At 44.3% G+C, this 66924-nt stretch overlaps 1 protein-coding gene across 1 annotated transcript; it reads right to left on the bottom strand.

The window, feature by feature from the left end:
* Positions 1-7485: 7485 nt before the first annotated feature.
* On the bottom strand, positions 7486-41913 carry ALDH7A1 (aldehyde dehydrogenase 7 family member A1). Its single transcript, XM_083151567.1, has 18 exons — positions 41654-41913; positions 38187-38240; positions 36066-36131; positions 34734-34814; positions 28733-28856; positions 25654-25786; positions 24749-24793; positions 20882-20959; positions 19764-19861; positions 17525-17566; positions 14854-14948; positions 14673-14757; positions 14135-14241; positions 13917-14033; positions 12254-12351; positions 10997-11070; positions 9842-9917; positions 7486-7939 (listed from the first exon to the last, which is right to left on the bottom strand). The coding sequence occupies exons 1-18, from the start codon at positions 41843-41845 to the stop codon at positions 7885-7887; spliced, it is 1620 nt and encodes a 539-aa protein (XP_083007693.1). The 5' UTR covers positions 41846-41913; the 3' UTR covers positions 7486-7884.
* Between the last annotated feature and the right edge of the window lie 25011 nt (positions 41914-66924).

The raw sequence follows: 66924 nt of genomic DNA, 5'->3' as shown, positions 1-66924 counted from the left end.
TTTTCATGTGTAAATTGCATATTTAATGGGATATGCATAAGCGGATAAAAAGTGCGATATGGTGCGATTTGTGGCGATTTTAAGTCATGAAAATGTGCACATTTCAAAATTTGAGATTTCTGGTAACAAAAAAAAAAAAAGGAAAAAAAAAATCGGCGTGAGGTCCCCCCTCCTGAGCATAACCAGCCCCAGGCTCAAAGAGCCGGTCCTGGTTTCAAAAAATCACGGGGCAAAACAAATACGGTTACCCTTGATTTTATAAAACCAGCACCAGGCTCAAGGGCCGGTCCTGGTTCCCAAAATACGGGGGACAAAATGACTAGAGGTCCCCCGTATTTCAAGATCCAGCACCGGGCTCAACCAGCCAGCAGGGTAATGCCACACCCGGGGGGAGACTTTTTATACAAGTCTCCCCCGGCCAAAGCATTCATCCCCCTGACCGGTCAGCATGGGCAGTGGTCCTGGGGGAGTGGGGACCACCCCAAAGAAGGGGTCCCCCCCCTCCAGAACTTACCTGCCCATGCTGAAGCCAGGGACTGTCCTCGATGCACCTGGGCGGTGGGCATCGAGCTGGTAAATGGTGTAAAAAAATAGATGAAAAACTATTATCTTATACCGTGGAATATAAGTCCCAGCAAGCCTTCCCCGCATGCTGGGACTTGGAGAACCACAAGTCCCAGCATGCGGGGCATTAACAGTAAAATAAATATTTAAATAAACACACTGACACCCATTTAAAATAAAACTTTAATACATACAAAGCCAACACATCCTGATACTTACCTATCTTGAGCCCGTCGGTAGGTCCCTGGGTCCGGTCCGGTGGCTTGGTTCCGGGGCTGATCCAGGTCCGGGGCTCCAGGGCTGAAGAGTCCGGGGTCCTGGATCTGAAGAAATCCATGGGGGACCTGTGGAAGGAAATCCTACTCACCCAGGTCCCCTGTGAACATCTCGACATCTTCTTCGTCTCCGCCGCCGATACACAATTGGAATGATAGGCGCGGAGATGTTTAATCTTCCGCGCCTCTCATCCAAATAATTCTATTGGCCGCCTAGCGGCCAATCAGAAGGCGACTTTCGCGGGGTGGACAGCTTTCCATAGCAGTGCACTATGTAAGGCCGTCCACTCTGTCACTCATCTGCTGGTAATACCAGCCCAGTGTTTACGGGGCTTTACTTGGTATACTGAATCCTTTATCCAGGGCTGGGGTGGCAGCAACTTTATAGGAGGATATCAGAGTTTACTGTAGATCTGCTTTACATAGTATTTAAACAAATCTGTTTTCAAGAAAAGATTTACAGAATACTGTAACAGAAACATAAAAGCATTCAATAAATTTCCCTTTAAATTTAACTTCCTCCTTCTTCAAACAGCTATGTGAGCATGACCGGACGAGAAATGCTGCCTTACCACCAAAGATGTAAAAAAAAAAAAAACATTTTTCTACAAGAAGTCAGTACTAAAAAAAACTTAAAAAGATCAGAATCTTATGTATTTTTGTGCAATGATATTACCGCTGGAGGGTTGAAATTGGGGTCAAAATAGCTGGTGTCCAATAGCGGTCACGATGACACGGTTACGTGGAAGGCACAACGCTGGGGATATCCACTGGAGGATGATCGATGGACTTGTAAATAGACCCACAGGCTGTCCTCGCTAGATTGTGGTGAGTTGATGGTGTGTAAGAACGAAGTGATGCTGTAGGCAAATATGGTGGAGAAATATAGCCAAGGACAAAGTGGATAGTGGTGGCTGTCCTTTCACCAATGCATTTTGCTGTCTCTCTGCAGCTTTTTCAAGGTGAACACCAGCATTTTACTGTACTGCTATACAGCTGCCAGCTGTACTGGGCAGGGGAGAAGTGTTGTACAGTATTTCACTGACAAGTCGGACCTGATTTCCCCGGCAGCTCCCCGGGAGGGGTCACACACAATCAGGCACTTGATGTGCCAAGTTTTGCATGCGATTTATCCCGGGGAGATGCAGACAGAGGGAGCAAGAGGGGTGGCGGACACAGGCAAGGGAAACAGAGAGCTGGGCAGGGGGAGCAGGGAGCTGCAAGAATTTCATGGCCCAATCCATCCGAAGCAGGTGAAATTGCATAGTGTATGGGGGGGGGCTTTAGATTGGCCTCAGCCCCCATTTATAATGTTCTGGCCAGATATACTGCTCTCAAACCCAGATTTGTGCTGGCAGGACTGAGACATGTTATTCAAAGGATCCCCAGTTTTGTCAAGACCCTCAGTAAAGTGGAATGTGTCTGAGCGTAATAAAAATTTCACACCAAAATCAGTCCAACCCAGGACTTAAAACACCATTCCAACCGGAGTCATAACTGTTCTGTCGGTGCTTGGAGATGACATGATTTAGTGTCACAGACGGATTATGGCCTGGGGGTATATTTTTCACAGATTAAATAAACTCCATACTTTTTACGGTTACAAGTATGGAAACCACAGATATACCAAGTGGTGAATTTAGAAACAGCTGCAAACCGACCAAAAGGTTGCTGTGGCAGATGCAAACAGCATGTTCTGTGAGCTATCTGATCACTATGGAGGCAAGTAGCGACAATGCATTAATAATGGAGGGCAATCATTAGGTATTAAGAATCTCAAATTTAACCCACTATCCAAGACATCCTATAAAACCAGGAGCAAACAAGCTAACCCAAAAAAGTAGTTGGAAACTGCAGAGTCGTACACTGATACTGTGAGAAAATAGGCAAATGTCTCAAGTGCCAGGATATGTATTGTTAATCTCACAGGCGGTTTCATAGTTCCAACTATGTACATAGATGCAGAATCAGTAGTTGATCATTCGCTTGTCATAGTCCCAAGTAACACAATTGTAAATGTCAATGGGATTTTTTTTATTGCAGGGTATCACAGTCACAGGGTGAAAAATGCCTCGAAGACAGTTTTGACACTCCTGAGCTTTTGCCACCACTCCCCATTAAATATCAAAAAGGGTCCCTGCCTGTAAGTCACCTTGGCTTGTTCTGCAATGATCACTCAACCCTGTCCTTATTGGCAAAGTGTACAGCTCACACAAGTCTTTAGGATGTAATATAACTTATACAAAGCGTTACACAACAGCACTAAAAAACACTGATCATGTGCGGAATCTGGGTTTTGTCCTGGATAGTGGCCTGACACTTTAACATCAGGGGTGAATATGAATTGGATGAGATATTCAGAAAGTGAGGGATTTGGTAAGAAATCTCCAGATTTTAAAAGTGTCAGGGGCAGAGGATTCAGTATTGAATCCCGGCGGTCAGGGGACCCGGCGTTCAGAATCCCGACGCCGGAATCCCGACAGCCGAAATGCCGACAAGGGGGGGACGTGGATCGCCGCCCATTGCGGGCGATCTGCGCTCGCCACGCAGCGGGCCCGGTGCCTCGCTACGCTCGGCACACTAATTTATTCTCGCCCAAGGGGTGTCGTGGACACCCACGGAGGGAGAATATGTCGGCATTTAGGCGGTCGGGATTCCGGCGTCGGGATTCTGAACGCCGGGATCCTGACCGCTGGGATTGTAACTGCATCCTGGGGCAGATGTATTAAGCTTTAACAAGAGATAAATGCAAGGGTGATAAGGAGATATAAACGCCCAGCCAATCACCTGCTAACTGCCATGTTACAGCCTGTGTTTGAAAAAAGTCAGTAAGGTGGTGATTGGCTGGACGTTTATCTCTCCTGATCACACTTGCATTTATCTCTTGTTAAGGCTTAATACATCTGCCCCACTATCATTTACACTTCAAAACCAGTATGCATTTGCAGTGTAAATGATTGCTGCTTTAAAAAACTGGAGATTTCTTACCAAATCTCTCACTTTCCTTATGTCACATCCTATTAAATTTAACCTTAGGTGTCAGCCACAATCAAATCCTCATTCTTTCATCCGAGAAACATACCCAGAATCAAGCACTTCATTCCCTCAGAAAAACTGGGCTATACCCAAACAGATTATGTTGCGCGTAATATTGGATGAGATGGAAATTATTGTATGTTATATCGAAACACAAATATTGTATCCGTTTTGTTCAACATTGATTGTTTAATATGAAAAAATCTTTAATAAACATATTTTCAAAAAAAGAAAAATTCCCTCTGAAGACCTGCCAAAATCATACATGCATTTATATCATCATGCCTACTGCAATGCCCTCTACTTGGGTCTCCCATCAAAAGAACTGCACCAATTGCAACTGGTACAAAATGCAGCTGCCAGACTATTAACTAACCAGCCCCGCTCCTGCCACATAACTCCCATTCTCTACTCCCTTCACTGGCTACCTGTAAAATGGAGAATCATTTTCAAGATTGGCTCACTCACTTTCAAGGCCCTACATGACCAGGGCCTGCAGCAGCTTCTGATTCCTTACTGTCCAACTCGATTATTACGATCCATTAAAGAAAGACTTCTAACAGTACCTAGAATCTCCCTGAATTCATCTGGGGGTCGAGCTTTCAACTTTGTTGCTCCAACTCTATGAACTCTCTTCATTACACAGTGCAAGAAGCTCCAACTGTAGAATCCTTTAAAAATAGCCTAAAGACGTACTTATTTACTCAAGCATTTTACTGATTTTAAGATTGTCTTTACAGCTCAAAATACAAAACAATGGTAAAGCACTTTGAGTACTATTGGGAGTAAAGAGCTATATAAATATCATTATTATTATTATAAGCAAAGTAAATAGGTCAATGAGTCAACAGTTCCTACCTTTGAGAAAAACATCATGAAGGAGCGAATTACATGCTGGGAATGCAAATACCACAACTGTCCAGGCCAGCCTGGTGCTACCAACACCTGGGCACTTTCTGCTTATACTTTTTGAATATGTCTGAAATGGATAACTTGGCTGCAAATTCCATGGGTTCATCGTAAGGATTTTTGGCCCCTGGTCCTTGAGCATCTATGATTGCGGAGTGGCATTATGTCAACATTGACCAACCTTTTGTCTGTCCACACCCCACCACGGGTGAGCTAAACCACTGCACTGGTGTTTTCAGACTGTGTGGGTTTTCCATATACTGTACAGTAACAAGTGACACTGAACAACTATTTTGTATCACTCTTAATTTTAGAACATTTATCTGAAACTTTGCTTCCACTGGGAACCACAAACCCAGACATCTGCAGAGCACATTGTCAGACCTTTGTCTCTGAGGCACTAGAGCAGTGGTTGGCCACATGGGGCCCACAAACAGCTCCTGACTGGCCTGCAGCTGCTGTGTGTGCGTGTGTCCGATGGCGGCTGTGGATGCGCACGCAGAGTAGTCCTGTGTAGCCAACGCTCAGTCTGTGCGTAGCATGCGCAAAAGGCCTCAGAACTACACCACGCGCCATCGGACACACATACAGCAGCAGCGAGCCCCCCCGCATGTGACTACAGCCGCAGCACCACTGCTGAGTATGGGTGAGACGCCGTGACTGCATGGGGCTGCAATCGGCACCATTTTTCAAGGCTGGTGCGCAGGTGTGGAATATCTAAAGAGGGGCAAGTGTGTGGCATTACTAATGGGGGCAGGTGTGTGGAATAACTAAGGGGGAGCTGGTGTGTGGAAATGTGAGGGGCATGTGTGGCATTACTAATGAGGCAGGTGTGATTGGAATTACTAATGTAAGGGGCAAAATGAAGGGCCTGTCTATTGTGTTGCATGATGTGTAAAAGGGGTATATGGTGTGCTACAATACATTCAAAGACACTTTTGAGTGACCACACGCCCCCCATTTCTGTGGCCCTCGATATCTGCTGGATGTATTAAGTGGTCCCCCAGCTGAAATAATTGCCCACCCCTGCACTAGAGGAACCCACCTCTGAAGAAATGGTGTTCCTTGCAGGATGGGGAGGATGTATAGTAAATAGGGCATAAAAATGTGTTTCCATAGCCATTTTATAAAATGGAGAATATAACAATGTACACCAGATTCTATAATGAGGAAGTACTGTCCGGAGAAGGAAGACTTACTGTAAGTGTTCTCTATACTGTAACGTGACTTTCTGCTCTGAAAGTGGAACATAGTTGTAAATGATTTCTAGGGTCATAAACATTGATTGCGACACATTATCCCTTAATGTGCCAGTGATCTGTTAGAGATCAGGGTTCAAAATGACAGCTAACTAGTTCGTAGCCAGTCAAAATGACTGCATTGTACTTTTACTTTGAGCAGTGACAGTTTTTAGCCCAGAAACTCTCCACCTCACCCCCAGTCCCTATCTGCTCCTGCCTCCAAGCCTGGTCTTCACAGCTCCCTCTCACCATAGCCAGCAAGTTTAAAACAGTAAAAGCAAATTTTGTAGGACACTGATCTGGTAGGACATCTTTTAGCACACCAAAGGTATAATTTGGTCCACCGAGTTGCCTGTAGTGGTCAGTGGCCGTACTTCACCTCATAGAGGTGAGCAGAGCTTTATATATAAAGGTGTCCCAAATAAAAAGGAAACTTGCTGTAGCACCGTTGTATCTAATCGCAGTAAGTTATGGTGTTTGCCGATATATGGCGTGACATTTTTTCCAAGTTGCGCTTATATGAATGGCTTTGCCTCAGTTATTTCGTTCCTGGTATGATGTTTTGCGAGGTTGGATACATAAATGGTTCCCCCCTCTCCAGGGTGCCACTGGCCCAGGCTGAAGCCCAAGGCTGTCCCCGGCACCCCAGGGCAGTGGGCGCCAGGCTGATAATAAATCATTAGTGGCCTTATAAATAAGTGTTGGTGGCATAGTGCCACCCCTCACCCCAAACAAATAAACATTGGGGGTATAGTGTGCCCCCCTCCCCAACCAAATAAACTTGGTGGCATAGTGTTCTTTCTCCTCCCCCCAAACCAATAAACAGGGGTGGCTAGTGTCCCTCACCTCAAAAAAAAAAACAAGTTTAATCATTGGTGTTTTTTATACCAATAAATGTAGGTGTATTTCCTTCTTCTATGGACTAGTAAATAAACCCAACTTGAAATCCAGTTCCAGCATCTCCCTGTAATATTAGAGGATTTCTATGTAATTTAAGAAAATGTCAACAGCAGGCTGACAATCTAGTTGACCAATGATGCAAATATATGAAGATCAGCCCTGATCAAACCCATTACAGCAACAAGTTACCAAACATTTCTGATGTTCCCAGAGGTCAACAATATAAGTAATTGTGCATACATACACATAGTTCTACATACAAACTTCTTTCCTTATGGGGTTTTGTAAATACCAATCTAAAATCAAAATGAAAACTTTAAATTCAAACAATGCTGCCAGTCTTTAAAAAAAAAATCTCGCTTTTCTAGCGAACTGAGGATTCATTTTCAGTAAAAAAACTTGGGGTGTAGAGCATGTTGGGACCAAGGAATTATTCTTTTATGGGAATAGCTCAGAAAGAACATTACAATTCACACCAGCCTTGCATATTAACATGGGTCTACATGCGCTCGATTGTTCAAATTACAGTAGAGAATAAATAAGGAATGGACACAAATGACTCCTTGTAGTTTTTCTTGTTTTTTTCTTTTTTAATAAACAGGTTTCAAATACAAAGCTGCTTCTACTACATAAGAGTTAATTTTTTTTTCCAGTATACATCCGTTAAACTGTAACACACACTGATGCAGGAGAAGATAAAACAGCCCAACGGGCTTCTCACGAACGCCTTGTCCAGCAGTAGTGATGCCGTCTTTCTGCAGAGTTCAGGCTTATTCCAATTGGTTTTATTTCTTACTGGGATTTGGTTATATAAGTAATTATATTTGTCAGGATTGTCTGACAAATCTTTAACTTTGAAATAGTCAATTCATGAGATTGTGTTTTCTGGTCACATTTTGGAAATGAGTTTTCGCTAAGTTGCCACAAAATTACTGTACAGAGCATCACCTAGTGTTGGTTCACTGGAACTTGATGCCTTGTGCTAAAGGCAAATCTTTGCTGTAATTGATGGTACTAAAAGGGAAAAAAGAGGAAAAACAATTACAGACACACACACACACACACGTATCTAGTTGCAATAACATATACAACTTGGGACTCTACATAGTTTGCACAATGAGGTACAGTATGCCTCATTTTCACACCTGCCATTTAAGCCTGTGGCGTATGCAAGTCTTAAGGTGCCCATACACGTTACAATTATTGTATACAATATTGAGTACTTATGGTCTGCGATGCGATGGGCGCCGTGCTAGTACACAAGGCATGCGATGGTATGCGATGGTATGCGATGTTACACAATTTTAAATTGTATACCATCACATTGTATGGTATTGTATGCCATTGTATCGCATGTACAATGGTATGCGATTAAAAATTGTATAAGCACCCTAATGGGTTTTTCCATGTTAAAAGTGGCCCCTATAAGGTAATTAAATTTGATGGGTGCTTAGTATGTTAAAAGCACCCCCAATGGCACCCCCACTATCAACGCCAACCCGAAGCGTGGCGAGCGCGCGAGTGGCGGCGGTACGCGTCCTACGACATTTTCATACCCCCACTATCCACGTGGAGTTGTGTTTATATAGCGTCGCGAGCGCACGCGGAATACATGTAAAGTAATACGCGTCCGCTAGCCACGCTTTGGGCTCGGTGGCTTGCTGCGCTCGCCACACTATATAAAATCAACTCAACACCGACCTGGATAGTGGGGGTATGAAAAGTTCGTAGGACGCGTACCGCTGCGCTCGCCACACTTCGGGTTGGCGTTCATAGTGGGGGTGGCGTGGGGGTGCATTTAACATTGTAAGCCCCCATTACAGTGCTTATACAATTAAACATCGTATAGGGGACTTATACAATTTGAAATCGCAGCGCTGTGCATCTGGTGTATGCCATGCGATGCGATTATATGTCGTGCGACCTAATATCGTGGGCGCCGTCATAATACACAAGTACCCAATATTGTATACAAGATCGCATCTCATCGCATCTCAGTTTTGCGATGAGATGAGATCTAGTACAAAAAGTATGTGCAGCACATACTTTTTGTACTAGATCTCATCTCATAACTGAGATGCGTTATTGTATACGATATTTTATACAATAATTGTATGGGCACCTAGAGAGTGAAGCTGTAGGGAAAAATCCAATCTTCGCAACATGTTTGAAAATATGACAGTTCGTAATGACTACAGCTGTGCACCAGCTAGGTGATTTGGAAAATGTGGACCGCTGGTAGATCTCGAGGACCGGTTTGGCCAGACGTGGTTTATAGTGACTGCTAAAGCCGGCCATATAGCTACAGATGTTTTAGATCTGGCTGGTTGGAACAAAAAACCTGGTAATATTTAAATGCCAGTTTGGCAGTTTTCCAGCATTTTGGAACAAATGGTCAACTGTTATTTGCTCTGACCCATTACCAGGTTTTTGTTCCAACCAGCCAGATTGGACAATAAATCTGTAGATGTATGGGCATTTTTAGACTGGCCACTCCCAATGCTCTGCCACCTTACCAATATGCTCACTACACAGGGGGGGAAAATATGCATAAAACATACTAAGGCCCTATGGGCATTTGACACGCTTTACTGCAATGGTGTAAAGAGGGAACAAAAGGCCTCTCTCCATCAATAAATAGGTTAGAAAAATATCAATAAATAAAAGGGGTTACTTTAACTTTAAAAGTACTGTATTATTAGCAAATATGCACACTCTAATGTAGATTATGCAAGAATAGCAGCAGCCTCTGTACTATTTACAGGCTGGTACAGGAATCAGGAGAGACAGTGGTGTCACTAGAATTTCTCCAATAGATAGGTTTCTGTCAAAAATGCACACACCACCTTTACACTTTCATGGAAATGGGCACCTAGAAGAGCATTTCATTTGTCCAATGACTTTCAGACCACCTACCACGTAGATCTCCTCATATAATGCTTCCAGGAATCACTGCCAGACTCTCTGCCGCCACCTGTGTGTTTTTCACCACCTTGAAAATAGAAAGGAAAAAAAATTAAACTTTGTACGTTACAAATGATATTCCACAAACACTAGTAAATATAAAGGTCACATGATTTTATAATATTTGAAATAAAGCATAAACAAACTACTGTATACTGTCATCCAGCAGGAGGTGTCTATAACAAGCAGATGGCTCCTGCTGCATTAGTGATCTGACCTGCACCTTAGAACGCACCAGCGCATCACTCGCCCCACCATTAGGCAACCTATGGCACCCATGGGGCCGCACAATCTGTCCGTCACAGACACCAGGAACTCTCCATCCTACAACAGAGTTCCCGGCCCTCTTCATTCCCCTCAACGGCAGTGGCATGCCTCAGTTTACACAAACGAACTGTGAATCACCGACAGTACACAGTGGCAGCAGACTGTCACATGGCCTGTTAGGGAATGCACAGAATGGGTCCTTTGCATACAAGGAGTACAAAAATTCTGCACTTTGCAATGATGGGCACAGGTCCGATGTAACCTGAATGAGGCAGTATGAACATTACTTACAAGGTAGAGGCAAGAGCAGAACAATAAGGGGTTAATCCAATTACACGTGAAGAGTTCGGTTTGCCATGGCATTGAAATGCTAACAATGGCACCACACCTCATACCCTTCACAAGCCCAAATTCGCACAATTCTACTCGCAGCCACAACTTTGCGAAAGCTCAGACTGCCGTAAAAGTGCGTCTGAAATTGTGCTAACTCGCCCCCACAAAGACACTGCAGGCGATTGGATTGATCCCTAAGAATGTAGAACTCTGCAAAACAGCATACAATTAATTTACAGTAATAGCATACAATAAATAATATCTTCTTGGGTAAAGTAAAACATTTCTAAAATTAACTTGGGAGTAGACAAAAAGCAATCATGTGAAAAAGGAATATGTTGTACAAAAGAGATCTATCTGGTCATTAAACTGTCACATACGTAACATGAACAAATATTCTAAATCATATCTGACAAATACTATGCAGTTATTGCGCCATTTGAGTTTCTAGCAGTTAAATATAGGTGTCAGATGTATACTTCATCCAATCCAAATACAGAGACGTACCAAATGCTCCACCAATCTCTGCTCCACTGGTTGGGATATTCACATTCACCAAACCACAGTCTGATCCCTTTGGCCTGGTAAGAAACAGACAATTGGTCAGTAAAGATCTATATGGGATAACGTGCTTTATGGTAAATTAGAACATTTGTAGAGCGCTATGCATGGATGTAAAGGACAAGAAAAGTGATTGTGTAAATGAATTGGATGGTCATCACCGCTCCGATGTTATAATAGGCAGCAGCTTTTTATATGTACATTTTTTTAAAGTAGAAACAAAGAGCGCTAGGTTTAAGGTTTTTTTATTAAAAGATTAAAATAAAATAAAAATTCTCACCTTTTGTTGATCTATTTTCACTTCTCTTTCCCTTCTCTACAACCTCAAAACTAGCGCACTCTCATTCTACTTTCAATATTTATATATAAAAGCTGCTGCCTATTATAAGATAGGAGCGCGGATGACCATCCATTTACACGATCACTTTTCTTGTCCTTTACATCCATGCGTAGCGCTCTACAAATGTTCTAACGTATTCTTTTGATCAACAGAGCGGCTTTTCACATAGGAAGCGCAATTGGATACATTTTTAACGTTATGGTAAATTGTACATCAGTCAATGGGATCTCTATAATAATATAGAAGCACAAGGCTGTAGGCTGAGTTTCTGTATACAAGTCCCAGAAATACAAAGGTAACAATACCAGTAATACCTTACATCAAGTGATGCATAATCTCCCATCATACACAAGCTAATCTAAATGAACTCGGAAAATACATCATACAGATGGAGCCATCCTCATCTAGTCGTCTATGGATAGCCATGGTGAGCCATGGCTACCCAAGGCCTATTGTTCTCAGCTGCAACACAATACATAGAACAATACAGTAGCAGAGTAATCCCATTACGCACTTAATCCTATTAAAGGGCTAGATGAGGATGGGATATCACTGATTATAAACAATGACATCCAAAATCACTGTATATATCCCATCAAGGATCACAAATGAAAAGAATAGGGGTCATAAATAAATTGCTATCCTCTGAATAAACACATAAGAATATGTATGAATGATCTCCACGATCTAGGGAACAGTCTAAGCTGGTGAATGTCTACTCGTTAACCTCTGACATTTTTAAACTAGTCACTATGCCATTAATCACAACATTTTATATATTCTTATTAAATAATGATACATATTTATCCTAGGAGAGTCCCACTTTCTTTAAAACAAAATAAAAATAGGAAAAAGCACTATACCCAAGCCAGCGAAAAATCCTTCCCAAGTCCTTTGTGAAGATGCTGCTGGAGAGGCCTTGTTTCACCTCATTATTCCATGCAAAAGCTTCTTCTTCTGTCTGGAAAACATAGAATCTGTTGTAAGCACTACACCAAGGACTGAACAAAACCATCCTGTCATAACCTCAAAACAGGCATAGTTCTGAGAGATAACTGATTTCTACATAAAGCATTTTGAAACTTTTTTTTTATTATTTAAAGATAAAATACTAGCAATCACAATTTTATTGTCGGACATCAGCTCTTAGTTTATCTTTTATTCCTCAGTATGACTTGTCACTTTCCACAGCACTAGGGGTAAGTAAGGCCACCTTACCGCTGTCGGGACACGGGGTTTGTTCTGGTTCACTCGCTCGGATGCGAATTTGCATCTTTGTGAGTCCACCACAAACCCCAAGCCCCCCATTCGCATGCTGTACACATTCGCAAGGCCTGCGAATGGATGTTTTACATAAACATCCATTCGCAGGCCAGGGGCAAACTCACATCTTTTGATGGTTCCATTAGGCTTCCGCCGCACAGTTTTTGCCAGGGGAATTTCTGAACTCTTCAGCTATGGAAGCAGCAGAGCGTTTCTAAATGCTTCCACTTTCTAATGATATCACTTTCAGCTTACCGTGGAATGTCCCGCAGGGATGACATTTCATAGACCAGCAGACCTTACTGCAAAGGTAACATCCTATCACACTTCCACAATTGAAGTCACTGAGCTCTTCATAATGACCCATTTTTTTCAAATGGAGACTGCATGGCTAGGTGCATATACATCTGTGGCAACAGGTCTGATTGAGACACCCACATTCAATAATTAACAAGTCTGGCCAAATACTTTTGTCCACATAGTGTGTGTAGGGAAGGTTCCCAACCTCCCCCCCCCCGTACCCCTTGATTAGGCTTTTCATTTAGGAGCACCCCCTCAATTTTAAATATTCACAATACTTTCGAGTGGAGTGGAAGTGAGCAGTATGCGTATCCTTATACTAAGGAGTAGCGGAGGAAGTGTGCAGTCAGGCATCGGGCCCCTCTGTGGCCGTGTACTGTCTCCGGGGTTCCAGCTAATGCCTGTAGGATTAATGCCGCTGCTACCTCTAGATGAACGTTGATGTCTGAGGGCAGCGTAGACAGCTACCAGTGGATTGGTGGTCAGGCAAGACAGCAGACAGAACCGGAAGGGACGCAAGGTGGTTCATCTCCTCAGCAATGGGAGACTTTGTCCGCCATTACCAATATTAATTTAAAGTACCACCAGGGGTACTTGAACCCCAGGATGAGAACCACTGTTTTAGGGGGGAGCTTTAGCAAAGCTTGCATAGAGTTAAAGTAGAGAGAGACACAGAGAGAGATAAAAGTATATATATATATATATATATATATATATATATATATATATATATATATATATATATATATACACACACACACACACATACATATACACACATACATACACATATATATATATATATATATATATATATATATATATATATATATATATATATATATATACACACACACATACAAACATACATACACATTAAGATTAAATAAACTACACACACACACACACACACACACACACACACTAAGATTAAATAAACTACACACAACATTAGAAGCTTACCTTAAACTTTATGATGTAGAGTATAGGAGCAAACGTTTCTTTGTGAACAATGGGGGAATCATGAGAAAGGCCAGTCATAATTGTTGGCTCAACATAATTCCCTGAGCGATCAATTACCTTCATTAATAATAATAAGAAGAAGAAGGAGATACAGTATGATCAGGATTATGTAGATTCACTTCTCCAAGCAGCTGAACTGTAAATTCATACAAACCTACCTTACCGCCATAAACAACCGTACCCCCTTCACATTTTGCTTGTTCAATAGCAGAGAGAAAAATTTCAACCGCCTGCTTGGTGTGTAGAGGACCACATAACGTGTCAGCTGCGGAGACAACGGAACATACTGTTCTAAGAAGACACAATGCACCTCTACAAACTAACAATACAGTAGGAAGGGTAGAACACATGGAAACAGCACCAATATCTCATTTGCCCTTTAGAATTAATCAATAATATTTAAAATATTATATATGGAATGAATGATTGCATGATTTATTGTTAATGCTACTGTATGTGCACAGGCTTATACAATACACGGTTGTGCCTTTAAAATATTGTATATTCAATAAAAAACATGGAGTAAGTAGACATAATAATGTGACAATATAAACATTACTGATTCAATAAGTATGTCCTGTGCAGCTGGCAGGAGTCTCTGCTTTAATCATGGGACATTGGGAAGTACCCAGTTGTTGAATGTTTTGCCCAATTGTAATTACATGCATACAAGGCACATCATTCCATGCTACTCACATTCCCATGGATCTCCAATGCGCACTTGTGCATAGGCCTTAGACAGTTTCTGCACAATATCATCATAAATGCTTTCATGTAAAAACTATATAAAAAAAGAGAAGCATAAGACAGGTTAAGGCCGCACAGCGCTAATGCTAGTGCAGACAGCAGTGTAACAAATCAGCCAGTCATTTCTTACCAGGCGCCTGGCAGTGGTGCACCTCTGACCTGCGGTGCCAACCGCCGCAAACAGCACGGATGGGGTGACTAAATTAAGATCAGCGTCATCAAACACTAGGGGGTAAAACAAGGAGGCATTATCAAACTAGTCACTCTTAATAAATATAAAATTCACCCTGACAGTGACAATGTGGTCTCTAAACATGCCTTTATAATAAAATGTATAAATACTGGATATTACTCAATTTTCAGATATTTGGGGTCCCTCTATTAGGGCGAGATGTACGAAGCCTTTAAAAGTGATATAATGGAGAGTGATAAAACTCCAACATAACATTTTTAAAAACACAGCTTTTAACATGGCAGTTAGGAGCTGATTGGCTGCTTGTTTATCACTCCATTTGATAACTTTTCAAGCTTAGTACATCTGGCCCTTAGACGAATAGGAGTTTGGGTCCCCCACCCATACACAATCTCCTGACAAACACAGATACAATCCATATGAGCAAGAGATGCAATGGCTGAAATGTTCTCACCAGGCAATAGGATGTGCAACATTTGTATATCTACGTGTGACACCTCTTTCAAGCATAAGCAAAAATCACGGGATTGAACACACAGCAACCCGGGACTAGCGTATGTCTGAAAGGGTCTTCCCGGGATTTCACTCCCGGACCCTGAGTCACTGAAATAACGGGATGGTACGTCTGAAAGGGGTAATATTTGTGTTGTGCTTTCTGTCTGACTTTGTACATATTTCCAGTAAAAATGTATTTCTGTGCGGTTGTATCCCAGGGTGTCTAGTACACAAGGGCTGGTGAAGAGATAAAATGGAAGGTGATAATGCACCAGCCAATCAGCTGTTTGAAAAATTATTGAGTTAATTGGTTGGTGCGTTCTCACCTTCCACTTTATTTCTACTTGATCTTTTCAACAGGCTTAGTACATCAGCCCCACTGCGTTCGGTTTCTCTATGATCTAAAGATGCACAGTTTAAATAAACTATGGGGGTAAGTTACTCCTTTCAGAGTGTTTGTCTCCTGCTGTGTGGTGTATAGATGCTACTGTAGGTGTATGAGAACACATCTGTAAAATAATCAGATGTATTGCTTACATTTTGATGTAATCCCTAGATCGTATTGTAAAATAAGCTGGGGACTGATGAATAGATCTGTCTATATAACTATTATATACAACATTTCTACTGAAGCTGCTTCTCATTAGTTTATAAATTGCAACCGTGCTGAGATAAAGTGCCATTTTAGTAGAAAATAATTACAGATGTAGCCATGCTCATCAATTCGACTCAGGGTGTGTAGAGCAATACAGTAGTCGCATTGAACCTGGTGGTATGTACTGAGGAAGGATATTCATATTCGAAACACATTTGGCATGCCTTGCCTATCGACTTCCGAGGATTGATTTCAGGTGTGGGACCCCGTGGCATTGGATGACCAGTTCCGGAGCTGGAGTTTACTTTATCACTGGGACTACCGATCAGCCTCCCCCTGTTGCACCTTGGATCTTATTTATTTGCTTTATAAACGACAGTTCTTTGAAAGTGCAAATCTTTATTAAAATGTTATGTTTTTAAACGTTATGCACTATTTGATTTTTTTTGTACTCTTTTTACATGTCAAACAATGGAGGAGAAAAATGTTAATTAATTACTACTGCCTCACCCAAGGAATTACCAGATCAATACAAGTGGATCTTACAATCTATGTTCCCTACCACATGTACACGCACACACAGACATTGTAGGGTTAATTTGTTGGGAGCCAATTAACCTACCTGTATATTTTTGGATTGTGTGAGGAAACCGGAGTACCCGGAGGAAACCCACGCAAGTACGGGGAGAATATACAAACTCCGCACAGTTAGAGCCATGGTGGGAATCCAACCCATAAATTAATTCATTAGGACTGTACCTTGGAATGTCAACATAATCGAATATTTGCTTTTACGGTGCGGTCTGTATATAAAGCAGCAAAACTGTATCACCTGCAGTGACACGGTGACGCTCAGTGAATTTCATGGGTTTTTTTTCTGCCTCTTGTAAATTGTATTCTGCAGTGCCATATCCATTTGCGGCTACTCAGCACTGTACTGTATTTACTGGAGCAATCGCCACCCAGTGGTTAGTCAGTGTAATTACATTCTGTGGATCCACTTACACCTTTAGGCTGGTTTCACACACTCCGGCTCCTGCCGGACGGTGAAATCCCGCACGGCCAGGGAGCCGTGCCGCACACATTAGTTGTGAATGGACACTATTGTGTCCATTCACACGGGACGGCCACGGCCCGGCCACACGGCTGCAGCCGGATCCCACCACTGGAAGGGACGGCTGCCGGGCTGTGGCCATCCCTTCCATGATAAACTACTGTGTGCGGCACGGCTCCCTGGCCTGTGCGGGATTTCACCGTCCGGCAGGAGCCGGAGTGTGTGAAACCAGCCTAAGGTGCCATTCTGATAGAGCAACTGGGATACTGGTATGGTGCGACTGCAGCAATGATGAGTGTAGCTACATCTGTATACACATTTATAAGTACATTACATTAATAGCAAGACTTGTTGTTAGTGCTATTACACAGGACTAAAAGATATATTGACATTAAAGTTTTGGACATAAAGCAAGACATGTATATAATGTAGACACAATAAGGATATCCATTTTCCATTCTTACCAATTATTGCATTGTTTCCCCCAAGTTCAAGTAAATGTCGTCCTTAATAATAAACATAACAAGTTACAAGCAAATTCAGGCAAGAATATATTTTAATTAAAATGCAAGGTACTTCTGTACTTTCATGGCGCCGCGCGTCAGAGTCCCCTTGCGGGGCTCGCTTCGCTCGCCCACGCTGCGGGCTCGGTGGCTCGCTACGCTAATTAAAATCAACTCCATGCACACATGGATAGTGGAGGTATGAACTATCCATGTTGGCATGGCGTTAACTTAGTTTATTTTACTTAATTAGTGGCGAGCGTAACCCGGAAGTACGCCTGGCGCCGTGAAAGTAAAGAAGTACCAAATGCAATTATCTATGTAACGCTCATTTCCTAAACCTTTGAATTGGTGCAAGTATTTCAACACAGCATCAGAGATCCTGTCACCTGTAATGCTGTAGGGTGATTCTACATTACATCTGTAACATCTTAGGGATAGTATTTACGGTGACCTGCTGAAGGCATAAACCCCAGAGCATCAAAGCTTTGTTCATGGATGCTGGCAGTGCACACTTAAACGAAAGCGGGGCTGCAGCGTCGTGTTTAAATCTCGTACCAGAATATCTTTATGCCAGTAATTAAAATGGATTGGTGCTGATCTGAAAATATTGCAAGTGTATACAGTGTAGTAAATACAGATTTCAGCCTCATCCAACAGTGCGGGGATTCAGTTTGACAGAAAAAGGACCCACGATCGCGTAATAACACCTGGGATCAGGAACCAGCTCCCAATCATGTGCTATCGCGACTCATTATCTCAGATTATGTTTTGCGTGCCTGAGGCAGCCAAAGCAGAATTCCCCATAAGTGCCAGCATCGGGCATAATTTTATAGCTATTAACTAATACACTGTACTACATACATACATACATACCATAACAGTAACCATTTTTTCAGATATTTATTTTCGCTTTCATATTTTGGGATACAATCAGGGCTATTTTTGTGCAGGCTCTAGCAGGAACTGTGGCCCTTATTCTAGTTCACTCTCTCTGACAAAATATTTCTTAGATGGACAAAACCATGTGCACTGCAGGTGAAGCAGGTGTAAAACCCCACCCAAATCTAATTATCTCTGCACAAGTAACACCTGCCTCACCTGCAGTGCACATGGTTTTGTCCATCTAAGAAATATTTTGTCAGAAAGAGTGAACTAGAATAAGGGCCACAGTTCCTGCTGGAGCCTGCACAAAAATAGCCCTGGATACAATGATATTTTAGGAAGAAATGTGCGATGGGGCAGATATGTCATTTTCACTACATACCCTAGCAGACTAGTTTATAACTAGCACCAAACCTCAATATGCCATGTAGTGGGTGGCAGTGGCATTTTTTAGCTGAATTTTTGAAGATTTCTAACAGCAACGTTGGTACTCAAATGGTTAAAGCAGTGCTGCTTAACTCCTAATTACTGAGTCCTACTTTGTCAGCAATCACATGTGCCTACCTTTGGCATGGAGTGCCATTAAGTGCCTGCTGGGACGATAATACACATTGGGGCAGATGTATTAAGCCTTAACAAGAGATAAATGCAAGGGTAATAAGGAGAGATCAACATCCAGCCAATCAGCTCCTTACTGACTTTTTTCAAACACAGCCTGTAAAATGGCAGTTAGCAGGTGATTGGCTGGACGTTTATCTCTCTTTATCACCCTTGCATTTATCTCTTGTTAAGGCTTAATACATCTGCCCCATTGAGAGAAAGAATGCACTGTCTCCCATTCCTACCTCCAGGATTTTGACCGTTGTGCTCCTTATCTCTGGAATATTCTACCCCTCCCTATCAGGTTGCCTCCTCCCTACACTACTTTAAACGGGCTCTCAAGACCCACTTCTTCATTAAAAATTTCTCATCCTAACCCTCTGTTTATGCTCACTTCTATCCCTGCTGTTTCGCCCCAGTTTGTCTGCCCCTTCCCATTAGAATGTAAGGCCTAACGAGCAGGGCCCTCTCTCCTTATGTGCTTTTCTTAGAATATATCTCTGCCACTGTTATAATTGCCTCAGTGTCCACTGACCGAACTGACTTTAATTTACCATGTACTTGTCCTACTTTGCATTTGTACTGTAAATCCTTATGTTCTTGTTTTGTTCTTTTGCTCATCTATGTATTGCCAGGCGCTGTGGAATCCTTGTGGCGCCATATAAATTAAAGATAATACTATTGCAATATGTAATAAAAGTTTGCTGCAACTCACCAAATCGCTCTTGAACCTTCAGAGCAACTTGTTTCCCCACGTTTGTGCTGCCAGTGAAGGACACCAGATCTACACGCACATCTTTGGCTATAGCATTACTAGAAAGTACACAAAAAGAAACGTGTAACTCCCAACTAAACAATGATTGCAAATGCATGAAATTGGTGTTTATTTCAGATTAAGTCTTCAAGTAAACAGAAACGTTATAGCAACATAACTGTATTGGAGTCAGTTATTGTATGGATTGAGTGCCGACTCTCTGTAGGATTGTTTCTTTCGGAGGGCACTATGAAAGTTGTATGTGCTGTAAATGTCCTCAATAAAAAGACTTGAGGCTGTAATTGCTGCCAAAAGGTGCATCAACAAACTATTGAGCAAAGGCTGTGAATACTTATGTACAGTATATGTAATTTCTTACACTTGTCATTGTGGGTTATTGTGTGTAGAATTTTGAGGGAAAATGGACATAAAAAACATGAGGAGGTTTGTTTGATACTGCCTACTGGGGGTGGGGTATTCTATCATCGACTGCCCTGTATCCCCCCCCCCCCCCCCCCTTGCCAGCCACCGCATTCTTAATAATCACATATGCTCTAACATATGCGATCATTAACGCAAGGGACAGCTCTTGCAGTAAGAGCTGTCCCTTGCGATGCGGCTCCGGTGCTGGACCTCAGGTCTCAGACCCGGGAGTCCGTCTGCGCATGCACAGAGCACGGCGCCGGCTGCAGGGCATGCTGGGAGGGATCCATAACGGATCCCTCCCACATCGCTGCGGTAAGAAGCCTATAGGCAGGGAATCGCCAGCAGAACTGCAGAGGGGGGACAGAGAATACAGAAATGCAGTTAGGTGGTGATTTGCATACCACAGGAAAGTGCCCATGTTCTAGGCCGATTTTGTCTTCAGTAAATCTGTAATTTGCTAAATAAATCAAAACTCAGTCAGGATCAAAAAACTGATCTTCAGTAAATAGAATTCTTAAAATAATAATTTTAAAAAAAGGAACACCAATTCTATTCTCTTCTTTTCCTAAAATGGTGTTTAATTGCATACAGTATATCATAGGAATCCCTTTCCCTTTACTTTAAACAGTTGTGCAAGGTAAATCCTGACTCACCCAATGTCAGCACCACCACAGGCCAAAGAGCATATTGCACCAGGCAAGTTATTGTCTTCCAGCACTTGAGCAACTATTCTGTAAAGTGTAAACAAAATGATAGTTAATGAAGTGTTGTTGGGATGACTTCACATCACCTCAGCTTGTCAGCACAGATGCTGTTTCACACTAGGCCACAAGCCATGTATTAGTCACAACCTTTTAGCAAAGAACTGTGAACATGCCTTTTTAATTAAATTGAAATTATAACATTCGCACAAGGATGATGCCTGCCATAATGAGCATGTAGAGAGCCTCATAGCGATTGCCCAGCAGCAAAGTGTCCCTGGAAATTGCATTAGTAAAATAAATTAGCTGGGACAATACAGTGTATACAATAAGATGGCAAATAAACGACATTATCCATTTTCTTTTCCTCAAGGTAAAAGGAGACAAACACAACAGCATACCTCCCAACTGTCCAGATTTTCACAGTAACGTCCCTTTTTTTGGGATGCTCCTGCATCCCTCCCTGGGCCAGCAGTGTCCCGCCCCTGTAGGGGGGGCAGTTGTGAGTTCCCCCTGTCACCTATGAATAGATGTTGTGCGCATGCGCACAGCATCTATTCCCGTAGCCAGAGGGGCTGGGGACATGGCCAGCAACTCACAAAGCCGCTGGCCATGCCCTCACAGCGGCAATAGGGGGCATGGTCTCATGAGATTGACAAGATTTGTAGGCCATGTTCCCAAATTCAAGGGGCACGTCTGTGTCCCTCCCTGGGCTATTCGAAAGTTGGGAGGTATGACAACAGTTGTGTATGTAGAAAGTCGTGTTTGATACATAGACGCTGCTTTATAAATGGATTTTTTTTAAAAAGCAATTTATAAGAGGCTTTATAAGTCTGTAAATAAATACTTTCATGCCCAACAAAACATTACATTTACAAGACAATTATACAAAAGATGGGTAGTGATTAAGCGACTTCTAGTTATTGTAGTTATTTAATAAGCCATTAGCCAAATTTCGATCTTCAGCTTTTGCTTGGTTTAGAATAATGCGATCTAGCCGTGTTCACATCAATTACTGTCATTATATATAATTAACACAGCTGCAATGACAAAAATAGCTGATTTTACTTGCTGCATTAAAGAGAAGGATTTTATTCTGAGTCACCAAAACCTGGCGGCAGTACAGTCACAGTGACTTGGTAACACCCAACAGGAGGATCAGACATTATTCATTTCAGGAGGATTTTAAAGACCAGTAGGAGACATTTCTATGGTGGACAAAATCAGAACCTAAATACTGCGCTGCCTGTTGCTAGAACATACTGTAGCTCCGATTAGGCTTTATTACAGTTATAATAACTTATTATTCATATGGCATCACACATTTCCACAGTGCTGTATAAAGCAAACGGTACAAAACAGAGAAAAAAGGTGACAAAGTATCATTTACAGAAATACAATTGTAAGCATAGCTACAGTGTATACATTTAGGGGGGTACTCAATGTTAGTCGTGCTCTCGCAGCCATCTCCCGACGGAGTAGATGGCTGCGGGACCCTATTCAATACTGTCTTCCCCGACAGCATTGAACAGGGGTTCTCGGCAGAACGAGCCCGACATCACAAGCGGTCGGGCTCGTTCTGCCGAGAAAAGCCGGAAATAGGCGAGTTCCTGGCCGGAGCTCGTCTATTTCCGCCCTCAACTCGTGGCCATGCCCCTTTCTCGCCGCTCGGGACATTGAATCCCGACCGTCGAGCTCAAGACGAGCAAAGCGAGAACAGGACAGGGGCACGGCTGTCGAGCTTGCTCGACAGCCGCGCCCCTGACATTGAATACCAACCATAGGCTTAAGCTGGGTACACACTTTGAGATACAGATGGAGCAGTTCTCATTAGAGCTGTTCCTGGCGATTAGGGTTGCTCCTGCTCCAACCGCAGCAACCGACCGGAAGGGGCGCACGTGAGATGCTTGCACGCCCCGTTCCAATGGAGCTCTTAGCCGCCTACCTGCCGCTCCCCCATCTCGCCTGTAGCCCCCCCGCACACCCCCCTAACCCTGCCAGTCTCCCTGAAGCCTGCCAGTGATCCCTATTCCACTCCCTGCTGCTGGATGTCTGAACTACATAATTTGCAGATATATTGCATTGTCTGTGCAGCACAGCCAGTGGCTGATATATCTATAGATATATCAGCCCATCTGGCTCTGTATGGATGGTCTGCTGAACACCAGTACACAGTGGCGGCTGGGGCTGACTTTGCAGCTGAGAGGGCTAATTTAAATGTTTATGACAGAACTGACTAAGTAGGCGATTAGTAAGTGTATATGCTTAATCGGATCAGCCTCTCTGATGACACAACGGCGGGTCTGCCGACATCTCTGTGTAGTGTGTACTCAGCTTTAATAATTAGGTCTAATGGGAGGAATAAACCAGGAGCAGAGATGGCCCTACCCACAAGAGCTTACATTCTTAAATAATCTGCATACATACAAGAAATAAGCAAGGCAACTGTGTGACAATATACAAATAAAGCTGAGTGTGCTGTAGGTGAAAAACCGTTGCTCAATATTGACAAATTAATACCATCTGTTACAAATCAAGCAGCAGTCAGGTGAGGGTACACTCTACCACCACAGTGTAAAGAAAATAAAAAACAAGAATGATTGCTCGAAATGAAACCATTTTTTATTCTAATAGAGGGTACACACTGTGAGATATGCACTATTTTTCTATTCAATTTTGCTTATAGAAGCAAAGTCGAATCAAATAGAAAAATCAAATTGTTTCTTCTACATTTGATGCAGATTCGATCCCAATGCGTGCTCCTGTGTAGTGTAAATCAAGTAGAAAAATAGTCTTGGCAGGCAAGAATATATAGTACAGATCTGTACTACATCGTCAAAATCGAATGTGAACACTAAGCAACCCAGATCCAGATCGAATTGGGGTGGAATAGAAAGTGAAATCTCACTGTGTGTACGCACCTTAAGATAGTATAGATACCTATTGGTAGCTTACCAAATAAAACAATGCACAATTACCATCTCTCTATTCATGCAGATAGTAGTAACTATTGCTAGCCTTACTGACCCTCTGGAAGCATTGACTGTATAAGTACTAATGCTACAGGAAAAATCAAACTCATCTGACTACTACTAACTGTAGCTGACAACTGGAAATATTGATAGAAAAAACACTGGCCTGTACTAATATTATCTATGGTCTTTTACTAATCACATTCATTTAAAATTGAATATTTTATATAATAATGTTCTTATGTATTTTTTATGATATTGGGCGGGATGTACTAAAACGAAAATGCGGTAAAACCCCGGCCGCCTTGTCATTGCCACCTTAAAGTGGCTATAACCTATATCCCGCCGTCCACTGCAGTCTCCTACCCCCTCCCTATCCTCTGTGCTGCTGCTCCTCCCCCAGCAGCATGTCACAGCTGGGGATGTCCTTCCAACTGCAGGGGGGAGGAGGAGATGCCGGGACTGCCGCAGAGCCCAGGAGGTGACAGACACCACACCACAGGTATCGCGGGGGGCCTCCGTCACTGAGCCGCAATGCTAGCCGCATATGTTAGTACATATATGATAGCATCGTGGCGTGAGCGTGGCGAGGGGCAGGGATGTGTGTTCATACATCGCCGCCCCCGCCAAGATGCTAGCGTCTAGAATCCTCAAACTCAATCTTGCATATACATTCATTAGGCTATGAAAATTTACAAACTACCCCAATACAGGGAAAGTATAATTTAATGAATAAATGAATGTTCCAATGTGGTTTTAGAACACACTGTAATACAGTTTAAGAACCAAAAAACCAGCAGAGGCTTAGAGATTTAGTAGATTAATGGCACATGATTGTGTAACTTACTTTGTCACTGCCACACTAGTGAGGGATGTGGTGGGAGCCCCTTTCCTATAATAATAAAAAAAAAAAAAAAAATAAACACACCGTAAAGCATTATTTCAGGTTGGCTTCTCCTCTGGCTCTTTTATTAAACATGTCCTAGTCTCACTCAAGCTTCTGAAATCTTCCTTTCAGTCTACCTTGCCTTGTTTCTTTATTTCCGCTCACTGCTCGAACCTCTTCCAACTGGCTTCCATCCACTAAAATTACCTTCTCACAGCCAAATCCAAGACTCCCTTCTTTCTCTTCCTCCTCATCTGCCTTCAGCATGGTCAACCCCCCTACTCACCCACACTCTGTACTCCATTGGCCTCTGCGATCCTACTTGTTCCTGCTTCAAGTCCTAACTCACCATACATTTGTTATATCATCTCTACTTCTGACTCTATAATACCCTCAATTCCTCTAACTGTAGGTTGACCAAAGGGATGCCCCCCCCCCCCATTATCTTTTCACTTTACACCAGGACTTTCATACCATTTATACACTGACCTATACCCCTCTATCATCATCCATGTCTGCAACCTCCGCTCTGATGTTTGAGCACTTCCTGCAACTTCACTTGGACAAAACCACACTCATTGTTTTTCTCCCTTCCCGATTCCTCTCCCCTCTAAAAATAACATCACCCTCTCTTCTGTCCCCCAAGTCCACTGCTTATTGTCATCTTTGACACCTGATACTAGTGGAGTCGACCGGTACATATTAACTCATGCATGCCAGGTATCTCACTCTGCATGGCATATTGAGGCGAGATATATGAAGACACATCTGTAGTCCGAAAAATCTTCCATCATAAACTACCTAATTAAGCCATTTGTAAAAAGAAGTGCCAAGTACATATAATGAATCGCCAATTACAAGCTTACCATAGACAGACATTTCCACAGATCAGAGCAAGTGCATTGTTCCATCCATATACAGCAACTGGAAAATTGAAAGCAGTAATAATTCCTACCAATCCCACTGGATTCCACTGCTCAATCAGCGCATGCCCAGGTCCTGAAAGAAAAAATGCCAGATGTTCATCTGTATGTAGAGGCCTAATCAGGGCACCACCAGAACACCCTGTAAATTTGCCTATGCGTGTGCATACACAGGACCCATACTGCGCATGTGCAGTATGGGTCCTGCATCATTGTATACACTACAGCTTGCTAAAGGGCCAGATGCACTGAGCTTCAAAAAAGTGATAACATGGAGAGAGAAACAACCAACCAATCAGTTCCTGCCTGATATTTTTCAAACACAGACTGTGACATGCAGGTAGGAGCTGATTGGCTGGCTGTTTATCACTCTTCATTTTATCACTTTTGAAGCTTAGTGCATCTGGCCCAAAGACATCAAGAGACTGAAAGTCTACAGCAGTTTGAGAGCTGTTTTGGCGGTACTTGTGGAGTATCACGGCTCCCACGACCTGCATCGTATGCAGATCGTATGCTAAAAATCGCATCGCATCGCATGTGGCATACGATGGCATACGATGCGATGCTTTACCGATTTTTGACTATTTTAGCTCAAAAATCGTATGCCATCGCATAACATCGTATGCCATATGTAGTGGCATACGATGCGATACGATGCGATGTTTTACCGATTTTTGAGCAAAAATGGTCAAAAATCGGTAAAACATCGGATAACATCGTATGCCATATGTAGTGGCATACGATGTCATACGATGCGATACGATGTTTTACCGATTTTTGAGCAAAAATGGTGAAAAATCGGTAAAACATCGGATAACATCGTATGCCATATGTAGTGGCATACGATGTCATATGATGCGATGCGATGTTTTACCGATTTTTGAACAAAAATGGTGAAAAATCGGTCAAACATCGCATGGCATCGTATGCCATCGATGCGATACGATGTTTTACCGATTTTTGAGCCATTTTAGCTCAAAAATCGTATGCGATCGCATCGGATGCCATACGATGGCATCCGATTTTGCACTGAAATGCATCAGAATGCATTGAAATGTGTATTAAAGTAGTGAAATGCCCCCAAATGCCATTTTTCATAGTGCACCACCCCCACTATCAACGTGAACCCGAAGCGTGGCGAGCGCAGCGAGCCCGCGAGGGGCGGCGGTACGCGTCCTACGACCTTTTCATACCCCCACTATCCACGTCGGCATGGAGTTGAGAATAGAATAGTGTGGCGAGCGCAGCGAGCCACCGAGCCCGAAGCGTGGCGAGCGCAGCGAGCCCCGCGAGGGGCCGCGGATACCTTCACAGCTATACGCGTCTCCTCGCGGGCTTTACAGGTATCCGCGTGCGCTCGCCACACTATTCTATTCTCAACTCCACGCCGACGTGGATAGTGGGGGTATGAAAAGGTCGTAGGACGTGTACCGCCGCCCCTCGCGGGCTCGCTGCGCTCGCCACGCTTCGGGTTGACGTTGATAGTGGGGGTGGTGCACTATGAAAAATGGCATTTGGGGGCATTTCACTACTTAAATACACATTTCAATGCATTCTGATGCATTTCAGTGCAAAATCGGGTGCCATCGCATCGCATCGGATGCCATCGTATGGCATCCGATGCGATCGCATACGATTTTTGAGCTAAAATGGCTCAAAAATCAGTAAAACATCGTATCGCATCGTATGACATCGTATGCCACTACATATGGCATACGATGCCATGCGATTGCATACGATTTTTGAGCAAAAATGCTCAAAAATCGGTAAAACATCGCATTGCATCGTATGCCATCGTATGCCACTACATATGGCATACGATGCCATACGATGGGAGCCGTGATACTCCACAAGTACCGTTTTGGCTCCTGTATTCTAAAATGGAGGTGCGTTGGCTCTGTGGTGGGGATTGCCAAGGCCACAAACCACAAAAGCATGCAGGAGATTTCTTAACTTTTGATTACTGTAAAATGGTTACAGTATGTTGAACGATTCAACAGATTCAGCCACAATGTTATTGCTCTTTAAATATTGATGTACATGTTGACACTTTCTTTAACCAAAAAAAAAAAAAGTTTAATAACGAAGATCTAAGTGACAAAGTGATATTCAAGGCACTCTTATGGTCCAGATTATATCCATGCTTGGCCACAGGGGACTTAATTATTAACTCAGTGAATTTGGCTTGTTGGAGGATGTGTGTTTGGGAACCTCTGGTCTAATGGTTTTATGTTGAGGAACCTCAGTAATAGACAATGACAAAATAATATTGTTTGGATCAGATAGAACTAGAAGCAACCCAAAACACTTGGAAATACTATATATTACACAGCTCAGTTGTTTGGGACACGATAACAAAACAGTAATTTATAGGAGTTTTCAGATCATTATCGAGTGTTTCAGTACCCCCTCCGTGATCCCAGTCCAATTCTCTAAATCTATCACTTACAAGATCCACTTCTTTGTGACGTTTCCTGTCCACACTCAACAAGTCTAGCACTGCATTTTAGAGCGTCAGTGTGTACCCGAAGAAGAGAGAATGCTGAGACAATCACTTCATAATGGGGTGAAAGATATACTGTAATCTGCACTGGTGGAACTTCCCAGCTGAGAACCCATATAAACAGTGAAAGTCTGAAAAGGTGAAAGGATACCAATTTGCATGGTATCATGGCAGGGGCGGAAACTGGGCTATTTCTGGTGGGCCAGCCCAAAACTCCTTAAAAATGGGCCGACCGGGCCACGACACTTTGCACACATCCAAAATGGCTGCAGGAGGGCTGCTGCGCATGCGCGATAGCGCACTGCACCTCCCATCAGTCTACAAGTGCAGCGGCAGCAGGCTCCCAGCTCCCGTTCCCCCATCAGGAGCCGGCAAAAAGCAGCAGGGGACCCCCCCCTCCATTACAGATACAACGCCCCCCCCCCCATCCCAAATTACATCCGCTGACCCCCCCGGGATGCTGCACGATTGTTTTCCTGGATTGAAGTCCCAATCTGCCCCTGTATCATGGTTCCTTACTTTCTGATGGCAATATAGGTCCTCCAATAATACGTGAAAGGCCAACAGCATAATCACATATATCAACGTATTCTTGGACCTCTCCAACTCCTTCTACTAAGATCTTTCCCATCTCCAAGGACTCCTGAAAATAAACGTCATTCACATATCTAAATGTATACATGGAGGCGATCACATTACCTGGTGAAGACAAATGAGCAAACAGTAGAAAAATATAAAAATATTTGGTACTCTTTACCTAGAAGGGCGCCCATCGTGGCCATCTCGGGCATTGAATGCACTAAAAAATCGGGTGCGATGCGACCGACGCCCGCGATTTCCCATAGGGAACAATGTTAAATGTCTCAATTGACCCGATTTTCCTGTTCAATGCCTCAATTGACCCGATTTTCCTGTTCAATGCCTCAATTGACCCGATTTTTCCATAGGAAACAATGTTAAATGGGCCACAGAGGCCAAATAGGCACCCTGAAGTGTGAAATGGCCACCCCAATTGTTAACGCCACCCCACGATCAACGTCAACCCGAAGCGTGGCGAGCCCGCGAGGGGCGGCGGTACGCGTCCTACGACCATTTCATACCCCCACTATCCACGTCGGCGTGGAGTTGAGAATAGAAAGTGTGGCGAGCGCAGCGAGCCACCGAGCCCGAAGCGTGGCGAGCGCAGCGAGCCCCGCAAGGGGACGTGGATACCTTTACAGGTATCCGCGTCCCCTCGTGGGCTTCACAGCTGTCCGCGTGCGCTCGCCACGCTTCGGGCTCAGAGGCTCGCTGCGCTCGCCACACTTTCTATTCTCAACTCCACGCCGACGTGGATAGTGGGGGTATGAAAAGGTCGTAGGACGCGTACAGCCGCCCCTCGCGGCCTCGCTGCGCTCGCCACGCTTCAGGTTCACGTTGATCGTGGGGTGGCGTTACCAATTGTGGGGGACATTTCACACTTCAGGGTGCCTATTTGGCCTCTGTGGGCCATTTAACATTGTTTCCTATGGAAAAATCGGGTCAATTGAGGCATTGAACAGGAAAATCGGGTCAATTGAGACATTTAACATTGTTCCCTATGGGAAATCGCGGGCATCGCGTCGGTCGCATTGCACCCGATTTTTTAGTGTATTCAATGCCCGCGATTTTTTACTAACGATGTCCACGATCAAAATCGTGGGCGCCGTTCTAAGTAAAGAGTACCAAATATTTTTTAGTCAAAAGTTGTTTTAAGTAATGTTTAATTACACGATTTATAGCATAATAAAATGGCTATAATGCTAGACAGGTGAAAAAAATAAAACATCTCTATATAACTGCTTATTTGCCAAAGCCCAACAAAGGGGTTTATTTACTAAAATGGGAGTTCTATTGAAGATGGGAAGCTGCCCATAGAAACCGATCAGAATCTACTTGTGTGTTGAACTACACATCCCATCACACTCTGCATCAGATTTAGGGGGAGATGCACTTACATTCGTGCCGGATTATGTTTTTTATCGCAATGTTTCCGCCTCAGTTACGCGCCGATATTGTTTCCAGTTTCTCTATATTCTGTAATGTTTTTATCACCGCCTTCACTTTGCGTTAAAGCACCCATCCGCGGTTTTTTTTGTTTGTTTGTTTTTTAACTGCTCATGTACTCCCCAGCTCACCGACACTCCCCCGTAATGGCAACAGCACTAGGAAGTGGGTTCATGACTGCAGCCAGCCCACTGCTGCTCTCTCTTCCCCGGTGAGGAGTGCCTGTTCCCCGCAGCAGCCCAGCTCCTACTGCTCTGTCTCAGCCTCCCCCGCTGCTGGATGATTCAAATTTACCTAATATCGCGACCATCAGGTGGCGATTAATTAACATGAATAAACACAGCGCTGGGTCTTTGTGCATACCACATGTGCGGAACAGCTGTATGTTCCTATGGAGACCCGACGCCATCACGAAGGAGAGCGGAATGCGGAACTGCAAAGAACGCACTTCTGCTAAAGATGCTTACAGCATACGCGATCCTGACAACGGCACCGATAACAACGCAGCAGTAAGTGATAGTGCATCCGCCCTTAGCATGGCCAAATAGCAAAACTGAAGCAGAGCATGCTGGGATGTGTAGTTCAACAACAGCTGGAGTGTCAAGGTTAGCCATCAAGGTTCTAGAAAATAATAGATAGACTTGTTTGTTACCCATAGCAACACCCCCATCTTCAATAGAACTCCCATCTTGGTAAATAAACCCCAATGTCTTCAGATAACAAAAATATGCATCTGCTTAGGGAATTAAATGAACTATAAATTGCTTGTGATAAATATTTATTATGGGTGGTGTGTCCTCAAAATTAGGATTTCTGGGATTAGGCATGCACACACACTATATGGGCTGGAAGCAGAACAACCAAATCACTGAGCAAAGTGGTCACACACATAAATTGTTAGAGTTCTCTGATCTGTGGCTACAAAACAGGACTGCAGATTTATTAAGCTCGGTGAAGTGATAAGTGTCTGGTTTTTATCACCAGCCAATCAGATCCTTACTGTGAAGTTACAGGCTTGGTTTGAAAAAGGACGGTAGGAGACGATTGGCCGGTGATAAAACCCAGACAATTTTTCACTTGACCAAGCTTAATAAATCTACCCCTCAACACTAACCCGCACAACACTAACACCCGCAGGACATCAAAGCTTCCCCCACCCCTACCGCTGGAGGATCGGTAGGGGGCCCCAATACATTACTATGCCCAGGGGTCTACACTGCTGCTGACGCGTATGTATGTATAATTATTTTTTTTTAATTATTATTATTATTATTATTATTATTATTTTTTATATATTTGGTCTATCTATAATACTTTAACTGACCCGGCATATACTGGGTCACCTAAGTGTCCATCTCCGTGCTTTGCTCCGCCCCTCTGGAAACCCCCTTCTGAAAATCCTGCGTTTGCCACTGCACTGGGGACTTTTTCAAGGTGTCCAGATATAGACGTCCTTCCGGCTGCAGGGGGGAGGAGGCGGCGCCGGGAACAGTCTGCTTAGCTGTCCCCAGCGTGAGGGGAGAGGCAGGTGGCAGGGAGATGACGGAGACCCCCGCACACCACAGTACAGGTATCGAGAGGGGGGGGGGCTCAGTCACCGCACCGTGATGCCAGCCGCCTATGTTAGTACGGTACTTGTTTCCTAGCACGGCCACCATCGGGGGTAATCGTGTACCTTAACTTAAGGTACAGGATTACCCCCGACGGACCCGATTTCCTTTGAAATCAGGTCCATTTTGCCGGCAAAGGCAAAATCGGGTCCATCGCGAATTTCCCATAGGGTTCAATGTTAAAATATTTTTAACATTGTAATCGCGTTCATCGCGTCGGTCTTGTGCCATTATAATGGCACAAGATGCGATGGACGCGATTAAGCACATTTTACATAGCTAACAATGGGAAATGGGCCAATATGGCCCATTTCTCATTGTATATGCACTCCGCCCCATTGTGGACGTCACCCCACGATTGACGCCAACCCGAAGCGTGGCGAGCGTAGCGAGCCCGCGAGGGGCGGCGGTATACGTCCTCCGAACTTTTTATACCCCTACTATCCACGTCGGCGTGGAGTCGAGAATATAAAGTGTGGCGAGCGCAGCGAGCCACAAGCATGGCGAGGGGACGCGTATACCTGTGAAGTTATACGCGTGCGCTCGCCACGCTTCGGGCTCGCTGCGCTCGCCACACTTTATATTCTCAACTCCACGCCGACGTGGATAGTAGGGGTATGAAAAGGTCAGAGGACGTGTACCGCTACGCTCGCCACGCTTCGGGTTGCGTCAATCGTGGGGTGCCGTTGAGGGGGTTAAAATTGGGGTCTGGGGAGACTTTTACATTGAATCCAATGTAAAGTAGGGTCCCAAGGACCCTATTCACATTTCAATCAATGTAAAAATCGGGACAATCGCGTCGGTCGCATCGCATGCGATTTGGTCGCATGCGATGCGATAGACCCGATCATCGGTGTGGCCGTTCTAGGAAACAAGTACCATTAGTACATATGCTTGGCATCACGGCGGGCAGGCGGCGATGTATTTTAATACATCCCGCCCTTACAACTTGGGCACTTTAATACCAGGGGGTCTTTTTTTCAATAATTTTTTGAGGCATTAGGTCTTGAAATTGTAACCTGAAGTATTATAGTGATATTAGGTATTATAGTTTTAAAATTATAATCTGAAGTACTGTATGATGTTTTCCCTACAAATAGATTCACTACACTTTTGTATTTTTTTTAAGGATAAATTTATACATACAGAATAGGTGAAGCCTTCCGGGGAAAGAACCGGATAACAACCAAGGTTACTTAGCAACCGCACAAACATATACAAAGCCGGAGAAACTCGCCACCTGGAAATGACGTATCGGCATTCTCTTGCTAAGACAGATGTGATGTAAGGGAGGAAATGCCTGCTGCGTCAGAGCCCCGACATGCACCATGGTTACCCCGGATGCCGATTACCTAATACGGCAATGACAAGTCCCGTAATTGCGCAAAGGACTATGGGACATGTAGTTTTCACTCTAATTAGAGTCCTGCGTGATTGCAGGAGATGGACTACAGACTATACATATAAAACGGGCATGTCCCAACTATGGCCCTCCAGCTGTTGTGAAACTACAATTCTCATCATGCTTTGCCACAGTTTTGCTATTAGGGAATGCTAAAATGATGGCAAGGCATGCTGGGATGTGTAGTTTCACAACAGCTGGAGGGCTACAGTTTGGACATGCCTGATATAAAAGATTCATCTGCACAGTATCTGGACATCTGGAAAAAGTCCCCAGTGTGGACAAGAAACGCGTTGTGAACATTTGCATTTAAATTACCAGGAAACAGGAGCCGGTGACCAATGAAACAGGAGGTCCAGCTGATTGCCACTTTGGAACTACAGTTCATGTCTATGTGGAACTGCTTTAACCCAGTTCCCTGCTATTCAGTAATTACCAGCATTTACCTCCATATGAAACCTGTTACTATGCACTTTATTTAATTGCCTTTTCCAGCATTTTTAAACTTGTTACATTATGGATATTTATTTTAATTGTCATTAAATTGTATGTGAAATGTACTTCACTATGATATCCTATTTCTTTTATATATTACACCTGTGTGAGAGAAAAATAACCGCATTGAAGACTCCAGATAGGTTGTGTTCCAATATTTGTTCCAATATTTGTTTTTCATTTCATTGACTGTCTTGTACTAGATAATGCACAACGATCTTCTGATTTCTTGCTATGCTATCATACAATACTTGTATAACTACAATAATTGTTTTTGTCTATGGCTTAGCAGTAAGGGACAGACACAGGGTCATTTAGGGTCAGGAAAGTATCTAAAACATGACCAGGACAAGAAAATGGGCAGCAGACACCGCACCATAAACTTTCTGTGTCCAGTATACACAGAGCTAGCCACAAATAATCCAAGGGCATGCTACATTATAGCTGCAGTCAACATGTTTTCATGATGCCCATAAACATGGACAGGAGCGTAAACCCACATGACTGGGTCAGTAATAATCACATCAGTCCCCATAGCCGGAAATTCTCAAATCATAACTGGTACTATAGGCATAGAGCTAAGGTAGACATCTTGTTTAGGCCCTGCTGATAATCAATGTTGGGTGACCGAACCACAACTAGAACAGCTGCACTATTACTGGACTATGGTCCAGATTCTCTAAGATTTAAAAGTGATAAAATGGAGAGTGATAAACAGCCAGCCAATCAGCTCCAGGCTGACAGTCTGTGACATGGCAGGTAGGAGCTGATTGGCTGGCTGTTTATCACTCTCCATTTTATCACTTTTAAATCTTAGAGAATCTGGCCCTATCAGAGACAAGGACTGTCAGCAATCGCTTGCTGACGACAATAATAGTAACATTTGCTTGTATTTACTGGCAAGCAATTTGATTCAGCCCAAGCATACAACCAGCAGTACTGCACGTCCCTGTGTCATTCATGCTGTTGTGTTGTCAGTTTACTTTACCAGGTGTCCTAATAGCTTTATCTTTTTTCTAAGAGCATCCCCGATTTGTCGCACGATCTCCCCACGTTTAGGAGCAGGAATCTTTAAAAAATAAAAAAGACAACAGATTATTTGTAATCACATAATAGCAAAAATTATTTTCTAAAATCGCTCTAAATGAACAAATAGAGAATATAAAACGCTTCTACCACGTGGACAAATCGCATTAATACGGGATACGGTCATTAGGTCAACAAGCATTGGGTCGAGGTTGACAGGGCATTAGGTCAACATGGACGAGGTCGACAGTCAAAAGGTCGACATGGGGTTTTTCACTGTTTTTTTGAGACGACATGTGCCGACAGGCAGTATTTCATGCCCTACCATCCACTAGGGCATGGTGGGAGAATAAAATAGTGTGCCGAGCATAGCAAGGCACTGTGCCCGAAGCATGGCGAGTGCATCGAGCCATGCAACGAGATGCGGTGCTACGTTTCAGTGTCCATGTTGACTGTCGAAATCCAGGTTAAAAAAAAAAACTGTGAAAAACCTCATGTGGACCTTTTGACCTTGCCCATGTCCACCGGCACCTAATGTTTGTGTCAATCTAATGACCTGTCGACCATTCTCTTGTAGACCTAATGATCTATACCCATTAATACAGTAATAAACATTATAGCTTTATGCTACAATGTATTAGGCTTTGTGACATCTAATATCCACATCATTTACAGCAGGGAGTGGATAAGGGCACATATGCATTTCTGTAAAAGGACATGACACTATGAAAGTCCTCAGTATGGTGCTGATGAAGAATATATACCAAAACCAGCAGCAGGCGATGGCCGGTGTAAGTGCCAGAATCATGCACAGTCACATACGGAATGCGAGTGCACATTTGTCTGAGTATTACTCAGTAGTACTGTGTGTGACTGGCCCTCAGCTGGCTGCCATGTTTCTCCTCACTAGTACAGGTTCCCTTCACTGACCATGTATTCCCTCATGAAAGGCTTTCAAAATGATTCATGCAATCACAGGTATATGAGGAGCTTCTCACTTTTGTCACATGACAGAAAAAAAAAGTCTTCCTATAGAAGTAAAAAGTACCTCAGGTCTCTGATGCGCATTAACATCCAGGTCCCCAGAGATGACCACAAGTCAAACATCAGAGACCCAACTGGTAATTTGCATGAAATAAGTGCTGGTCACCAAGCACATGGGAATAGTTTTATGTAAGTGCCCTGGTATTCCTCACAAGCCCACCCCTTTGTGTAAACTCTTCTCTAACAGTCACAAGATAAAAGATATAGGCGGATTTGGCTTTCCTTTTCCATCCGCCATGATTATACTTACATCTGCCCATATTTGCCAGGCTTTCTTTGCCTTGGTAACGGTTTCATTGTACTCTTCAAGAGTGGCCTAAGTAAAACAAAAAATACAACAGGCATAGATCACAACAGCCAAGAAGAGAACTAAAGAATATATTACAAGTGTTCATTGTCCAACCCCAATCACACCAAAGAGCAGAACCAATGGTCTATGGTAGTCCCACTCTATCCATTCCAGGAAATTCTAATATACAAATACAGGGGAACTGCATTCTAACCACTCCGGTAATATTTGGAGTTCAGCCGGTCAGGATAACTCCGTCAAGTTGTATTATATGTGCAATACTTGCCAGACTTGTGAACCCTTATATGTTTTTAAATTCACTATTAAATAACTGGGTACTTGTTTCCTAGCACGGCGCCAGCGATAAAAATGGTATGCATCGGGTCCTAAAAAAAAAATCGCATCGATCGCATGCAATCGACGCGATTTTTACATTGGCCCCAATGTTAAATGCCCCCCAGACCCCAATTTTCATTGTATCCCTACTCTGATGGGTCAAATGGCCCCCCCCCCCCCCCCATTGTTAACGCCACCCCACGATGAACGCCAACCCGAAGCGTGGCGAGCGCAGCGAGCCCGCGAGGGGCGCCGGTACGCGTCCTCCGACTTTTTCATACCCCCACTATCCACGTCGTCGTGGAGTTGATTTCATATAGTGCAAGCGCAGCGAGCCACAAGCGTGGCCAGCTCAGCGAGCCCCGCAAGGGGACGCACATTACTTCACAGGTATTACGCGTCCCCGCGCATTACGCGTCCGCTCGCCACGCTTCGGGCTCAGTGGCTCGCCACACTATATAAAATCAACTCCACGCCGACGTGGATAGTGGGGGTATGAAAAGGTCGGAAGACGCGTACCGCTGCGCTCGCCACGCTTCGGGTTGGTGTTCATCGTGGGGTGGCGTTAACAATGGGGGGGGCATTTGACATACAAATGACGCATCAGGGTGGGTATACAATCAAAAATCGGGTCCAATGGGCCATTTAACATTGTTCCCTATGTAAAATTATTATAATGGCACACAATGCGACCGATGCGATGGACCCGATTCTACATAGGAATTTAACATTGAATACAATGCATTCAATGTTAAATCACGTCGGTCGCATCGCATACGTTAAGTTAAGGCATTCGATGGATGCGATTTTTTAATTGTCAGGAAAAAGGCTAAAAATAGCCCAAAATCATACATTTTCTCCAGCACCCCATAGAGTTGTGCAGGGAAATGTGCAATATTGGGGTAACATCATTTTCAGTAACACGCCATCTGTACTGCGCAACATTGAACTTCTGGTAATTTGCATGCAAAATATCTCCACTCATCTCTTCAAATGACTGTCAGTTTCTAATTGGGATGCACTGTACATAAAGCGATATGTGAAACATTTAGGGACAGATGTATCAAGCTTCAAAAAGTGATAAACTGCGGAGTAGCCAGCGATCGCTGAAGAGTTGCCATGCACATGTGCACAGCATCCCTTCAGTGCAGGGAGGGAGGTAGCCAATTGCTACCCTGTTGCTCGGGGAACACTGGGCACGCCCCCCAAAGAGCCAAAAACAAGGGGTCCCAACGCCAGGCCACGCCCCCTCTATTCAGGACCACACTCATCCCCCTCACAGCTCTTCCCCCTTTCGGACTGGCTGAGCCTTCGGCTCGGCAGGTCCCTATTTTAATTAGCCAGAAGTTGGGAGGTATGCAGCCCTCCTCTCCTGCACTTCAATTACAGCTCTGTCCTACTCAGCGACCGTCTGTATCCACATCTCCTCTCACTGGTAACCGTACATCTCTACCAATGGCAGCCCACCCCTAGTAATACACCAATTACGCCTCAGCTTTCTTACATCTCAGCTGTTCTGTGTGCTGAGAATTGTGGTTATCTGTGCTCAGAGATTAACTGGGGCTGCTTTTCAACCCTGGCATTTGAGTGAGTGCGTGTATGTCACAAGGAACGTGGACACTGTTCATGGAGTAGCACCACCAGTCATCCTTGTGGCCTGGCCTTGCGACATGGCCCCAACTTTCTTGGGTCAGGCACGTAGTAATAATAATAATAATAATAATAATAATAATAATAATAAATTACCTGTCTAACTCTGGCAATTGGTGAATTGTTAGCTGGACAATATGAGGTTATGACCTGAAATAAAATGAAATATTTGAATAAATAATTAACAAACATTTAAAGACTGTAAATGGGAAATAAATGTTATTCTGCTCTTTAAATCCATCCAATCATGTTGATGGCATCAGTTGAGGGCATTGTTTTTAATAATAAATAGCCTTCATATTGTAGATTACATTTAGACATCACATTGGATGTAATGGTTTTCTACACCTGCAAGTTCTCAGCAAAGACCAACCGCATGGTTTTCAGGAGATAGCAGAGTAGCTGCCAAAGACCATCTTTCTATATGGTATTCTGTAAGTGACTAAGGGCCAGACGCACTAAGCTTCAAAAGTGATAAAATGGAGAGTGATAAACAGCCAGCCAATTAGCTCCTACCTGCCATGTCACAGACTGTGTTTGAAAAATGTCAGGTAGGAGCTGATTGGTTGATTGTTTATCCCTCTCCATTTTATCACTTTTGAAGCTTAGTGCTTCTGGCCCTAAGAGGGGTATTATCAGAGGTTGGAGAGGGATAAAATACGAGTTTTGATAAATACCCCTCTAAATTCATACATGTTATGTGGCAGTTATGTTCATGGTAATGTTTCCACTTGTTAATACTAACATGGCCAACCTTGTTCTCTACAGTTATTTAGAAACCATGCCCAAAAGTGAACTCTAAACTATGCAGACTCAGCAACTATTCATTAACTTTAAGCAATGATTTTCTGCATTTACAGGTCGCAACCAGCAAAGGCTAAACATGTCTGTTCATCACTTAGCAAAATATCACGTGATTTTACTTGAGAATTACAGATCACAATAAGTGGTGCAGCAGAACATGTGCATTTTATTTAGGAATATACTGTATGTAAAATCAAGCACCCTGGAAAGTTGTATCAGTTACATTATACTACAAGGTCTCATACAAAAGCAATAATTCACTACTAGTATATTTATTAAAGCTTTGAAAAGGGGTTTATCCAATTATTGCTGATATTTCCGAAAGTCAGAAATACATCGGCACATTTCTCAGATAATAGGTGTTCAATCTTTCCGACGGGCGGATAGCCATGGGATCAGCAAAAACGTCAGCAAACTCGACAAATTAGAATAAGTTTTTACAATGCAGATTCGGCTTTTAAAAAAGTTGAATCTGCATTGACAAAAAACAACTGATACATTTTCGAATTTGTGGCCGTTTTCGGCAATCCACGGCCGCATTGAATAGGTGAGTACCGATATTTCTGCCTGACTGAATTATCAGAACACATTGAATACCCCCTAAGAGTGAAAACTGGGGATGTTGCTCACAGCAACCAATCAGATACTGTCTATGATTTTCTAGGGGTTCTGGACGCGGTCCCGACAGTCATTTACCCGACGTCAGGATCCCGACTGTCAAAACACTGACAGACAGGTGCCCGACGGCCACCCACTATTTTCCCTCGTGGGGGGTCCACGACCCCCATAGAGGGAGAATAGAATAGGTGGCGAGCGTAGCGAGCCACAGTGCCTTTGTTGCGCTCACCATGCAGTCAGGATCCTGACGTCGGGCTAATAACTGTCGGGATCCCGACTGTCGGAACCCTATACCACACCCATTTTCTAGGGATGCAATAGAGAAATTAAACCTAGAATTTGATTGGTGCTATGGGAAACATCCCAACTTTTCATTTTTAGAAACTTTAGTAAATTTACCCCCTAGTGGTATAAGGGGAAATGCATTAACAATAGGGGAAGTTCAATGGGTACAGTATCCATATTAAATATACATTTCCAGAATACACTGTTTTGCAGCAGGTGCCGCTAAGGGCTTGTTCTGTACAGGGCAACCCAAAGGCTTCACAGAAACTCCTATCAGGGGTGTAGCCAGACATTTGTGGACCACGTAGCAACATTCTGAAGGGGCTCTATATAATTTTAGGCCCATAGAAGTACCCTAGCTCATGTTAAACCACCAGTTCATATTACCCCCTAAGGCCGGTTTCACACACTCCGGCTCCTGCTGGACGGTGAAATCCCGCACGGCCAGGGAGCCGTGCAGCACACATTAGTTGTGAATGGACACTATTGTGTCCATTCACACGGGACGGCCACGACCCGGCCACACAGCTGCAGCCGGATCCTGCCACTGGAAGGGACGGCTGCCGGGCTGTGGCCATCCCCTCCATGATAAACTACTGTGTGCGGCACGGCTCCCTGGCCGTGCGGGATTTCACCGTCCGGCAGGAGCCGGAGTGTATGAAACCGGCCTTATAGTTTCCTCAGTTCATAATATGTAAAACAGTAGTGCCTTCAGTCCACATTATGCCACACAGGAGGGAAGGCCCAACTCACTTCTACCTGCTGGATATTTCTTAATGCAAGTAATTCCACTTTGAATAGAGATCTTATTTATTTAGACACACTGGGCCTGATTCAGAGTCAACAGCAAACATTTGGTGGGAACGGATTCAAAAGGGGAGGTTACAGGAGGGTAGCTAGAAAAACGCAGGCATGTCGGGTTTCCTCAGCGTGCAAAATAGTACAAAGCTGGAGAGGCACCCATAGCATAGGGTTGCTCAGAGGATAGATGGAGCAACCAAAAACACACCTGAGATGGCAGGAATTCGTTCTGATGTCGGCACCAATCCCTGTTCCTCCCAGTGCATACCCATCTTAAGCCTCTAAGCTCTATAACAATGGCTCCCTTACATCCACCATAACTACAGCATTACCTCCTATTCCTTAGGCTTTATCTAGGGACATAAACGGAGATAAAAACATGGACGGTAAGATTTATTTGATCTATAGTTTAAGATCTGCATCTAACCAACAAAAAAAAAAAAAAGTCGTGTTCAGCAAAGTAATGCTGGACCAGATGCACCACTGATGTGTAATACTAGCAATGAGTCACATCTGCAGAATCATCATCGCCTTCTAAATTATATTACCTGTAGATCTTATGTGGCCAAACGAAAGTGACAGCTACAATATTTGCTTTAATAATAGCATTGTGGGTCATTATATATTAGGATGAATAGATGTTTACAAGAACAAAGCTGATGACCTGCCAATATGTACACATGTCATGTAGAAGTGCACTGCCTATTACTGGGCAGTAAATGTGGTGGTACAGTTCACTCCACCATGGGTGCACACTAGACTTTAATATACATTGCACTAGTTACTCAGAGCACTGAAGTCCAGAGAGCACGTGTCCTGGAAGCAAACTTGCAGCCACAGCAAGCAGGGATGCGCTAATCATTAGTCTAGCTGAGGGATGTATAATAAATAATCCTGTAGTAAAGCGGTTATACTGCAAAGAGGATGGTGACATGACTTGTGCCCGTGAGCCAGGGTTCCATATCGTGTGCTGCACAGAACGTACAGTACGTGTACTTTAGGCATCTATCCAACCCTTGTGTAAGTTGGAGCCACAGCCAGGGCAGCACACATACCTCTCCTCTGCCTCCCCAGGCTCCGTTGTACACACCATCGTTCTCCTCCTTCAGTCCCAAGTCTTTAAGCCATGAATACTGTGGTTGGTTAATTAGCAGAGTGGACATAGCTGCAGCCTGTCTACAGCAGGAATGGAGGATTCTCCTCCTCAGCAGGAAATGTCTGGATATAGGAAGGGTGAGCTGCAGCATGGTGAGAACGGGCTAGGATGCAGCTGCTGGGGAGAGCAGGAACAGGCAGACACACCTCCCGCCTCCGCAGCCTGTGATTGGTGGTAGAGGTTTATCCCACCCCAGTGCTGTCACTGCAAATATAGCTCAGCTCCCGGGGCTACTGCCACCTGCTGCCTACTGGCTGCATTGCTCTCTGACAGCAATCTGTGTGGCATCCCTCTTATTATAATGTTCTGTCACTGTATGTGCCAGTGTGTGGCACATTGTCTTATTGTCAGTGTTCCAAATATACCACGTGACGTGAGGAGGATGTGACACAGTGCTACTGGAGGACGTATACAAAAAAATGCAATGATGTTCGGCTAAGATTTTGTCTTTGCATATAGGAAGTATTAAAAAAAATACTGTAAGACTTCCTTTATTTTCCTTTGCTATTAGCACTAATGATGGTGTTTATCGCTGTATGTGAAGCACACTTGGGGCGAGATTCTCTATCACAGAAATGCGGTAAAAACCCCGTTATCGGGGTTTTTACCGCATTTCTGTATTCTCTAACCCCCCTTCGCAGTGTCAGCGCTGCGGAGGGAATCGCCAGAAAAAGCTGGCGATCCCCTGCAGAAGCCTATGGGCTTCTTACTGCAGCGCTGTGTGAGGGATCCGTCACGGATCCCTCCCAGCATGCGGTAAGAGCTGTCCCTTGCGATGCGGCGCCGTTGCTGGACTTCCGGGTCTATGACCCGGGAGTCCGTCTGCGCATGCGCAGACCGACGCTCCGGCCGCGGGGCGTCGGTCTGCGCATGCGCAGACGGACTCCCGGGTCATAGACCCGGAAGTCCAGCAACGGCGCCGCATCGCAAGGGACAGCTCTTACCGCAAGAGCTGTCCCTTGCGTTAATGACCGCATATTTTAGAGAATATGCGGTCATTAGAAATGCGAATGCCGGCGATACTGGGCTGCGGATTTTAGAGAATCCCGCCCTTGGTCAGGAATTGAACTCATGACCTTAGACATATGGGTAAAACGAAATCCAGACCCGGACAAAACCCCTAAATGCTGGAACGGACCCGGGGGTGTCCTGTCCGGGGGGCTGCCTGTCACAGCTGCCAACAAGGAGAGAAGGAGGGGGAGAATTAAGCCTCCCTGTATGGTCCGGGCATGTAGCAAGAACCGCTTCGGGCTGCCGTGGATAGTGGGGGTGTTTTAGGAACACATTCACACCTGCCATATCATACATCTGAGACGGTAATGACGACATGTGTTAACTCGTAACTGGATTTTAGTTAATAATAAGAGGAAGAATTAAAGCAAATTAACACATTACAGTACAGGTCGAGTATCCCGTATCCGAATATCCGTTATCTGAAGTGAAGAAATTTTTTTTTTTTATAAAAACTCACTGGGGACATATGTAGCAGCATCACTGAGGACATGACATGTAACTGGCACTATATATGTACAAGAAAATGATTGCTTGCCATTCAAATTCAGTATCTGAGATATGAAACAAAATTTGTTTCATGTTTTGAAACCTTGTTTTTTTGAACAAATAAAATATATTTGTGTGTATTTTATGTGGTAATAAAATATATATGTGTGTATTTTATGTGTTTATACAGCATAAATGCAAGATACTTCAAAAAACACCATTGAAATATTAAAATATTCCGAAATACGGAATAATCCGTTATCCAAAATTCTCCTGGTCCCAAGCATTTTGGATAAGGGATACTCAACCTGTACAATCATCAAGAATAAATAACAAAATTTTACAGTAATTAATCACAATCAGCATTGCATAAAGAATCCACTCAAAAGGGACAGGGACGTTTAAGCGGCCGCGGGAACACTTCGCTACTTCTGACTGACTACACTAACTATGCTGGACGCGGGAACACTACGCTACTTCTGACTGACTACGCTGGCCGCAGGAACACTACGCTACTTCTGACTGACTACACTAACTACGTTGGCCGTGTGAACACTACGCTACTTCTTACTGACTACGCTAACTACGCTGGCCATGGGAACACTACGCTGATTCTGACAGGGATGCTACGCTGACAGCGTACCCTTTAGACAGCTGTTTGAGGTGACAATTATCCGGCCCTGAGCTTTTACTGCATGGACAAGGAAGGGTGCAGATCTAGTCATGAGACAACGGAGGATGTGCCCCCTTCAGGACTCCGTTGTCTCCGGGACTTCTGCCCCTGCTGCACCTGCTGACTGACAGGAGCAAGAAGCACAATGAGGACCCAGTTTGTACAATAGGGGTGCCACTTATGTAGGGGTGCCAGCTTACGTAGACCTTGTTGTTTCTGTGGACAGTTGACCCTCAATGCACCTTTTACCCTCTACTGTACCTCTATGTCTGTCTGTTATTATTACCCAGTATTGTTCCAATTTAAAAGTGCAATGGAATGTTCTGCACTATGTAAGAAACTGTCAATATGAATTAACCTGCCTTGTTCTTGGTCCTTAGTAAAGTACATCTTTTGTGTTTTTCCAAACCAAACTCAACATGGATCACCAAAAATAATGGCTTTGTGGATTGGCTAACATAACTAACCTTTCCTTTCCAGGTCTGCCTAAAACACACTGCAATATAGATCTCACTTTGAAGTAAAACCCCACCTAAATCTAACTCTCTATAAACAAGTAACATCCACCCCACCTGCAGTGCACATAGTTTTGTCCAGCTAAGAAGGAATTTGCCAGAAGGAGTGAACCAGAATGAGGTCCATTATGTCGCACTAACACTATTAAAGTAAGATGACAAAGGTTAAAATTAGGATATTGCACTCTCTATTTGGATGGGGCCTCTGTGTCCTGTATATGCAGTGCTTGCACCACTTCGGAGGGATTAATGGCAGCAATGCCACTCTGCCTATTGTGTCATTCCTCTGTGGCCAGAATTTCACATGACCCTTGATAACATTAAATCTTATTTTGGACACTACCAGACTGCATTTCAGTGGGCCACAGCAATTGCCGATTTTTGCTCAGATCAGAAACTTCTTCTGTCTACACCTTCTGGAGAAGTTGTACCTGGACAGGTAGTCATAATGGTCCATTGACCAAAGCCACGATCTCTTTTATTTCTAAGTACTTTGTGTTTTGGCCATTCCTGCAAAACACAGAGTATATAGACAAAAAAGAAAACCGCCAACACCTCATCGCACAAACACTTGTCAGACTCACATACCACAGACACTCACAAATATTGACAAGAAAAAATAAAAATAGCATAGGACCCAAAAACACATTTAGAACTTAACAAGGCAATAGCAAAATATAAGGCAACTTACAGACCTGGGCAACAATCAAACAACATCTGTGCGACCACCTCTAGCACACTCCACAACAAACGCCACCAATGCATTTGTTCATGGTGGTGTGTTAGGGATTTTATAAAAACATGGTCATGCCACTGTAGCATGTGGGAATTCAGACCAATTGGAATGTGCTTGCTTCTCCTGTAACTTCCAGTGCATTCACCTGCTAACTCAACAATTGCAAATTCAGTTGTGATAACACCCAAATCAACAGATCTCAAACACGCACAATGCAACTTAATACACCACAGAAAGACAAATTGTCAACAAACACAATTGTTAGTAAATGTGCGATTTGTGGTGCATAACATTCTGGAAATAAGGGGTGATCACGGATTGCAAAAAAACAATTCTTAGCACCCATGTCAACCTTTAAAGCCTCTGCCCCAGGTACTACCAATTACTTCTGCACCAGGTTAGGACTACCATCAGTAGTGTAGATGTGCAATTTCACAATCATGCAAATATTCACTAAGTTTAATATGATACTTTAATTTATAAAGGGGGCAAAGTGTATATTAAATATACTGTGCTGTGCTCTTACTGCTATTTTTTCATGTATAGTGTATGTTGACCAGTTGGCCATTGTGCTCTGCAGTGCTGTATGTGTGAAACTGCACATAAAACAGGGACTTGTAGAGACCAAATAAATGCAGATATAAACACAACCACAAGGTCCTGCTCAAGAGAGTCGCCAGCCACTGACCTCACCACATGCCACTAATTACTTGGCTTTCTAAGCATCTAAAGACATATCCTGGTATAAGCCCTTTTGGGGCAAAATCGGGCACTGTGTATGAAATATAGCCCATTGCTAGCACATGAATTTCCAGTAGAGCAATGCAAACAGTCACTGCTCACTGTGGGCCAGATGTATCAAGCTTCAAAAAGTGATACAATGGAGAGTCATAAACAGACAGCCAATTAGCCCCTAACTGCCATGTCACAGGCTGGGTTTGAAAAATAACAGGTATGAGCTGACTGGCTGGTTGTTTCTCACTCTCCACTTTACCACTTTTTGAAGCTTCATACATCTGGCCCTGTCTGCCGTGCCAGTGACCTGATGAACAAATGTACCTTAGTGGCAATAAATCTTTAGAGGCCAAAATACAACAGTGTCTATGGAATCTACCTGTTGACATTGTCTCATTCTGGATGTTACAACTGGACAGACATTTGAATTTGCCCGATATATCGTCATCGATAGTGGTGTATGGCTGAGTCCCCTTCCACTTCCACTGTACAGAAAAAAAGACCTCCCTACCCTTTGTCTGAATCTATGTTGTCTATCTTCCCTGTACCTATTTTATATATGTCCAGTATTCCCCACTGTGCAGCATTCTAAAGCCTTATAGCATCTTATAGGGCGTACAGACGGTTCGATTTCATCTATTTTTCTATTCCATTTTGCTTATATAAAGGAAATCAAATGCATTTCATTTCGATTTGATTCCGATGCGCAGCCAAGCAGCATCAACATCAAATAGGAAACTAGACTGTGCAGGCAAGATTTTATAGTATAGATCTGTAGTATATAGTCTAAATCGAATGTGCGATTTGATCCCGATCGAGGCCCTTATTCTGATTGACGCGGACTTTACCGCATACTTTCGGATCGCGTCTTTACGGCGTCTGCGCATGCGTGGAGAACGCAACGCGCATGTGCCACGCCTTGACTCGGTACCAGTTCGGCCAAATCCCGTCCAGAACTGTTCACCGCTATCATTCGGGAAATAGGGGCGTATTATGGGCGTCATGCGGAATGACACATGGGCGTAGTTTCAAAGTGGGCAAAACGGGGCGGAAACATGGGCGGACACGGGGGAGTACACTTATGTTGGGGGGCGTACATTCGGAAACCACTCCGAATGCACGCGATCAAAAAGGGCAGAAATGTGCGGTGTCCACAAGTGTACTATTGCTTTGCGGACACCACTCGTTCATGCGGTAGGCGAACGTACGCCTAATGACTACAACCATTAACACCTGAACCCAATAGAATCTACTCCTTTACTCATTACTCACTAATAGGCCGCTTGTCAGTGCTTTAATTGAAACCATTGCTGCTTCAAGGAAACCTTACTAGTCCCCCACATATGCTGTACTTGTCAGACACTTTCAAACTGCTAACAATGGACATGACAGAATATTAATACTATCAATACACATGTGTATTTGACATGTACTCATGAAACCACACATTTTGGGTAAAGTAAACACATTTATTTATATTCATGTCACAGTCAATGCCAGTGTGATGCAATGACCATAAAATAATACATACAAACAATAAACAACATGGCAGGAATGCAGCAAAATAAATAATAATACAAAACAAATATAATTGCACACAGATGGACTCCAGCACCTCCTATGTGCCACTGCACATGCAGCCAGTGGGAAATGAGGAGGCTGCTGGCCCTTCTACAGCAGGGCAAGCTGCACCTGACCATTCAACAGCAGGGCACCCTACACCTGGCCCTTCTGCAGCAGGCCAACCTGCAGCTGGCTCATATGCACCATCAGCAGAATCATTTGGAACACAACCGGGGACTTCACAAGATAGTACCATGGCCATCACTTCAAGTACAGCTGACAGTAATGGCAGGCAAAAGAGGGCAACAGGGGAACCACAAAGGACATATGAAGCAAGGGCTCATCTGGTTACCCTCAGCACGTGATTGGACACAAGAAGCTGACACACACAGCACAATGGAAGATTTGGGAACACATAACGGCGGAGATTAATGCAGCCACAAGTTCATTTCCGACCACGTTTGGCCTTGGTAGGCTCCTTGGCCTGTGCAGCAGCTCTTCGTGGACGGCCAGATGCTGGGGCAGGTGGAGCAGATGATGTGGAGGGGTTGGCTGGTCTACCCCTCCTGCCAGCAGGGAGTGTTGCCGGTGGTAATGCACCAGAAACGGATGACATTAGGACCCTGTTGCTGGTAACCAGCTCCACCATAAGCTCATTATGGTGGAGGAGGAGATCATTTTGGCGGGTGGCTTGCTCGGCCAGCACCTGAGCACTTGCAGCCATGGCCTGATGTGACTCAGCCATGGCCTGCATGCTCGCAGCCATGGACTGCTGGGTGCTGACCAAGCTCGCCAGGATCTCCTCGGTCCTACGCACCCGTTCTGATGCCAAGTCTCCCTGCTGGTTGATGTCCCCAAGCACCTGGGCCAAGGCGGCCAAATCGGCTTGGGCCGATGCCTGCTGCTGCACAGGCCTACCTCTGGGGCCAGGTGGCACGGACTCCTCCACCTCCTGAGCAGAGTCGTCACCAAGCGGTGGGGTGTCTGTGGGAAAAGATAAACCCAATTAGGAGACATTCTACGATAATTACTTGCACAAGTTTATGGCATGACCAATATTTACCTTCCAGAAAAGACGCAAACACTTCAGCTGGGGCCTCGCTATCCATCGTGCTCACCCCCCTGATCTCCTCAACTGATATACAGCTCTCGGCCATCACCTCCAGGGGGGTGAGCTCTAGCCCTGATGGCATGGGCCCGGCCCCAGATGTCTGGCTGTGTTCCCACCGCTTGGTCATCTTCCTCTTCAGGTTGGTTTTGAAGTCCTGCCACCTGCAATGTAAGTTGACATATTAATACATGTCACTCCCAATGTTAGCTGTTGCAGCCATTGCTCTGTGCTACATATTACAACATGTGATTAATGTCCCATATATAATATTACATGCAACTATGATATCAACCGTTACAATACACATTCACAATCACCCTACTCTAACTCTCAACGAAATAACATGGCAATAATGTATGTGTATCGTAACAACCTCACGGCCCATTTGCTAAATGCATCTAAGCATCAATTCAATCATTACTTGGCTATTACTGGCCACATGTATCACAAAACAACTTGCCTCTTCTTCACATGGTCCGTCTCACGAACTTGTGGCGCTACTTCATTAATCTCTGCCGTTATCTGTTCCCAAATCTTCCATCTGCGTGTGTGTGTCAGCTTCTCCGATGGACACTCAATCCAATCACGTGCTCGGGGAACCAGGATGGCAAGCTCCTGTGCTTCATATGCCTTATTTCTTGTAGTTGGTTCCTCTGTTGCCCTGGCTCTCCCCTTGCCACGTCCTTGGCCACGCCCCCTGTCACGTGTCGCTGCACTTGAAGTGCTGGCCATGGTACTACCTTGTGAAGTCCCCGGTTGTGTTCCAAACAATTCTGCTGATGGTGCATATGAGCCAGCTGCAGGTTGGCCTGCTGCAGAAGGGCCAGGTGTAGGTTGCCCTGCTGTAGAATGGTCAGGTGCAGGTTCCCCTGCTGTAGAAGGGCCAGCAGCCTCCTCATTACCCACTGGCCGCATGTGCAGTGGCACATAGGTGGTGCTGGAGTCCATCTGGTCAAATAGTTGCTGCAGCACTGGGTCCACCTCTGGTTGTGATCCAGACATGTTAGCAACAACATTGTCACCTTCTAATACACCTTTATATACTGTTTGTGTATCCTGTTTGGCGGACATCAGCGGCAGCTGCGTTCCGTGCGTGTGCGTACGTCGCTGTTTTTTCGCGCCGCATACGGTGGCTGAAATTCCATTGTGTAAAACCTGGCGAAAGTTCGACATGAAATACTGGTCACCAATGCTAACATTGCATAGAATCTTCTGATACACCTGTGACTATTGCACAATACACATGCTATTTGCTAGCATGACATGACATTTGATTCATGACTACTGTGGTATTGTGGCGTTTTAGTGCAAGCTAAAAGTAGCCCAATCCCTTAGAGAATCCAGGCCACAAGTCATGCAATACTCATCTCTACTGTTATAGACCACACATGTGAGAGCCCTATAAATAGTGACTTCCTGCTAGAATCATTTGTCTCCAGATCTGGACTTGTCAGGGTCTAAGGTAAGCTCTTCCATGCTCCTTGTAGATATGATATCCATTAACAATGTAAGTGTATGAATGTATGCACCATTGCCTCACTGACTACAGATTGTTGGGCCAGCAAAGTGGGTGTATCATTATTGCAACATGTCACATGTTCACTATTTCACTCACAGGTCTTAAACCTGTGTGGGTTCATCTATTGCAGGACAACATGTCCCAGCAATAGATGAAATGTGTCATAGTACATGATGTCGGCAAAAAATGCTGACACCTTTATCTGTGTGTTTTGGACGGTGTGTATTGAGTTCATATTATTGTGTCATCATTAGAGAGTCAAATGGATCTGCGGGATTTCACGGGGCGGCCATCTATTGTACGTATTGAAGGCTACAAATCTATTTGTAGTGGGATATGCCCATTATGTGCATAGGTGCATCAGTATTTATGTTCATTTCTTTATAGGTTGCTGAAGCTATTATGCGCTACATGGAGAGGAGGCTAAGGGCACTTGCGGCTCTCCCCACTCGTCGGCCAAGGAGGCCAGGACGTGCTAGAATCTATCGCACACGGGTGACTCTGTTTGCTATGCCCGATGATGAGGTACTTACTAGGTACCGGTTACCGCCACATGTAATTCTGGATCTGCTCACCTTAATTCAGAGCGATCTGGAACCTCTACACGGGATCACGACAGCAATTCCGCCTCACACACAGCTGCTGGCGGTGTTGCATTTCTGCGCCTCAGGATCATTCCAACAAGTAGTGGCAGTACTTGCTGGAATATCTCAGCCGGCCTTCTGCCGAATCCTGAGGCGTGTGACGTCGGCCATGTTCAGGCGCAAGGGGCACTTCATGGCCATGACATTTGCCACCGAGACCCTGCGCAGAAGCCAGCAGGCCTTCCATCAAATTGCTGGCTTCCCTAATGTGATAGGGGCTGTGGATGGCACCCATGTACCATTTGTGCCTCCATCTCGAAGTGAGAAGATATATAGGAACCGCAAATTGTTCCACTCACTGAACGTGATGGTGGTATGTGGCCCATCCATGGAGATTCTCGCCTTCAACTCGAAGTTTCCCGGAAGTGCCCATGACTCTCATGTCATCCGACAAACCGGGATATGGCAAAGACTCCAAGAGCTGGAAGGCCGTGATGCGTGGGTTCTGGGTGACTCCGGTTACCCATGTACGCCCTGGCTACTTACGCCGTACAGCTACCCAGCACCGGGCCCACAGGAGGCATTCAATCGGGCGCATGTTGCCACCAGGCAAGTGGTGGAGCGCTCAATTGGCCTTTTAAAAGGTCGATTTAGAGTGCTCCACCGCACTGGTGGTGACTTACAATATGCGCCTGAAATGGTGTCGAGGATCGTGGGCCTGTGTATATTTTTCCACAACATTGCTGTGCGGCGTGAGATACCCTTTGATGAGTGGGAGGTACCATCTGAGCCGCAAGATCCGCCCATGCGCCCATCCCGCGCCCCTGAATGCCGGAGGGGATACCAGCTGCGGGACTCTGTGGCGCAAAGATACTTCAGGTACATGTTATCGAGTTGACAGAACACACCAATTATTGTAAAAATCACCTCTTCAAATAAGTACAGTGTGTTAGTTGTCAGTGTTACAACACGAAAATTAGCCTGCCTGCCCTCCTAATGGCAAAGAAATAGGAGATATTTATCATATGTGCTTAGTTTTGGGGGAAGTTAAATATAGGTGCTAATTATTATACCTTGTTCAAGGGATCTTATGTGTTTGTTATATCTTCATTATTGTAGTTGATACTATCCCTGATGACTGGTGAGTACATTGATTTATTCTGTAATGTGTTGGGGATTTTTTCATGTGTTGATGTCTGATTTGTTTGCAGATATATATATATATATATATATATATATATATATATATATATATATATATATATATCTATATATATGATATTAGAATTCATTCACATGTTTCAACATTTCAAGGAGCAGGCAGCCAGGCAGGCAGGCAGGCAGGCAGGGCTGGTGTATAATGCTGGTCTCAGGATACCTGCAAGTGTGTGTATGTGTCTTTTACACATAAATGTACGCATACACATAGATGCATAGAGTAAATAATGCTAAGTACAGCTAGGCGTTGCTAAGCTATAGCACGCGTTGCTTGGCGGAGCGAGGCGTCATTGGATTTGCTAAGTGCATACACACTGTGTTTTATATATATCAGATTTGTTCATTGCCATACATCAACACTACTGTTTTGAAGGCATGCGAATTTGTCACCATTTGTGTTGGCGCAGAGACGCTGTTCATGTAAAGATGAACAATAAAGTTATTAACACAAATAACTGTGATCAACCAATGCCACCACCTGATTGGTTGATAGATGCCATTGTCAACATGGCGGAGACACGAAGGGCAGAACCCTTCACACATGCGGAGCTGAGGGTTCTTGTCTCCGTCATGGAGACAAGGCTGGGCCGTGCGGGGCCGTTTATCACAAACCGCCATAAGCGAAGGGCCTATGCTGCGGCAGGGCGCCGAATTTACGCCCGCACTCGGGTGCGGAGGTCCCTCGGGCAGCTTGAGAGGCGGTGGTCGGACCTCCGCAGGCGCCAGCCCCAGCTGCTCCATCAACTCAGGAGCGAAATTGCTGATTGTGAGTATTTTAGCTATGAAATTTCGCACTTACAACATAGCATATCATGAAACACATTTTATTGTTTATATAAGTGGGTGTCCATGGGTTTAAAAGTCCATAGACTGTTATGTGTGCTTCTTCCTGGTTAACATGCAGTCATGTGGCTTTTATATGTAATGCCATAGCATTGAGGATTCTGATGCATACAATGTGCCAGATCTAATATGTGTTACACATTGATAAATGCCTGGGTTGTAATGTGTGAACAAATTACTAACAATCACATAATAATTTACATGTCACAATTTGGAATCCATTAACAGTAAGGAGCTACTTTCCTGCATCGTTTGCCATCATTATCACCCTTCCATGTATGTATTGTTATGGATTAATACATGTGCCCCAATGACCCGACATTGACCATGATGTTTTTTTCTACCACACAGCACGAGCCCGAGCCCGACAGGCCCGTGAAGAGGCGGAGGCAGCCCTGGGCCAGGAGGAGGCCCAAGACCCGGAGGAGGAGGTGGCGGCAAGGGTGGAGGAGGAGGAAGTGGAGGAGGAGGAGATGGTGGTGGAGGAGGAGGAGGTGCGTGAGGAGGTGGTGGAGGAGGATGTGGAAGCGGAGTTGGTTGCGGAGGAGGAGGTGTTGGTGGCGGAGGAGGAGGTGGAGGAGGAGGTGGTGGTGGTGGTGGAGGAGGAGGAGGAGGAGGAGGAGGTGGAGGTGGAGGAGGAGGTGGAGGAGGAGTTGGAGGAGGAGGTTATTGTGGCAGTGGAGGTGCCGGAGGAGGGGGCTGAGGAGGCCACGGTTGCCCCGGAGGAGTCTGATGACGAGGGGGAGGAGGCGTGCCAGGCCCCGGAGTACCAGCAGATCGGTATGTTAACATAATGCATCATTCATGAAGTAGTTGTACTGGTATTTGTTATGTAGCACTGGTGATAACAAATTTTTGGCCCATACTATTCATATAGACCCCAAAGTGGGTAGCTACAGATACAGGTACGGCTTAGATGGGGTGTCCAAGGCATCCCTTTCATCCAGGACACCTCTGAATTACACAGGTTTGTGGGATGGGTTGGAGCTCCATTTTGACTGCCACATAACCGTTGTAGTTAAACAGGATCCTGGAGTAAAGGGATGAGTGGATCATTTGTGGATTAAATTCACCTGCTGCAAGTGTTGATTATGACCCATCAAATAGTGGAATCTATATTGTTGGTGAATGTTATTTCTAAACTATAGGATGTATGCTATAAATGGAGTATGGGCCGGCCTACCTTGGAATGGAGTCAGAAGTTGCCAGTGTCCCAGGAGCCTCCTCTACCTAAACACCCCCTGTAGTTCAGATTGTTTTTTTGCCCTCACAGAATTGTAGGTTGGTTTAGACAGAATTATGATTTTGAGGATGTGTACTGTGCATTCCTGACATTTGCATAACTCCCATGCCACGAACCATCACTGAACTTAGACTGAGCAGATTGTGACAAGTTCTTATTGACGGAGGCCATGACATGCTTGTCATTGGTTAGTCATGGGTGGGTTGTGACTGAGAAGAAACAATATGACTGTTATGTCTTCTGCAGAGTAAAGGGTAGAGGCCAAAAAAGACAGTATGTAGTAAATAAGTTAGCATGTATGTATATATGTATGTGTCATATCTATTTATCTATGTGTGTCTCTATCTCTCTACATAGATAGATATATATATATATACACACATGTCACCTAGCATTTGTGCAATTTATGTCGCAGTATGTGAAATGTATGCATGAATAACATGACTAATTTTTGCCCCTTTGACATGCCCACAGATGACACCACACCGGCAGATGAGGGGGTGCGTGGGGCCGTCCTGCGAGCGGAGCACCATTTGCGGCTCCTTCAAGCAGACCTGCAGGACATCCGTGATCTCCTGCTTTAAATTATTATTTGACATTTTTATTTTTATATGTTAATGGTGTTTGTAAATAAAATCTTTATGCAAGTTCACAGTTGTTGGTTTTATTTGCACTTTAAATAGTATATGTGTAGATTGTTTATAACCTTTTACCCAGGGTGTAATACAAACCATTGCACTTACATTGCTGTAAGGGTTAATGTGTGCAATGCATGTGTTAGGCATGCTTGTAAGGATATATTGGAATCTAATTGATTCCAATTCCAAATAAGCTGTTTTTTATGAGGATAGGTAATTGAATAAGTGGGTCATGTGATGTATTGCAGAAGATACTTCATAGTGAGTTTTTTGGCGTAAATACTCCGCTTACGGGCGGTAGCACCGCTTGCCTCCCGTTTGGATGCGGTATTTCCGAGCATACTCTGTAATACTCGGTAATACCGTGCAGAATCGGAGTGTTTCTCCCGCACACGCATGGTTTGTATGTCGTCCGTAAACACGCCCTGTTCTTAAAGAGTGAGTCCGTCCGAATGCGGAGGACACGTGGGCGTTTCTACGGACGACGGCCGCATGCGGCAAAACACCGTGGCGTGCGGACCGCTCCGTAAGAATGCGGGAATATCCGCACAGATCAGAATAAGGGCCCGAATCAGGATCGAAAAGTAAATTGCATTGTGTGTACACCCCTTTGCTATGCAATAATTATAATAATCAGTTGCTACTCATTTTCACAATTTATTTTACCATTGCACTATTTTATTAAATAAATTGTATACGTGCAAATAACCTGCATTGCACTATTATAAAGTGCATTCTCTTTTGTTAAGGCCGTATTTTGTATGAAAACTGAAATGGAGGTAAAAAAGGCAGCAGCAAAAAAAAAAAAATACTTCACATAATCGGGAAGAAGATGAAACAAGCCATCAAATGTCTTCACTTTAAAGCATATAATGACACATCACAAGGGACCTTTGCTGTGACACAAAGGAAGGTTTAGTTCCTTTGATGATATATACACATAAATGAAAGCTGACACAGAAGATGCCATAGAAATTGACCAATGCCATGACCTGCAAATGTTCTAGCCAAAATCATTTTAGGTTTTGTAGAAGTTGTGGCTGTTTCTAAGCATTGATTTTTTATGTCTTTTTTTATTTCATAGAAGCTGACCAGACTCCAGAAAAATGTAGAGTAAAAAGAAATTACATAGTTTATTAATTACACAGTTTGTGCCGTTCACTCTTGATTTTATTTAATTTTTATGGGTTTTTTTGTTGATGTTTTAATTTTTTTTTGCACAGAATAAAATTACTAGAAAGTGTGCGTATGTTTTGTTATTGGCTCAAAGATGGTGTTTCTTCTTCTTTTTAGTTGTCTATTGTATTTATGAGAACTTGTTCATAGTAGTGTAAACCACCCCCTACCCCAAAGACAATTAGTTTATGTTGTAAAGTATAAAAAAAAAAACTATGCTGCGGTGCCCTTACTACCGCTCAGACATAGGCCCTTATTCTGATTGATGCGTACTTTCCCGAATACTTTCGGATAGCGTGTTTCCGGCGTCTGCGCATGCGTGGGGAACGCAAGGCGCATGTGCCAAGCATTGACTCCGTACCTGTTCGTGCTAATCCCGTACAAAACTGTGCACCGCAATCAGTCTGGAAATATGGGCGTATTATGGGCGTCATGCGGAATGACACATGGGCGTAGTTTCAAAGTGGGCAAAACTGGGTGGAAACATGGGCGGACACGGGGGAGTACACTTATGTTGGGGGGCGTGCATTCGGATAGCACTCCGAATGGCCGCGAACAAAACCGATAGAAATGTGCGGTGTCCATAAGCAAGTATTGCTTTGCGGAAACCACTCGGTCCTGCGGTAGGCGAACGGAACGCCTAATGACTACAAGCATTAACAGCTGAACACAATACAATCGACTCCTTTACTCATTACTCACTAATGGCACGCTTGTCAGTGCTTTAATTGAAACCATTGCTGCTTCAAGGAACCTTTACTAAACACACACATATGCTGTACTTGTCACACACTTTGAAACTGCTAAGAATGGACATCACTGAATATTAATACTATCAATACACATGTGTATTCTACATGTACTAATTAAACCACACAATTTTGGTGAAATAAAGACATTTATTTCAATACATTTCACAGACACTGACACTGTGAAGCAATAAAAAAAAAAAAAAAAAAAATACCAAAAAGCATGGCAGGAATGTACATAAATAAATTATAATAGAAAATAAATATAATTGTACACATTCATAACCACAGCAGAATCATTTGGAACACAAAGGGACTTAGCAACATCACTTCAAGTACAGCAGACAGTAATGGCAGGCAAAAGAGGGCAACAGGGGAACCAAAAATGACATTTGAAGCAAGGGCTAATCTGGTTACCCTCAGCACGTGATTGGACACAAGAAGCTGACACACACAGCACAATGAAAGAGTTGGGACCACATAACGGTGGAGATTAATGCAGCCACAAGTTCATTTGCGGCCACGTTTGCCCTTGGTAGGCTCCTTGGCCTGTGCAGCAGCTCTTCGGCCACGGACAGATGCTGGCCCAGGTGGAGCAGATGCTGGTGAGGGGGTGGATGGTCTACCCCTCCTGCCAGCAGGGAGTGTTGCTGGTGGTAATGCACCAGAAACGGATGACATTAGGACCCTATTGCTGTCAACTAGCTCCACCATAAGCTCATTATGGTGGAGGAGGAGATCATTTTGACGCGTGGCTTGCTCGGCCAGCACCTGAACACTTGCAGCCATGGCCTGATGCGCCTCAGCCATGGCCTGCATGCTCACAGCGATGGACTGCTGGGTGCTGGCCAAGCTCGCCATGATCTCCTCTGTCCTACGCATCCGTTTTGATGCCAACTCTCCCTGCTGGTTAATGTCTCCAAGCATCTGGGCCAAGCTGGCATAATCGGCTTGGACCGATGGCTGCTGCTGCACAGGCCTACCACTGGGGCCAGGTGGCACGGACTCCTCCACCTCCTGAGAAGACTCTTCACCAAACAGTGGGGTGTCTGTTGAAAATGATAAACACAATTAGGACACATTCTAAGATAATTACTTCCACAATCTTATGGCATGACAAATATTTACCTTCCACAAAAGACGCAAACACTTCAGCTGGGGCCTCGCTATCCATGGTGCTCACCCCCCTGACCTCCTCAACTGCAACACAGCACTCGGCCATCAACTCCAGGGGGGTGAACTGTAGGCGTGATGGCATGGGCCCGGCCCCAGATCTCTGGCTGTGTTCCCACCGCTTGGTCATCTTCCTCTTCAGGTTGGTTTTGAAGTCGTGCCACCTGCAATGTAAGTTGACATATTAATACATGTCACTCCAGATGTTTGCTGTTGCAGCCATTGCTATGTGCCACATATTACGACATGTGCTTAATGTCAAAAACATAACATTACATTCAACTATGATATCAACCCTTACAATACACATTCACACTCACCCTACTATAACTCTCAACTAAATGACATGTCAATAATGTCTGTGTATCGTACCAACCTCACCGGCCATTTGCAAAATCCATCTAAGCATGAATTCAAACATTACTTGTCTATTACTGGGCACATGTAACACAAAACAACTTGCCTCTTCTTGACGTGCTCCGCCTCACGAACTTGTGGCGCCACTTCATTAATCTCTGCAGTTATGTCTTCCCAAATCTTCCATCTGCGTGTGTGTGTCAGCCTATCCGGTGGACACTCAATCCAATCACGTGCTCGCGGAACCAGGATGGCAAGCTCCTGTGCTTCATATGCCATATTTCTGGAACTTGGTTCCTCTGTTGCCCTCTTTTTCCCACGCCCACGGGCACGTGTCGCTGTACTTGAAGTGCTGCCCATGGTACTATCTTGTGAAGTCCCCGGTTGTGTTCCAAATGATTCTGCTGAGGCTGCATATGAGGCAGCTGCAGGTTGCCCTGCTGTTGATGGGCCAGCTGCAGGTTGCCCTGCTGTTTATGGGCCAGCTGCAGGTTGCCCTGCTGTTGATGGGCCAGCTGCAGGTTGCCCTGATGTTGATGGGCCAGCAGCCTCATCATTTCCCACTGCCTGCCTGTGCAGTGGCACATAGGAGGTGCTGGAGTCCATCCTGGAAAACAGTTGCTGCAACTCCTGGTCCACCTCAGATTGCGATCCAGCCATGTTACCAGCAACTTTGTCACATTCTAATACACCTTTATATACTGTTTGTGTATCCTGTTTGGCGTACATCAGCGGCAGCTGCGTTCCGTGCGCGAGCGTAACGGCCGCCTGCGTACGGCGTGTTTTTTTCGCGCCGCATACGCCACGCCCATAGTTGCGGAAATTCCATTGTGTAAAACCTGGCGTCACTTCTACATTAAATATCGGTCACCAATTCTAACATTGCATAGAATCTTCTGATACACCTGTGAGTATCGCACAATATACATGCTATTTGGGATTGTTCATGACTACTGTGGTATTGTTGAGTTTGATTGAAATCTAAAAGTAACCCAATCCCTTAGAAAATCCAGGCCACAAGTCATGCAATACTCATCACTAATGTTATAGACAACACATGTGAGAGGCCTATAAATAGTGGATTGCTGCTAGAATCATTTGTCTCCAGATCTGTAGTTGTCCAGGGTCTAAGGTAAGCTCTTCCATGGTCCTTGTAGATATGATATCCATTAACAATGTAAGTGTATTAATGTATGCACCATTGCCTCACTGACTACAGATTGTTGGGCCAGCAAAGGCTTGGTACCATTATTGCAACATGTCACATGTTCACTATTTCACTCACAGGTGTTAAACCTGTGTGTGTCCATCTATTGCAGGACAACATGTCCCAGCAATAGTTGAAATGTCTCATAGTACATGATGTCGGCAACAAATGCAGACACCTATGATACTCAAGTAGTGTTTAGTAGTTAGATGTTGTAAGCATCTGTGTGTTTAGGACGGTGTGTATTGAGTTCATATTATTGTTACATCATTATAGAGTCAAATGGATATTCGTGACTTCACTGGGCGGCCATCTATTGTACGTATTGAAGCCTACAAATATATTTGTTGTCGGTTATGGCCATTATGTGCATAGGTGCATCATTATTTATGTTCATTTATTTATAGGTTGCTGAAGCAATGATGGCTTTCATGGCTAGGAGGCTAAGGGCACTTGCGGCTCTCCCCACTCGTCGGCCAAGGAGGCCAGGACGTGCTAGAATCTATCGCACACGGGTGACTCTGTTTGGTATGCCCGATGATGAGGTACTTACTAGGTACCGGTTACCGCCACATGTCATTCTGAAACTTCTCTCGTTAATTGAGAGTGATCTGGAACCTCTTCACGGGATCACGACAGCAATTCTGCCTCACACACAGCTGCTGGCGGTGTTGCATTTCTGCGCCTCAGGATCATTCCAACAAGTAGTGGCAGTCCTTGCTGGAATATCTCAGCCGGCCTTCTGCCGAATCCTGAGGCGTGTGACGTCGGCCATGTTTAGGCGCAAGGGGCACTTCATGGCCATGACATTTGACACTGAGACCCTTCGCAGAAGCCAGCAGGCCTTCCATCAAATTGCTGGCTTCCCTAATGTGATAGGGGCTGTGGATGGCACCCATGTACCATTTGTGCCTCCATCACGAAGTGAGAAGATCTATAGGAACCGGAAATTGTTCCACTCACTCAACGTGATGGTGGTATGTGGCCCATCCATGGAAATTCTCGCCTTTAACTCGAAGTTTCCCGGAAGTGCCCATGACTCTCATGTTATCCGACAAACCGGGATTTGGCAGAGACTACAAGAGCTGGAAGGCCGTGATGCGTGGGTTCTGGGTGACTCCGGTTACCCATGTACGCCCTGGCTACTTACGCCGTACAGCTCCCCAGCACCTGGCCCACAGGAGGCATTCAATCGGGCGCATGTTGCCACCAGGCAAGTGGTGGAGCGCTCAATTGGCCTTTTAAAGGGTCGATTTAGAGTGCTCCACCGCACTGGTGGTGACTTACAGTATGCGCCTGAAATGGTGTCGAGGATCGTGGGCCTGTGTGTATTTTTGCATAACATTGCTGTGCGGCGTGAGATTCCCTTTGATGAGTGGGAGGTTCCATCTGAGCCGCAAGATCCGCCCATGCGCCCATCCCGCGCCCCAGAATGCCGGAGGGGATACCAGCTGCAGGACTCTGTGGTGCAAAGATTCTTCAGGTACATTTTATATAGTTGACCAGAACACACCAATTATTGTAAAAATCACCCCTTCAAATAAGTACAGTGTGTTAGTTGTCAGTCTTACAAAACGATAATTAGCCAGCCTGCCCTCCTAATGGCAAAGAAATAGGAGATATTTATCATATGTGCTTAGTTTTGGTGGAAGTACAATATAGCTGCTCATAATTATACCTTGTGCAAGGGATCTTATGTGTTTGTTATATCTTCATTATTGTAGTTGATACTATCACTGATGTCTGGTGAGTACATTGATTTATTCTCTTTTTAACACATGTATGTTTGTTATGTGTTGGTGACTTTTTTCTGTGTTGATGTATGATTTGTTTGCAGATATATATATATATATATGATATTTGAATTTATTAACATGTTTAGGCAGGCAGGCAGGCAGACAGGCAGCCAGGCAGGCAGCCAGGCAGCGCTGGTGTATAATGGTGGACTCAGGATACCTGCACGTATGTGTATGTGTCTTTTAAACATAAATGTACGCATACACATAGATGCATAGAGTAAGTAATGCGAAGTACAGCTATGCGTTGCCAAGCTATAGCACGCGTTGCTTGGCGGTGCGATGCGTTATTCGATTTGCAAAGTGCATACACACTGTGTTTAATATATATCAGATTTGTTCATTGCCATACATCAGCACTACCGTTTTTAAGGCATGCGAATTTTTCGCCATTTGTGTTGGCGCAGAGACGCTGTTCATGTAAAGATGAACAATAAAGTTATTAACACAAATAACTGTGATAAACCAATTACAGCACATGATTGGTTGATTGATGCCAGTGCTAACATGACGGAGTCACGCAGAGCAGAGCCATTTTCGCCTGCGGAGCTTCGGGCACTGGTCTCCGTCATGGAGACAAGGCTGGGCCGTGCAGGGCCCTTTATTACCAATGGGCAGAAACGGCGAGCCTATGCTGCGGCAGGGCGCCGTATTTACGCCCGCACCCGGGTGCGGAGGAGCATTGCCCAATTGGAGAGGCGCTGGTCAGACCTCCGCAGGCGCCAGCCAGAGCTACTGCAGGAGATTAGGAGGGAAATAGCTGATTGTGAGTATTTTCGCTATGAAATTTCGCACTTACATCATAGCATATATAAGCAATAAAAATTGTGGAATGTTAAGTGGGTGTCCATGGGTTTCAAAGTCCATAGACTGTTATGTGTGCTTCTTCCTGGTTAACATGCAGTCATGTGCCTTTTATATGTAATTACATAGCATTATTGATTCTGATGCATACAATGTGCCTGATGTAATATGTGTTAACCATTGATAAATGCAAGGGTTGTAATGATTTCACAAATTACTAACAATCACATAATAACTTAAATTTCAGATTTTTTAGTCCATTAACAGTAAGGAGCAACTTTCAAGCATCGTTTTCGATCATTATCACCCTTCCATGTATCTCTTGTTATGGCTTAATACATGTGCCCCAATGACCCGACATTGACAATGATGTTTGTTTTCTCCCACACAGCACGAGCCCGAGCACGACAGGCACGGGAAGAGGCAGAGGCAGCCCAGGCCGAGGAGGAGGTGCCTGAGGAGATGCAACAGGATGATGTGGAGGAGGAGGTGCCGGAGGTGGTGGAGGAGGAGGATGTTGTTGTGGAGGAGGAGGAGCAAGTGCAGGAGGAGGTGGTGGAGGAGGAGGATGTTGTGGAGGAGGAGGAGCAAGTGCAGGAGGAGGTGGTGGAGGAGGAGGAGTATGTTGTGGAGGAGGAGGAGCAAGTGGTGGAGGAGGTGGTGGAGGAGGAGGAGGAGGTGCCTGAGGAGGTGGTGGTGGAGGATGTGGAGGAGGTGTTGGTGGCGGAGGAGGATGTGGAGGAGGTGGCTGACGAGGTGTTGGTGGCGGACGAGGATGTGGAGGAGGTGGCTGAGGCGGTCGGGCCTATTGAGGAGGCCAGGAATGTCCAGGAGGCGGCCGATTCAGAGGGGGAGGAGGCGTGTGAGGTGGTGGAGGCAGAACAGATCGGTATGTATACATAATGCATCATTCATCAATTATTTGTACTTGTATTTGTTATGTAGCACTGGTGAGGAAAAATTTGGTTACAATACTATTAATACATAACACAAAGTGGGTAGCTACAGATACAGGTACGGGTTAGATGGGGTGACCAAGGCATCCCTTTCATCCAGGACACATCTTAATTACACAGGTTTGTGGGATGGCTTGGAGCTCCATTTTGACTGCCACATAACCGTTGTAGTTAAACAGGATCCTGGAGTAAAGGGATGAGTTTATCATTTTTGGATTAAATTCACCTGCTGCAAGCGTAGATTCTGTCCCATCATATAGCTGAATATATGTTTTAGGTGAATGATATTTATAAACTATATGATGTATGCTATAAATGGAGTATGGCCAGGCCTGCCTTAGAATGGAGTCACAAGTTGTCAGTGTCCCTGGAGCCTCCTCTACCTAAACACCCCCTGTGGTTCAGATTGTTTTTTTCCCCTCACAGAATTGTAGGTTGGTTTAGACTGAATTATGATTTTGAGGATGTGTACTGTGCATTCCTGACATTTGCATAACTCCCATGCCACAAACCATCACTGAACTTAGACTGAGGAGATTGTGACAAGTTGTTATTGACGGAGGACATGACATGGTTGTCATTGGTTAGTCATGGGTGGGTTGTGAATCAGAAGAAACACTACGACTGGTAGGTCTTCTGCAGAGTAAAGGGTAGAGGGACAAAAACACAGTATTAATTAAATAAGTTTGCATGTATGTATATATGTATGTATGTGTCATATATATTTATCTATGTGTGTCTCTATCTCTCTACATATATATATATATATATACATACATGTCACCTTGCATTTCTTCGATTTATGTAGCAGTATGTGAAATGTATGCATGAATATCATGACTAATTTTTGCCCCTTTTACATGCCCACAGATGCCACAACACAAGCAGATGAGGGTGTTCGTGGGGCCCTCATGCGGATGCGCCACCATTTACAGCTGCTAATTGCAGACCTGCAGGACCTTAGCGACTTGCTAATGTAAATTATTTTTTTGTATTTTTTTATATTTAAATGTTTAAAAGTTGTCAGAATAAATGTTTTATGCAAGTTCGAAGTTGTCGGTTTTCTTTTCACATTAAACAGTATATGTGTAGATTGTTTATAATATTTTACACAGGGACAAATACAAACCATTGCACTTGAATTGATGTAAGGGTTAATGTGTGCAATGGATGTGTTAGGCATGGGTTTAAGTATATATTGGCATTTAATTGATTCCAATTACAAATAAACATTTTTTTATGAGGATAGGTAATTGAATAAGTGGGTCATGTGATGTATTGCAGAATAGACATAATAGTGGGTAGTTTTGCGTAAATACACCGCTTCCGTGCGGACGCCCCGCTTGCCATCCATTCGGATGCGGTATCACAGTGCATACTCTGTAATACCGTGCAGAATCTGAGTGTGTCCACCGCACACGCATGGTTTGTATGTCGTCCGTAAACACGCCCTGTTCTTAAAGAGTGAGTCCGTCCGAATGCGGAGGACACGTGGGCGTTTCTACGGACGATGGCCGCACGCTGCCGCACAGCGTGGCGTGCGGCCCGCACCGTAACAATTCGGGAATATCCGCAGCGATCAGAATAAGGGCCATAGTGATAGAATTATAGAGACCTGTACAAAGGCCTAAACATGGTGCTAAGAACACAGGGAACATACTACTTATCTTAAATGTTAAAGAAATGCTTCACTTGCGCTGTGTAAAGGAAAGAAAGCAGCTCTAATTGTTTAATTTTGGTAAGCTTCTATAGTTTATTTAGAGCGCTATATGTGGTAGTAGAAAGCAGTGAATGAAAGAAGAGAAAGTAAAACTGGGTTCAAATAAAATAAAGTAAGATCAAATAAATTAAAAGGACTCCTTAATCTGAAAACATTGTGCCTTCCTTTTATTACTATTTTAATTTATTTTATCTTACTTTATAACCCAGTTTTACGTTCTCTTCTTTAATTCACTTATCTTAAGGGGGTTATTCTGGTTGGTTTGCTTGGATGCAAATTTGCATCCTTGCGAGTCAACCTAACCCCACCTTTGGAATGGTGGTACACCAGCCCACCATTCTCAAGGTGCATATGTTTTACATAAACAGCCATTCGCAGCCTGTGGAGTAACACCCACATCATTCAAATGATGTGGAACGTGCACACATATGTAAGGTGGCTCTGAGCAACTTTACATATGTGTGGACGTTCTGAAGGAAGTGGGTCAGCTGACATCCAGTGATGGGCCCCCCACCCCATCGGCTCATTAGCATGAGGCGTTCCTTTCCCATATGCTAATGGTTCCGCCCTTCGCCCCTCTCCACCCCCCACACACTGTCATGGGTGCATGCACTCAGCAAACCGACTGAAAAACAGGCAGAAATACGCATATGCAGTAAGACAACATCGGTCCCCGTGCGAATGAAGGGCTACTGCGAACGGACCTGAACAGGGGCGGATCCAGGATAAAATGACAGGGGGGGCACCATGATAAAAAAGGGTTTGGGTGGGGGAGGGGCGGTGTTAGTGATGCCAGTGTACATGCTAAGAGAGCAGCAGGAAAGGGTGGGAATGGGATTAAAAATAGGCCCTGGCATTTAAAGTACGCAGGCCCACCATGGCGACAAAAGTGAAGGATGTAGTTGTGCGCGCGCCAAAGGTGCGCTCCGGAAAAGGGTGTGTGGCCACTCAACAAGGTGCGTGTCAACACCATATACAATTTCTACACATTATGCAACAAAATACTAGACCCCATTATACTTGCCCCTTACACATGATGCCAAATGGAATGAGCCAAAATTCAAATAATGCCACATGGATTGAGCCAAAATTTACATAATAACACACACAGAATTGAGCCAAAATTCACATAATGCCAAATGGATTGTGTCAAAATTCACATAATGCCACACGGATTGAGCCAAATGCATAAAATGCCATACGGATTGAGCCAAAATTCACATAATGCCACAGGGATTGAGCCAAAATTCACATAATGCCACACGGATTGAGCCAAAATTCACATAATGCCACAGGGATTGAGCCAAAATTCACATAATGCCACAGGGATTGAGCCAAAATTCACATAATGCCACACGGATTGAGCCAAAATTCACATAATGCCACACGGATTGGGAAAAAATTCACATAATGCCACACGGATTGAGCCAAAATTCCCATAATGCCACATGGATTGAGCCAAAATTCACATAATGCCACACGGATTGAGACAAAATTCACATAATGCCACATGGATTGAGCCAGAATTCACATAATGCCACACAGATTAAGCCAAAATACACTTCATAAACAGGGACATTGTCCACCAAAGGCTCGCATTAAACATTTACACCATAATGTCCATTACACGTTAAGTTACACGCCATTATGTCCATTGTGTATTATGCCAAACACCATAGTGCCTATTAAAAATTATGCTACATAAGTGCTGCTTCTCTACATGCTCATTGCCAAGGGTTCTATGCTCATTGCCAGAGGTTCCATGCTCGTTGCCATGTGGGATTACATGCTCATTGCCAAGGGGGAATACATGCTCGTGGTAAATGGGGGACAGCTGCCACCAGGCAGAAGTGATAGCCATTGACAGTGGCAGAGCCTGGCTGTATTCAGAGCACTGCAGGTCCCGGCTATTTGAAATAATACCCCTTTCACACCAGAAAATGCATTCCCAGGTTGGCCCCTTTTACACCAGCCTAATCCCTGCATTTTCTGGTGTGAGGGGTAGAGAAAACCACCCCTCCCCCCTTTAACCAGTTATCTCATTTAACTGGCTATATCTTCGGAACCAACTGACCCATTTACATGAGACAAGTATGATATTGAAGAACTTTTGAGTGGGCTTTGAATGATTTTGGTCCAGTGAACCTGGTACGTTTGGTGCCAGAGTAATCTGCCCTCAAAGAACATGAACAGCCATGAAATTACATTTCAAAAATAAAAAAATTGGTTTACACGAAATATCTCTGGAAATGATTGACGGATTTGGACCAGCCTGGTATCATATTGAAGGCCCAGCGATTTGGAATTGAATGAAATCAACCACAAGCTTCTGTGATGCCAGCGCGGGAACTGGC

Source organism: Crinia signifera, chromosome 1 (assembly GCF_055691185.1).
Source record: "Crinia signifera chromosome 1, ASM5569118v1, whole genome shotgun sequence".
Classification (NCBI taxonomy): Eukaryota; Metazoa; Chordata; class Amphibia; order Anura; family Myobatrachidae; genus Crinia; species Crinia signifera.
Note: the sequence above shows the minus strand (reverse complement) of the source record. Positions and strands in the feature narration are given on the sequence as shown.

Excerpts from the sequence above, each read along its gene's own strand:
- ALDH7A1 (XM_083151567.1), bottom strand. The coding sequence starts at position 41,845 with ATGCTGCAGCTCACCCTTCCTATATCCAGACATTTCCTGCTGAGGAGG. Across the intron at positions 38,241-41,653 it reads CCTGGGGAGGCAGAGGAGAG|GTCATAACCTCATATTGTCC; the intron begins GTATGTGTGCTG and ends ATTTTATTTCAG. Across the intron at positions 14,034-14,134 it reads CGGTTGTTTATGGCGGTAAG|GTAATTGATCGCTCAGGGAA; the intron begins GTAGGTTTGTAT and ends TTATTAATGAAG.